Source organism: Megascapheus bottae, chromosome 3 (genome assembly GCF_031878675.1).
Source record: "Megascapheus bottae isolate mThoBot1 chromosome 3, mThoBot2.hap1, whole genome shotgun sequence".
In the NCBI taxonomy this organism is placed as follows: domain Eukaryota; kingdom Metazoa; phylum Chordata; class Mammalia; order Rodentia; family Geomyidae; genus Megascapheus; species Megascapheus bottae.
This window is the reverse complement of record NC_143511.1, coordinates 89,989,014-90,055,900: the sequence shown is the minus strand read 5'-3', so window position 1 is coordinate 90,055,900 and position 66,887 is coordinate 89,989,014. Positions and strand designations below refer to the sequence as shown.

At 62.1% G+C, this 66,887-nt stretch overlaps 3 protein-coding genes across 7 annotated transcripts in view; 1 reads left to right on the top strand and 2 right to left on the bottom strand.

Annotated features, from left to right (window-relative positions):
* The window catches only part of Dipk1b (divergent protein kinase domain 1B), a 16,790-nt gene extending 10,980 nt beyond the window's left edge, over positions 1-5,810 (bottom strand). The window contains exons 1-3 of one of the 2 annotated variants that reach the window (XM_090330954.1): positions 4,507-4,645; positions 4,013-4,204; positions 3,395-3,613 (exon numbers count right to left, since the gene is read on the bottom strand). The gene's annotated coding sequence lies outside the window, so the exon portion shown is untranslated. Of the gene's footprint in view, positions 1-3,394; positions 3,614-4,012; positions 4,205-4,506; positions 4,646-5,743 lie in introns of those variants that run through there. The other variant, XM_090330955.1, reaches the window with a different exon arrangement.
* A 3,836-nt stretch (positions 5,811-9,646) lies between these two features.
* Positions 9,647-22,443, top strand: Agpat2 (1-acylglycerol-3-phosphate O-acyltransferase 2). Its single transcript, XM_090330948.1, has 6 exons — positions 9,647-9,877; positions 18,726-18,859; positions 19,900-20,075; positions 20,273-20,368; positions 21,080-21,152; positions 21,714-22,443. The coding sequence occupies exons 1-6, from the start codon at positions 9,693-9,695 to the stop codon at positions 21,887-21,889; spliced, it is 840 nt and encodes a 279-aa protein (XP_090187074.1). The 5' UTR covers positions 9,647-9,692; the 3' UTR covers positions 21,890-22,443.
* Positions 22,444-22,533: 90 nt separating this feature from the next.
* Positions 22,534-30,247, bottom strand: Egfl7 (EGF like domain multiple 7). Of its 4 annotated transcripts, XM_090330950.1 has the most exons (11): positions 30,023-30,244; positions 29,409-29,522; positions 28,702-28,787; positions 25,981-26,099; positions 25,698-25,811; positions 24,870-24,985; positions 24,689-24,784; positions 24,430-24,591; positions 23,752-23,816; positions 23,155-23,317; positions 22,534-23,043 (listed from the first exon to the last, which is right to left on the bottom strand). In XM_090330950.1, exons 4-11 carry the CDS (start codon positions 26,058-26,060, stop codon positions 23,021-23,023), a joined length of 819 nt encoding a protein of 272 aa, XP_090187076.1. In that variant the 5' UTR covers positions 26,061-26,099; positions 28,702-28,787; positions 29,409-29,522; positions 30,023-30,244; the 3' UTR covers positions 22,534-23,020. The 4 variants fall into 4 exon arrangements, with proteins under 4 accessions (XP_090187076.1, XP_090187075.1, XP_090187077.1 ...); XM_090330949.1 differs by lacking the exon at positions 29,409-29,522; XM_090330951.1 differs by lacking the exons at positions 23,752-23,816; positions 29,409-29,522 and having other exon boundaries at positions 30,023-30,247.
* Between the last annotated feature and the right edge of the window lie 36,640 nt (positions 30,248-66,887).

Sequence of the window (66,887 nt, the reverse complement as noted above, 5' to 3'; positions counted from 1 at the left end):
ACTTTTGTGTGTGTGGAACATGTGGCTTGAACTCAGCCTGGGCGCTGTCCCACCCTACCCTTGAGCCAAGCCCCATTTCCTGCTTTCTAGGGGTGAATTGGAGATGAGAGTCTCAGGTCCTTTTGTGCCCAAGCTGGCTTTGAACCTTGATCCTCAGATCTCAGCTTCCTGAGTAGCTAGGATGACAGGCGAGAGCCACCACACCCGGCCCACCCACTTCAAAAAAGAAAAAAATCAACACATACAGAAGGAGTTCACCCTGGAGATCCACTGACACTCTGCGTGTGCTGGCGCCTGCCGGGCCTGGGGCTTGAACTCAGGAACTGGGCCCACTCTTCAGCTTTCTCAAGGCGGGTGCCTTGTCACTTGAGCTCTTTAGTGCTCCCTTGGAGCCGGGAGATGGGAGTCTCACAGGCTTTTCTTGCCAGGCTGACTTTGAGCCCGTGTCACCAGGCCATACTCACTACTTTCAATGTCCCAGTCTCCTCAGCTCTTCTCTCCCTGCAGGCAGATGGGCCTGGGCACACTTCCAGTGGCGCCTTCCTAAGGGAAGATCTGGCAGGGGAGAGCAGGGAGCCCTCAGCGCCCCTCGTGGGACACGCTATAAAGCCGCCCGGCATAGTGCGCCCCGTGGTGAGGAAAGAACGTGGAATGTGGAAACACAGCTGTTTCCTATGCGATGCCCGGAAAACAGCGCTGCTCCCAGGCCCCTCTCCTCAGCAATCAGACTAAGGTTAGGATTTCGTTGAAGGGCGGAAAACCCCCGGGCGGTTCTCACCCAGCGGAGACACCGGAGCCGCCGAGGCCACCCAGTCCTGACCTTGGGCGGGCGGCTTTGCGAGGCACAGGCCTTGCACTGTATGCCCAGGTTTACAGCCATGGATGCAGCCTGTGCACACCAGGCTCGGCTAAGTCTCCATCCCCTCCTGTCCTCTCCAAAGCAGAGAAAACCCGAGTGCACGGGCCTTCGAGCCCAGGCTGCCTTCAAGTCCACCCTCAGACCTCAGCTTGCTGAGCCACTGGGATTTTTTTTAATGCTATGCCCCGTGTTGGAACAGTATCGAGATTTTTACACTGGGGGCCCAACTCCAGGGGTAATGAAGTCTGTGAGACTCCCATCTGCCGTCTCCAATGGAGGCTGAAACAGGCTATGTTGGGGACTGGTAGCAGGCAGACTGAGGGCCAAGGAGGGGTCAATATGGTCAAATTCTTTACCTGCGTGTGCGAAAATAAGAACAGTGAGACCTGATGTCTGGTCTAACTGCTCACCCCTACAGGGCAACTAGATGAGTGTGGGGAAGGTTCATTATGTAGCCTGGGCATGTGGGAAAAGGCCAAGCGTGGAAGCCTATCTTTGGGATATGGACGTGAGCTTTCAGTGTTATACTTGGCTTGAACTCAGGGCCTGGACACTGTCCCTGAGACTTTTTTTGCTCAAGGTTAGTTCTCTACCCCTCTGAGCCACAGTTCCACTTTTGATTTGGGATAATTAATTGGAGAAAGAGTCCCACATGACCAGAAGCGTGGCCTAGTGGTAGAGTGCTCACCGGGCAAACACAAAGCCCCGGGTTCCATTCCTCAGTACCACATATACAAAAACAGCTGGAAGTGGTGCTGTGGCTCCAGTGGTGGAGCTCTAGCCTTGAGAAAGGGCAAGGACAGTGCCCAGGCCCTGAGTTCAAGCCCCACGACTGGCAAAAAAAAAGAGAAAAAGAAAAAGAGTCCCATAAACTTTCCTGCCCAGGCTAGTTTCGAACTACTCAGGTCTCAGCCTCTTGGGTAGTTACCATTACAGGCATTGGCCTCAGTACCAGGCTGAGCTTTAGGTTTCAATACTGGAAGCATCACGGCAGTGATCTGATAATAAAAGGTGTGTTCTGATTGCTTCTTATCTCTAGATTCCTGGTGGGGGGGCAGCTTTGACTCTTGTCACATGTTGTTTGTCCACATTCTGGGTCGCTTCAAGGTGACTGCAGAGACTGTCAAGGACTCAGCTGGCAACTGGGGCTTTTCTCCTGCTTCCTGAGCCAAGTTCGGCGTGAAAGAGACACTTTGTAGAAAAAGAAGCTCCCAATACCTGCGGTATCTGCAGGAATCCACAGTCAAGTTCTTTAAACAGTACGGGGGCGGGGCGTGGAGCCAGGGCACTAGCCAATGGTGAAAATGTCAGGTGGCCCCGTGCCGCGTCCCCATCAACACTGGACCCCCCAGGACCCCAGATTCCCATCTGGGGCCCAGGCACTAAACGTGCCACATGTGCATGCACTCGGCCCCACCTGGCATGCAAGTACCCCTCTGTGGCACACACTCGCCTGAGTTAACTCGCTCACCAGCACACAGTAGGTGGGCTTCACACCAAAGTGGGTTCACTGAGTGTGTGAATCTGCCCTTGATAGTCACAGAGAGCCGTTTGAGGCTGGAATCCATCGGGAGCCCTGTGAGCCTGACGCTCTGCGAAGGCCCCCGTGCCTGAGACTGCCCAGGCTCACTCAGGGCTGTGAGCAGCCAGAGAAGGTCATAAAGAGGGACAGAGCTGAGATGGGGAGAGAAGGAAGAGCGCCAGGGTGCGACCCTGAGGGCAGAGACCAGGCTGCTGGGGTGTTGTGCTAAAAGCCACTTTGAGCCTGGCAGAGTTCTGGCAACACCAACCTGCTGAGAGATTAATCAGGTCTGTCCAGGGCAGAGGATGGTAGGAGGAGCTCACACCAAGCTTGATGAGCGTCACCAGACTCTCCAGCCCTGTGGCTCTGGAAGGATCAGCAGCGTTGCTTCACTCATTCACTCACTCATTCACTCATTCATTCAATATCTACTGGAAGCCAGAGTGGAAAGATAAGTAAGACCTCCCAAGATGGCAGCCGACCCAGGGAGGCAGGGGTGGCCCCTTGGGGGACAGGCGCAGTGGGGTGGCCCATCTGGAAGTGGTCCTCAGCGACCAACAGGCTCCACGATGCCAGCCCAGGTTTCTGAGCAAAGACAGAAGAGGCCAAAGCCTCAGGAGAGGCTCTAAAGGCACAGCAGCCACTCGGGGAACGTGGAGCCTGGAGAGTCAGGAAGGAGAGAAAGACCCTTGGAACTGGGCGTTCGGGAAGAAAGACGTGGAGAAGCCCGGGCTGCCGGCCATGCTCTGGAGCCCATCTGGAAGTAGGGGACAGGGCAGGTCATTGTCCCCAGAGAACAGGCTGGACTCTGCAGGATGCTGGACCCCTGAGGATTTCAAAGACTGATGTAGGAGGGGCCTGCCTGCCTCCTTCCCCAGGTCCCCAGGGCTGGGACAAAGGTCGGAAGGTCTGCTGGGGGTCCTGACACCCTCCCTGGCTCCAAGTCCCACTTCCAGGTAAGGCCCTTTGAGGGGATCCCCAGGCCCACCAAGGCGAGGGCAGCCCCTGCCAACCTAGTGACTGTCAGGGGCTCAGGTCACGGGGAAAGTGCTCTGTCCGCCAGCACTCTGCCACTTTGAGCCCCAGTGCTACTTTCTGATTTCTGGTGATTAATTGGAGATAAGAGTCTCATAAACTTTCATGTCCAGGCTGGTTTTGAACTGTGATCCTCAGGTATCAGCTGCTTGAGTAGGATTGCAGGTGTGAGTCACTGGAATCCAGCTGCATATCACCTTTATAACAAAAAATTAAAGCTGAGGGACAATGCCTAGGCCCTGAGTTCAAGCTCTACACACACGCACACGCAGAGCCAAAATAAATACAGCCAAGAAATGACCAATCTGAAGGAGGAAGGAAGAAAGGAGGGAGGACAGAAATACCCACAAGCTGGGATGTGGGACAGAGGTCATGGGAGTCTCCAGAGCCCGCTGACCCTGGGGCCCAGCCCCTGCGCTTGGGCGGCCTGTGGGCTGTGGCAGCAGCTCCTCCTGCCCAGTCTGAAGGGAGGAAGGGGTGGCTTGTCCACAGCAGTGGGCTGTGCCAACCCACGGCAGCTCCGAGCCCTCGCATGGTGGCCAACCACCCAAGCATGGACCACACGGCAGGGGAGCCCCGAGAAGGAAAGGAGACACCTGTGGGGTCACGAGACGGAGAGACGCCCTTGCAGATGCTTCACCACCACCATCCTTACTTCGGCGGAGCCAGTGGCCTCCAGAGTGGGCACTAGTGAGGGGCCAGGCCCCAGGATGGGACGGCCAGCTGAGGCAGGGCCAGGCGTGGCCGAGCTGCGGCCTCACCCGACTCTGGGGGCACTGGTGTGGCACCTGCATGGCAGAGGGTGCAGTGGGTAGGTGGGTGAGCGTGGCTGAGGGCAGCGGGGAAGCTGCTGTGCCTGCAGTGCTGGGCCTGGGCATGAGGGGGCAGTGCAGCCCAGCCCTGTGCAGAAGGCTGGCCTGGGTCTCCCGGGGTGGCCGGGGTGGGGGGGGGGCAGTCTGAGGGAAGAGAAGCAGCTGACAGATGACAACGGAGTAAATCCACACGGCTGCACGTGGTGTGCAGGCTAAAATGCAGGCGCGTTCGGCTGAAACTCAGACCCGCCCGGGGCAGCTCGTGTTTGCCCGCCTACCCGGGTGCCCGCTGGACACGGCTCCTGGGGGCAGCGGGCGCAGCTCCAGATGGACTATTGTGGTGCAGGCGAGGTGCGGGGGACAGCTGAGCTCCTGGACCTGGAGCTGGAAGTGGGGGAGCCTCTCCCAGACCTCCTCCTCCTCCATTCCTTCTCTATCCGTCTTCCAGCTGCCCTCACCCATTCACCCCTCCCCCCAACTCCCCTCCATCCTTTCCTCCACCCCTCCTCTTCCATTCCTTCCCTCCCCCTTCCTCCCTCCCTCCCCCCTGCTTCACCCCTTCCCTCATCCAGTCTCCTTCACCCCTTTTCCATCCCCCTCCACCCCTTCCTCCAGCCCTCCACCTCTGTCTTCTTCCTCTCTTCCTTCCTCCATCCTGTCTCTCCTTCTTGCTCATCCCTTTGTTTATTCACCAAACCCTTGAGAAATACCTGCTGAGCCTCCAGGAGCAGAGGGCAGCTCTGGGAAGCCAGGCCCAGGAAGAGAGATAACGGGACTGCACGGGGGGGGGGGGGGAAGCGGGCATTGCCCCTCGCTGGCCTGGCCTGGCCTGGCCTTCTTTTTTTTTTTTTTTTTTTTTTTTGCCAGTCCTGGGCTTGAGCTCAGGGCCTGAGCACTGTCCTTGGACTTTCTCAAGGCCAGAGCTCTACCACTTGAGCCTCAGCACCACTTCCAGCTTTTTTTCTATGTATGTGGTACCAAGGAATTGAACCCGGGTCTTCATGAATGCTAGGCAGGCACTTTAACCACTAGGCCAAACTCCCGGTCCCTGGCCTGGCTTTCTTTCAGGGACACCAGGTCCACTTTGTTCTCTTCTGGAATTCTTGGAGGCTGCGCCCCAGGAATGTACCCTCCAGCATGACCAAGGGAACTCGGGTGCCGCTGGGGCCCCCGGGAGTGAGACGTGTGCATGGCCCATCTTCTCTTCCAGGCCCAGCGCAGCTCAGCCTTGCTGCAGCAAGGGTTCTGTCCTGCAGCTCACAGCACAGTGGCCCACAGAAGCAGCTGAGGCCCCGGCCAGACCTGCTGGGCTGGAAGGCTGGCCCTCGGCCTACTAGTTGCTTTGTCACTAGCAAAGTGAGAAGCTGCCCTTCCAGCTGTCCTCCACTGAGCCCACCCAGGGGGCCCAGCCACACCAGAGACGGCGCTCCTGGCAGAGGAGACCAAGGCACCACCATGGCTGGTGGGGGAGGTCACCTCTAGAAGGGGGACAGTGGGCAGCACCCGAACACTCACCACAGTCCTTCCACCCTCTCTTGCACACCACAGCAGGGGGACAGGCTGGCTGATCGGGACCAGGGTGGAGAGGTTTATGGGCTTCAGGAAGCTGGAGATGGGTGGAAAGCAGGCCACATGATGGCGATGTCTCCTCCAGGCTCCACCCTGCTGGGCCTGCACCTCTTCCAAGAGAGCCCCGGGGCAAATGGCACTGGGCACGACCTCTGGGCTCCAGTCCTGCCTGCTCCAGCTAGCCGGGGACTGGCCAGCACAGCTGACTGTGCTAGGGATGCCAGCTGGGCCAGGGGTCAGACAGCACATAGGCCAGCATGCCTGTTGCCTCCACCCCACTCGACTCTCACACTGGAGCCAAGCTGGACACAGAGGCCCAGGGAGCAGGGCCAGCGGAGGGTACCCAGGGCACAGGGTGGGCTGGGCTGAGCTTGGGCTCTTTCTCTCTCTCTTTCTTTCTTTCTTTTGCCAGTCCTGGGGACTGATCTAAGGGCCTGGACACTGTCCTTGGACACTTTTTGCTCAAGGCAAGCACTCTGCCATTTAAGCCACAGTGCCTCTTCCAGCTTTTTCTGATTGTGGCACTGAGGAATTGAACCCAAGGTTTTGTGCATGCGAGGTGAGCACTCTACCACGAGGGCACGCTCCTGGCCCCTTAGCTTGGGCTCTTGACTTCTGGACTGAGCCATTTTTTTTTTTTTTTTTGGCCAGTCGTGGGGATTGAACTCAGGGCCTGAGCACTGTCCTTGGGTTTAGTACTCTACCACTTGAGCCTCAGCACCAGTTCCGGCTTTTCTAGGTATGTGGTACCGAGGAATTAAACCCGGGTCTTCATGCATGCTAGGCAAGCACTCGACTACTAGGCCAAACTCCCGGCCCCTGGACCAAGCCATTCTTGCAGGCTGGAGTTCCTGGGAATGTCCCCTTGTCCTTCGAGGCCTCCCTCTTCCATCTGAGTGGGGGCCAGGTGAGCCACCCATCCGGCCTACGGCTGTTAGAAGCACAAGGCCTTTGGTCTCTGGCACCTGCCCACTCCCCACCCTCCCCCTGGCCCCAGGCACCTGAGGGTGTCACTTAGATGCCCATGTCATGAGGGGGGCCGTGGTGAGTGGGAGCTCCTGGGGCAGGGGCAGGCTCCTGCAGACAGGTCTCCTGGCCGGCAGTCCCCCCACCCTCCCCAGGCTTGTCTCCTGCTCCTCGTTGGGACCCAATGGGTTCTCCCTTACCCTGTGTGGTCTCCACGCCTGAAGCATTAAGCAGGTAGCCCTGGGCTAGCACTCCCAGTGCGCTGACCCAGAGATAGGGGCAGTCCTTCTACACGTGCAGCACATCCCCAGGCCTGGGGGGCGTCCTCCACCCTGTCCCCCGGGGGCGTCTGTGGACTCACCCCACCAAGGCCAGGGATTTGGCCTGGTCGCCTCACTTCATGTATTTTTAAGCACAAACCCATGAAAGATTCACAGGCTGCTTTATTTACAGGTGTGGGGGTGGCATCAAAGACACAGGGGAGAGCCCCAAGGTGGCCCCGTGACACAGCCCTGGAGGCCTCCCGTGCTCTGGTTTCTGAGCTTCCTCTCCAGCCTCCAGGCTGAGCTCTGATCTCTTCCTGGCCAAGGATCCCCTTGCTGCTGACCACCTGAGTGCTCATGGGGGAGGGAGCTGGTCCCCCCCTCCTGCACTGGGCTCCCCTCCCCTGCTTCCATGCATTCATCCATGGCAGGGCAGCCCCCTCCCCACCAGGTCACAGCAGGCCCCACCCACTGCCTTCCTGGGCACTCAAGCTATTTCCTCCCGGCCATGCTAGGTGAGGCCAGCGTCCTGTTTTACAGAGGGCACAGACGCCTGCGCCTGGACACTGGTAACCCGGAGTCAGAAGCCAGGTCAACCAGTCTTCAAAGGCCAAAGCCCCGCCCCCCCCCCCCCCCCCCCCCCCGGCACTGCCGGCTCAGGGTCACACACTGGGCTTCTCCTGTATCCCCAGAAACAGGGAACTCTGGGCCCCTCAGCCCTTACTTCCAGACCCCCCACCCCAAGACATAGATCACGGAGCCCCACTGGTCCCAGCAGAGGAAGGCACAAGAGCGCCAGCGGGGGCTCCTGCCCAGGCTCCTCCATGCCAGTGTGCCCTGCGCCAGCTTCCTCCCACCATGACCTCCTGTGGGCCTCAGCCCTGACCATGGGGCCTGGTGTCATGTGATGTTGGGCTGGAGCCCAGCTAATGCCCAGGAGGGCTCTTGGCTGTCCTGGGGCTGGGCCGAGTCTGCAACGGCACTGATAGCACCCTCTGGGTAGTGGGGTTGAACCCTCCCCAACCAAGCCAGAGGCTGCCTGGCTGAGGAGCATGGGCTTGAGAGTGCTTCCCTCGGTCCTCCAGTAGTCCCAGAGGCTCTGCAACTTGGCTTGTAAATGTAAGGCAGGGTCTGTCTACTAGAGACCCTCCAGGTAGCTTCCTCTTTCCACTGGGTCCCCAGCCCAGCCTGGTCCTGTCCTCTTCCTGCAGGAGGAAGGACAGACACAGATGCTTTCTTCCCATACTTACCTCTCTGGGAGGACGGAGTGAGCAGGGAGGCCAGGTCAGGCAGCCTCACAGTCTCTCCCGAAGGCCCTGGGTAAAACCAGCTTCTCACTTCACTTCAGAGCACTAGAGGAAGACTGTGAGGGCCTCACCTCCTGAGCATGGCTGGCAGCCCTAACCCCGCCCCCCCAGGAGACTGGACTAGCCAAGAAACCCAGCGAGGCCTGGTCTCAAGACAAATCCCCCCCAAACAATGGCCTCTCCCCAAAAGCAAAAAGTAAAAGTGGAATGAAAGGCGGAGAAAGGGAAGGAGGTCAGGGGTTGGGGGCAGAGGCAGCTGGCTGGTAGTCTGCCCCATGGGGGGTGCCAGTTCGCAGTACTTGTTTGCCTGCCTGGGGACCGCCCGCCCCCCTCAGCATTGTCTCTGGGATCGGGCTGTCTTTCCAGGAAGCTGAAAATCTGGTAGCTGAGGAGTGGAGAGTGGAGAATGTTCTGCTCGCTTTAGACTGACAGGTGTGATGGAAATATCCCCGCGCGCTAGTGGGTGGAGGGCTTTGAGACTCCTTGAGACTCACAGCAGACCTCCGCACGCGCTCCCTACCCGAGTGTGTGTGCGTCCTTCTAGGGCAGCAAGTGAGGACCCAGTGAGCACCCACTGCGTGCAGGCCCTGTGGGAGGGCTGACCTGCCGAGCTGGTGTGAACACCATCACCTGATGTCCGCCGGGGGCCTGCCTGGATGACACACGCCCGGTGACACACACTCACTGGCACTCACTCCCGGAAGCCCAAGTCCCACCCAGACTCCAGCCCTGGGCGTCCCCTAGTGCTGCACCACGGGGTGGGGCTCGGTCTCCCCGCCCGGGGACCCAGAGGGCCAGGCCACGGGCCAGGTGTCTACCAGGTGACCAGTGGGCACTCAGAGGGCGTTCAAGGGCCCCTTTGTGTAGGGGTGGGCTGGCGCCAGGGGCGGTCCGGTCCTGAGGCCGCCCGCGCGCCCTGGGGTAGCTGAGCTTCTGGACGGAGGGGAGGGCGAGAGGCCCGGGACAGGCCTGCAGGCAGGAGGCTGCGGGGCGCGGGGCGCGGGGCGCGGGGCGCGGGGCGCGGGGCGCGGGGCGCGGGGCGCGGGGCGCGGGGCGCGGGGCGCGGGGCGCGGGCTGGGCGGGCGGAGGGGGCCGGGTGAGGGCGGGGCGGACCGGGCGGGGCCGTCCGTCCGTCCGGGGCGGGGCGGGCGGCGGCCGGGTGGGGGACCGCGGGGCGCGCGGCGGGGCCCCGGTCCCGGGGCGGGGCGGGGCGGCGGCGGCCGCGGGACCTCGCGGGGCGGGGCGGCCGCACCTAGCCACCTCCCGCCCGGCCCCGCCGCCCGCCCCTCCCTCCGCCCTCGCAATAAGGGGCGCGGGCGGCGGCGGCGGCGGGCGGCGCGGTCGGGGTCGGGCGCGGCCATGGAGCTGGGCCCGTGGCTGGCGGCCGCGCTGCTCGGGCTGCTGCTGCTGCTGCTCGCGGGGAGCCGCGCCGCGCGCTTCTACGCCAAGGTCGGCGCCTACTGCGCGCTCTGCCTGGCGGTGTCGGCGCTGGCCTCGCTCGTCTGCCTGCTGCGCCACGGCGGGCGCACCGTGGAGAACATGAGGCAAGCGGCGGGCGGCGGGCGGGCCGGGGCGCAGGCGGGCGGCGGGCGGGCCGGGGCGCAGGGCCGCGCTTCCGCTTCCCCTTCCCGAACTTTCTCCCTCCCCGGCCTCTTCCTGCCCCGCCCGCCCGGCCCGGACGGCTCTGCGCGCCCCGCGTCACAAAGTCCCGCACGCGGCCGCCCCGCGCCCCGCGGAGGGCGGGAAGCCGAGCCCGGACTCGTCCCCGCCCTGCGGCAGGTGGGAGACACCTGTGCCCGGGCGGCCGCGGCCCTGCGCCTCTGCCCCTGCGCCTCTACCCCCTGCGCCTCTGCCCCCTGCGCCTCTGCCCCCTCCGCCTCTGCCCCTGCGCCTCTGCCCCCTGCGCCTCTACCCCCTGCGCCTCTGCCCCCTGCGCCTCTGCCCCCTCCGCCTCTGCCCCTGCGCCTCTGCCCCTGCGCCTCTACCCCCTGCGCCTCTGCCCCCTGCGCCTCTGCCCCCTGCGCCTCTGCCCCTGCGCCTCTGCCCCCCTCCACCTCTGCCCCCGGCTTCTGTCCCCTGCCTCTGCCCCCTCTGCCTCTGCCCCCTGCACCTCTGCCCCCCCTCCGCCTCTCCCCCTTTCTCCCCCATCCTCAGGACCACAGGAGGTGCCTGGGCCGCTGGCCCGAGGGTTGGCGTGTAGGGCGGGATGCGGGGGGATGCAGGAGGAGCAGGTCGGAGGAAGGGAGGGAGGGAGTTTCCCCGACACCCCCACGGAGCAGGAGCACCTGGTCTCCAAGCCGGCCGTGGGTCCGTGGAGTCAGGCTGGGCTGACCGGAGCCGGGTGGGGAGCCTCCCCTGCGGGAGCCACCTTCCCTCCTTCACCCAGTTCCCCTCCCCACCAACTGTTGCCACACTAGCCAGGGGCTTTTGCAATGTCCTGGGGTGCAGGCCGGAAGCAAGGGACCCGTGATCGCCAGGGCGGCGGGGAGGGGCTGCCGGCCCTGCCACCCGTTGCCCCGGTGGCCTTGGGGGACTTGTGGCTGCCCTCCCTCCCCAGGTATGCACAGGCCACGTGGTGTCCCCACAGTGGGCTTCCTGGGAATCCCTCAGTGAGGAGCAGAGGGACTGTCTGGGGGGGGAAGGGCTGGCTGTGTGGCGGGGCCTTCAGAACCGAGGCACCGTGCCTCCTGGCACCCTGGCTCCTCGGGAAGCTGAGATCTCAAGATCACATGTTGAAGCCATCCTGGCCTGGAAAGTCATGAGACTCATTTCCAGTGAGCACCAAGCAGCTGGAAGTAGAGCTGTGGTTCCAATGACAGAGCCCCAGTCCTGAGGACAAGGCTGGTCTGTTGTACCGAGTTCCGTGGACCCTGATTCCACACACACACACACACCAGATAGGTGAACACACCTTGAAGGGAGAGGTGGCTCAAAGTCCCAGGTGGGTGGAAGTTCTGCTGCCTGTGGGCCGGGTGTGGGGGCTGGGGGGTGCTGTGAGCAAGCCCTTGGTGCCGGCTGGCCGCTGGGCCGTGGGTTTCAGCTGGCCTGACTTGGGACATCCACGGTGGATTCCACCCTGGACCTCCTGCTCTCCACGGGCCCAGCCTGTCTTCTGGCACCCCAGCCTTCCAGGAGCCAAGTCCAGTCACCAGCTGCCCTTTTGTGATGTGGCTAGATCTAGCAGGCTGGCCTCGCCAGTGCAGGGCCCTCTCTCAGGGCCACCTCTCCACCCCAAGCTGCCAAACCCACAGCTCAGTGTGGCCAGCAAAAACACGCAGGCCCCCATGCTCCCCTGGACCTTCCTGCAGCCTCCTCCACCCAGCAGAACCCAGACAATAGCCCTGAGGCCTGGGGACGTTGGCCCGGTGACAGTAGGAGTTTTGTTCCTATTGGCATGTGGGTCCCTAGGGCCAAGGGAGGGAGGGCTGCAGATGGGGGGGGGGGGACGCCAGGAAGCCCAAGTCCTGCCTCTGGGCCTCACATCCCTGTGAGGGTGGATGTGTCACGAGGCTGTCAGAGAGCCTGGGCAGGGTGGGTGAGTCCAGCCGCTCCCACCCCACAGATGAGCAGCCCAGGCCAGTTTGGTGCTAAGGTGTAGGGCGTAAGGAAGAATGGGGGTGTGTGCCAAGTCTCAGGATGACATGTTCTTGTCACCCAGTGCCAGTGGTTCCCTGCTCTGATCCCAGCCACCCAGGAGCCTGAAGTCAGAGCCACCTGGGCAGAGAGTCTGGGGACTCTTCCTTCCAGTCAACCAGCCACAAGCTGGAAGTAGAGATGTGGCTCAAGTGGTAGAGTACTGGTCATGAGCGGAAAAGTGAAGGGAGAGCACAGCCCTGAGTTCAAGCCCCAGGACCAGCACATACGCAGACTCTTTTCTTTCTTTTTGTGGGTCATGGGGCTTGGACTCGTCCTGGGCGCTGTCCCTGAGCTCTTCAGCCCAAGGTTACCCCCTACCCTTGAGCCAGGCCCCACTTCCTGTTTTCTAGTGGTTCATTGGAGATAAGAGCCTCACGTGCTTTAGTGCCCAGGCTGGCTTTGAACCGTGATCCTCAGATCTCAGCCTCCTAAGCCGCTAGGATGACAGGCGTGTGCCTGGCAGGAATCCTCTGTCTTCCACCTGTGCACAGCGTGGCCTGGAGGAGGCCTGGCCCTGAGCTCCTCTCCCAGGAGATTCAAGGCTGTGCTGGAGACCTCTGGACTGGAGTATGAGTTTGCAAGGAACAATGTTGGCAAGAGAAGGGCGGAGGCTGATTGTTCAGGCTGGGTGTGGGTGATCCCTTCTCCGTGTGGGGTCAGGGGGAGGTGTCCCCCTTGCACCCACTCAATGCACAGGCCCGCAGGGCTGCAGGGTTAGGCGTGATAGAGCCACGGGAGGCAGAGCTGCCCTTGAAGGACAGAGGGGTGCCTTCCCTGGGGAGGATGCCATGCTCCTGCTAGCCCTGGGTCGGCCGCAGATTCAGAGAGAGGGGCCACATGGCTGCATCTCTCCACGGCCTGGAGGGAGACTGGGTCTTATGTGACCCAGGCCAGAGAGGACGTGCTCCTGCCTGGATCTCTATGGGCCCTGGAAAGAAGATTCCTCTGCCTGCTCCCTACCCTTCCAGCCGGCAGGGTCTCCTTCCTCCTGTCACCTGCTCCCCTCTGGTCCTCCTCCTGTCCTCCTCTCATCCAGGCCCTCAGGCTCTCCACTGCTGGGACACTTGTTGCAAAACTACTCTGCTGTCTGCTGTCTCCCTCCCTACCTGTCTTCTCCCCTTTCCCTCCCCCTCCCCACTTGCCCTCCCCCTCCACCAACCCTTCCCCAGCATGAGGTGGGGCAGAGGACCCTTCCGGCAAGTCTCCGTTCAGAGGGCTTCCAGGTCTCCCTGGGTTGGGTTGGGTTGGATTGGCCTGGCCAAGACCTGTAGTGAGGGTAAGGGTTAGCCAGTGGCCTGAGCCTGACCTTGAGCTACTTCCTGGAGCTGGGGCTGACAGGAGGTGAACAGTCACTCTTGGTGACTCTGGCACCACTGTTAGAAGGTGGGGGGTTCCCTGTGTTCTGCCCCTGCCCAATGGAAGCAGCTTGCTGGCACTCCTTGTGCTGGTAGCCAGCAAGCTTGGGAAGGTCAAGTTTATGGCCCAGGTCACAGCTGGAATCAATGGACCTCAGACCTCCCCAGCTGCAGGAACGCCCTGTGGTGTGCTGGGTCACTCCAGGCCCTGCTGTCCAGCCCTCCGCTGTGGTCACTCCAGGCCCTGCTGTCCAGCCCTCCGCTGTGGTCACTCCAGGCCCTGCTGTCCAGCCCTCCGCTGTGGTCACTCCAGGCCCTGCTGTCCAGCCCTCCTCTGTGGTCACTCCAGGCCCTGCTGTCCAGCCCTCCTCTGTGGTCACTCCCAGGCCCTGCCGTCCATCCCTCTGTGGTCACTCCAGGCTCTGCCGTCCATCCCTCTGTGGTCACTCCAGGCTCTGCCGTCCAGCCCTCCTCTGTGGTCACTCCAGGCCCTGCCGTCCAGCCCTCCTCTGTGGTCACTCCCAGGCTCTGCCATCCATCCCTCTGTGGTCACTCCAGGCTCTGCCGTCCATCCCTCCTCTGTGGTCACTCCCAGGCTCTGCCGTCCATCCCTCTGTGGTCACTCCAGGCTCTGCCGTCCATCCCTCTGTGGTCACTCCAGGCTCTGCCGTCCAGCCCTCCTCTGTGGTCACTCCAGGCCCTGCCGTCCATCCCTCTGTGGTCACTCCAGGCTCTGCTGTCCATCCCTCCTCTGTGCAGTGGGGGTGAGGACCTGCTTCTGTGGGGCGGGATCCTTGACCACCAGAACACTTGGCTTCTCAGTGTCTGGCAGGCAAGCCCCTCCCCATTCCCGTGGACCTCCCCCCCCCGCCCCCTTTGGGCTTGCTGGTGTCTGAGGCCCTCCCTGCAGGGCTTAGCCTTAGCCTCTGTGCCTCCTCTCAGAGGAAACACAAAAGAGAGCCAGACCCCAGGCTGGAGGCCCGAGACCCTGCCCCAGGCAGCAAGCTGATCTTGGTTTACTAGGAAGGATTCTTACCCTAAGTGTGAGGGCCCAGAGTGGCTCCAGTGTTGGGGTGAGCTTTCTTGGTGCTGGGACTCGAGGGTCAGGTGGTGTTTATGTGTCACATGGGTGTCTGGGCAGAGACGGAGGCATCTCCAGGCTCTTCATAATGCCCTCTCCCGAGGTCAGCTGTCCTTCCTGCAGCACTAGGGATTTGAGCATTTGGGTTTAGAGTGAATGTTCAGCCTGTATAAATAAGTCTTACAACTCCAGGCTTTGAGGCCGTGGGTTCTATCCCAGGAGCCACAGAAAAGCCCCAATCAACCACAGCTCTGTCCTGTGGAAAGAAACGCACATCTTCTTTCCTCCCTTCAGTTCTGGAGGAGTGTGGGGTCTGCTGATTCCAATCACCTCGAGCACCCCAAACTCTCACAGCCTCCCGGCCAACCCCTGGAGTAACTTGATGGCTGGCCTGGGTCTCCTCAATAATCATACATCCCCATCTCCCCCAACCCCAGCCAACCCACCCTCCAGACACGCCCCTGTCTCCTGACCCTGCCACCCCTCCAGCCAACCCACCCTCCAGACACACCCCTGCCTCCTGACCCTGCCACCCCCCCAACCCACCCTCCAGACACACCCCTGCCTCCTGACCCTGCCACCCCCCCAACCCACCCTCCAGACACACCCCTGCCTCCTGACCCTGCCACCCCCCCAACCCACCCTCCAGACACACCCCTGCCTCCTGACCCTGCCACCCCCCCAACCCACCCTCCAGACACACCCCTGCCTCCTGACCCTGCCACCCCCCTAACCCACCCTCCAGACACACCCCTGCCTCCTGACCCTGCCACCCCCCTAACCCACCCTCCAGACACACCCCTGCCTCCTGACCCTGCCACCCCTCCAGCCAACCCACCCTCCAGACACACCCCTGCCTCCTGACCCTGCCACCCCCCCAACCCACCCTCCAGACACACCCCTGCCTCCTGACCCTGCCACCCCTCCAGCCAACCCACCCTCCAGACACACCCCTGCCTCCTGACCCTGCCACCCCCCTAACCCACCCTCCAGACACACCCCTGCCTCCTGACCCTGCCACCCCCCTAACCCACCCTCCAGACACACCCCTGCCACCCCCCCAACCCACCCTCCAGACACACCCCTGCCTCCTGACCCTGCCACCCCCCTAACCCACCCTCCAGACACACCCCTGTGCTCTGGTTCCCAGTGTCTAATCTGTGGCAGGACACAAAAGCTCTTCCTCTTCTGGTCTGCACATCTCTGACAGGCAGCAGGGCTGTGGACTGCCACAGCTGACCCGCTCTCCACCGCCTCTGGGAGGACTCTGTTTCCCTCCTCACTGAGACTGATTTTCAGTCCCAGAAGACGAGGCCCTTTGGGGTTCTGCTTCCACGAGGTCCTCAAAGCGCCCCTCCCCTAGGTCTGTGGAGGCAGGGGGTAGAATGGCTATCTCCCGGGTGGTGGTCCCGTGTGTGGACACTGTGGTTGTCTGGGGTGGTGGTCTCGTGTGTGGACACCGTGGCTGTCTGGGGTGGTGGTCTCGTGTGTGGACACCGTGGCTGTCTGGGGTGGTGGTCTCGTGTGTGGACACCACGTCTGGGGTGGTGGTCTCGTGTGTGGACACCATGGCTGTCTGGGGTGGTGGTCTCGTGTGTGGACACCACGTCTGGGGTGGTGGTCTTGTGTGTGGACACCGTGGCTGTCTGGGGTGGTGGTCTTGTGTGTGGACACCGTGGCTGTCTGGGGTGGTGGTCTCGTGTGTGGACACCGTGGCTGTCTGGGGTGGTGGTCTCGTGTGTGGACACCGTGGCTGTCTGGGGTGGTGGTCTCGTGTGTGGACACCGTGGCTGTCTGGGGTGGTGGTCTCGTGTGTGGACACCACGTCTGGGGTGGTGGTCTCGTGTGTGGACACCATGGCTGTCTGGGGTGGTGGTCTCGTGTGTGGACACCACGTCTGGGGTGGTGGTCTCGTGTGTGGACACCATGGCTGTCTGGGGTGGTGGTCTCGTGTGTGGACACCGTGGCTGTCTTTGGGGTGGTGGTCTCGTGTGCGGACACCGTGGCTGTCTGGGGTGGTGGTCTCGTGTGTGGACACCGTGGCTGTGTGGGGTGGTGGTCTCGTGTGTGGACACCGCGTCTGGGGTGGTGGTCTCGTGTGTGGACACCGTGGCTGTCTTTGGGGTGGTGGTCTCGTGTGTGGACACCGTGGCTGTCTGGGGTGGTGGTCTCGTGTGTGGACACCGTGGCTGTCTGGGGTGGTGGTCTCGTGTGTGGACACCACGTCTGGGGTGGTGGTCTCGTGTGTGGACACCATGGCTGTCTGGGGTGGTGGTCTCGTGTGTGGACACCACGTCTGGGGTGGTGGTCTCGTGTGTGGACACCATGGCTGTCTGGGGTGGTGGTCTCGTGTGTGGACACCACGTCTGGGGTGGTGGTCTCGTGTGTGGACACCGTGGCTGTCTTTGGGGTGGTGGTCTCGTGTGCGGACACCGTGGCTGTCTGGGGTGGTGGTCTCGTGTGTGGACACCGTGGCTGTGTGGGGTGGTGGTCTCGTGTGTGGACACCGCGTCTGGGGTGGTGGTCTCGTGTGTGGACACCGTGGCTGTCTTTGGGGTGGTGGTCTCGTGTGTGGACACCGTGGCTGTCTGGGGTGGTGGTCTCGTGTGTGGACACCGTGGCTGTCTGGGGTGGTGGTCTCGTGTGTGGACACCGTGGCTGTCTGGGGTGGTGGTCTCGTGTGTGGACACCGTGGCTGTCTGGGGTGGTGGTCTCGTGTGTGGACACCACGTCTGGGGTGGTGGTCTCGTGTGTGGACACCATGGCTGTCTGGGGTGGTGGTCTCGTGTGTGGACACCACGTCTGGGGTGGTGGTCTCGTGTGTGGACACCATGGCTGTCTGGGGTGGTGGTCTCGTGTGTGGACACCACGTCTGGGGTGGTGGTCCTGTGTGTGGACACTGTGGCTGTCTGGGGTGGTGGTCTCGTGTGTGGACACCATGGCTGTCTCTGGGGTGGTGGTCTCGTGTGTGGACACCATGGCTGTCTCTGGGGTGGTGGTCTCGTGTGTGGACACCGTGGCTGTCTGGGGTGATGGTCTAGTGTGCGGACACCGTGGCTGTCTGGGGTGGTGGTCTCGTGTGTGGACACCATGGCTGTCTGGGGTGGTGGTCTAGTGTGTGGACACCACGTCTGGGGTGGTGGTCTCTTGTGTGGACACTGGCTGTCTGGGGTGGTGGTCTCATGTGTGGACACCGTGGCTGTCTCTGGGGTGGTGGTCTAGTGTGCGGACACCGTGGCTGTCTGGGGTGGTGGTCTCGTGTGTGGACACCATGGCTGTCTGGGGTGGTGGTCTAGTGTGTGGACACCACGTCTGGGGTGGTGGTCTCTTGTGTGGACACTGGCTGTCTGGGGTGGTGGTCTAGTGTGCGGACACCGTGGCTGTCTCTGGGGTGGTGGTCTAGTGTGCGGACACCGTGGCTGTCTCTGGGGTGGTGGTCTCGTGTGCGGACACCGTGGCTGTCTCTGGGGTGGTGGTCTTGTGTGTGGATACCGGGTCTGGGGTGGTGGTCTCGTGTGTGGACACCGTGGCTGTCTTGGGTGGTGGTCTCGTGTGTGGATACCGGGTCTGGGGTGGTGGTCTTGTGTGTGGACACCGTGGCTGTGTTTGGGGTGGTGGTCTCCTGTATGGACACCGTGGCTGTCTGGGGTGGTGGTCTCGTGTGTGGATGCTGTGAGCTCTGGGCCACAGTGACCAGAGGCTTGGCGGCAGGGAAGACTGGCTGCCTCTGAGTCTGTGGGGTCTCCAAGGCAGCATTCAGCTTACCTGCATGGACAATGGGGTATTCTGAGCGGGCTGCCTTCCCCACCCATCCTTCCCCCCATCCCTATCCTCCCCTGTTCTCCCTCCCCCACCCCTATGCCCCCCCCACACCCGTGTCTTCCCCCACACCCCTGTCCTGTGCTCACAGCCTGGCGCTGCGCCGGGCTCCACAGAGGGAGTTCTCTGGGATTCACCCTTGTGTGCTGACCTCTGGTGGGCAGAGCAGGAGGGCCGGGCCCCTCCCTTGAGGCCCTGCTGCTTAGCCAGTGCCAGGACAGCTTCTGGATGACGGCTGGCTACGAGGCACTTGAGGCGACTCTTAGCAGATCTGGTCTCTGAAGTGACCTCCAGCCCTGTCCCTTTCTAGCTGGCCTCTGCTGCCTGCCAGCTGCACCAGCGTGGCCTTGTCCCCCGTCTCCTCCTTCCCTCAGCCTGGGGCCTCCCAAGCGCTCCCCTGCCCTGGGCTGTGAGAGCACCCTTCCCTGTCTAGCCTCCCACCTGCCCTGCAGGCCTGGCTCTGGCCTGTGTGCCCGCGCTGACCGCAGCTTCCGTCCTCAGTATCATCAGCTGGTTTGTGCGGTCCTTTAAGTATGTGTACAGCCTTCGCTTCGAGGTCCGGGGCCGGCAGAAGCTGGAGATGCAAGGGCCCTGCGTCATCATCTCTAATCACCAGAGCATCCTCGACATGATGGGTAGGCTACCAGGGCAGGGGTGTGGGCAGGGGGCCAGGCTGGGCCCAGAGGAGCCAGGAGACAGCCAGGGGACACAGATCTGAAGGTCAGGGCCACCTGGGGAAGGAAAGTCCTTGAGATTTGTTGTTGTTGTCTGTGGGGCTGGGGCCTGGGGCCTGGGCACGGTCCTTGAGCTTCAGCTCGAGGCTACCGCCCTACCCCTGGGGCCACAGTGCCCCTTCCAGTTTTATAGTGGTTAATTGGAGGTAAGTCTCACAGTCTTTAGTGTCCAGGATGGCTTTGAACTGCAATCCTCAGATCACTGAGTAGCTAGGATTACGGGTGTGAGCCACCTCACCTGGCAAAGTCCTTGACATTCTTTTTTTCTTGGCTAGTTCTGGGCCGTGAGCTCAGGGCCTGAGCACTGTCCTTGGACTTTCTCAAGGCTAGAGCTCTACCACTTGAGCCTCAGCACCACTTCTGGCTTTTTTCTATGTATGTGGTACTGAGGAATTGAACCCGGGTCTTTGTGCATGCTAGGCCAGCACTTTAACCACTAGGCCACACTCCTGGCCCCAGTCCTTGAGATTCTTTTTTTTTTTTTTTTTTGCCAGTCCTGGGCTTGAGCTCAGGGCCTGAGCACTGTACTTGGACTTTCTCAAGGCTAGAGCTCTACCACTTGAGCCTCAGCACCACTCCCAGCTTTTTCTATATATGTGGTACCAAGGAATCGAACCCGGGTCTTCGTGCATGCTAGGCAAGCACTTTAACCACTAGGCCAAGTTCCTGGCCCCGTCCTTGAGATTCTTATCTCCAATGGATCCCAGAGAGCCGGGAAGAAGTGTTAGAGTAGCCGCCTTGAGAGAAAAAGCCAAGCAAGAGCACAGGGCCCCAGGTTCAGGCCACAGCACTAACACACAAAACAGGCAGCAGGCTGCAGTTGCCGACTGCAGGAGAGGAGAGGGAGCGTCTGACAGCCTGGAGTCTCGTGAGGGGTGGGGGAGAGGCCGCTCTGACGGCGCTCCCTCCCTCGCGCGGCCCCTTTCTCCCCGCTCATGCAGGCCTCATGGAGATCCTGCCCAAGCGCTGTGTGCAGATCGCCAAGCGGGAGCTGCTGTTCCTGGGGCCTGTGGGGCTCATCATGTACCTGGGCGGCGTGCTCTTCATCAACCGGCAGCGCTCCAGCACCGCCGTGTCTGTCATGTCGCACCTCGGGGGCCGCATGGTCAGGGACAACGTGAGTGTGGGTCTTGGTGGCGTGCGGGGCAGCCAGCGCACGGGAAGCCCCGGGGATCTGCACCCCAGCCGCCAGCGGCGGAGCCTGCCCAGGGGCTGGAGGGCCTGGAGGGGCAGGGTGCCAGGGTGCCAGGGTGCCTGCCAGCTCCTGTGAGGTCACCAGCCGGTAGGACAGCAGCCAGCTCTTCTCTGCTGCAGCTCAAGGTGTGGATCTACCCAGAGGGCACGCGTAACGACAATGGGGACTTGCTGCCCTTCAAGAAGGGCGCCTTCTACCTGGCCATCCAGGCCCAGGTGAGCCAGCCCTTCCCTGGGACGGAGCCGCACCCGCTGCAGGGGGCCAGGCAGAAGCCCCCAGGGGAGCTTTGTGAGATGGTCTGGAGGCCATGGGCGGTTTGCTGGGCCCCGGTGGGGCTGGGGCAGCAGCCTGGCTGGACACAGGTCTGCAGTGTGGGCAGGGCCTGGTGGGACCTTGAGGGTGGGAGGTGTGCTGTGGACCTCCCCTCCTGACCTTGTCCTCCACGTGGGGTCCCTTGCCTCCGGGGAGGGGGCATGACAGCGGGCCTCAGGGGTGCCCCTGGCGGGGATGTCCCCACAGGAGGATAGAGGGATTCTACCTCCGCTCCTCTGCCAGGCAGGCATAGCCCTTCAACCTGACTCCTGGGGCTGAGGACAGAGGGGGACGAGGCCACTCTTCCTGCCCGCCCCTCCCCCAGGGCTAGACCGCAGCCTTCCTGCTGGCCCAGAGGCTCCCTGTGGTTAATCATCACTCCCAGGTGCCACCTGTCACTGTGGCTTTGACCCTGGTGTCTTCTAGGAACTCCCCCACCCCAGAGCTGCCTGGGGGCGGGGCATGGACCAGAGGGCCCTGGGCCCCTGGCTGATTTCAGGCCCCATGTGGAGACAGATTTGAGTTAGCAGGGAGGCTCTCTGGGTTTGAGGGGCACAGTGAGGATACAGAGCTGGGTGAGCAGGAGCGGAGACCCTGGCGTGTCTCGTCCGCAGGTACCCATCATCCCCGTGGTGTACTCCTCCTTCTCCTCCTTCTACAACTGCAGGACAAAGCTCTTCACCTCAGGTGAGCCGGCCCTGCCTCATGGCTGCTCACAGCCCAAGTCTGCATCCCACTCAGGGCAGCACTGCTCCCTCTCCTCAGTCTCCCCCATGGCTCTCTAGAGGCTGTGTCCCCCCCGCCCCTCCGTGCAGCAGGTACCTGCGGTGGCCCCATACTGAAACCTGGGCATGGGCGTCCAGGCCAGAGGCCCCATCAGCGTGGGCAGCTTGCCACTTTCACCCAGGCACTGCCCCAGGCAGTGGGAAGGTGGGGTCAAAGGCTGAAGGTCAGCCGGAAGTGCCAGGTTTGGTGTCCCTCACGTGCCCCCGCCCTGCCACATCCACACTAGCCCGGAGGCCTGCAACAGGGGCTGGTGAGGACAGGCGAGGGACTCTCCTGGGGAGGGAACAGCGGGTGGTGGCCAGATGAGAGGTCAGAGCTGGGGACACACTTGACTCTCGGCTACAAGCCCTCGGAGCCGAGCAGGAACCCGGCCCCATCCAGCCGAAGCCCCAGGCTTTCCCGGGGAGGGGAGGCCGGGAAGCAGGGCCGGGGACCCGGGCCACTGACACCCACTTCTCCCAGGGACAATCAAGGTGCGAGTGCTGGATGCCATTCCCACCAGCGGCCTCACCGAGGCCGACGTCCCCAAGCTTGTGGACACCTGCCACCAGGCCATGAGAAGCACCTTCCACCACATATCCAGAAGGCCCCAGGAGAACGGGGCTGCCGAGGGGCCCGACGGCCGGCCAGCCCAGTAGCCCAGGCCACACGTGCGGAGAACGGACGGAAGAGGCCAGAGAATGGACGGCGACCCTCTCCTGGGCTGCCAAATATCACTGTGTCTGCCCCGAGCCCTGGCTCCCAAGGTTCTCATTCAAGCTCTGGAAGCCAGAGGCCCGAGACTGGAAAGCCACTGGTATCCTCTCTGGGCCCCAGAGGCAGGACAGCCCTGCTGCCCTTACCTGTGCCTCCAGGGTGAGGCCTTTGGGGCTGAGCTCAAGGCCTCCAGGCAGCCAAGGAGCTGGCAGGACTGGCCAGAGTGGACCAGCGAGCCCAGCCTTGGCCCCAGGTCTTCTGCTGTGGCTGCCCAAGGCCCATTGGGTGCAGTCTGGCTCTGGAAACCAGACCACGGCCTGCATCAGGCTTTAGGGAGAGGAGAGGGTCAGGCAATCAAGTCTGTCTCAGGGCTGCAGAGGCTGAAGCCACCCACCCCCACACACCAGCCAAGGCCACCCCCGCCCCAAGGACAGTCTGCAAGTCAGCTTTGTGCTCAGCTTTTTTTTTTTATAAACAATGTCTTGGAAGTGCCTGATGAGCTGCGACCTTACAGAGAGCGGCAGGGCCCCGCCACCCAGCTGTCTGGGGATGCAGGTGTCAGACGTGGATACAGACCCCACACCAGGCGTCCGGTGTGGTGGTCTTTATTCCAAATTCTTGTCGCTGGAGCCCGCCTTGCCACCACAGAACCCTTTTCAATGGGAGGGGTGTGGCTCCGCCCTGCTGGCAGGCCTGGTGGCTAAGGTGCCCTTTGACCTCTAGCTGTGTGCGGGCGGCGCCAGCGTGTCTCCAAGAGGAAGCCTCCAAGAGGACCCTTCTGGGGATGCAGCACGAGGGCTCTGTGTCGCAGCCACGCGTGGCAGAGGGAGGAAGGGCTCAGCCCGGTGGGATGGCAGCTCAGCCTCAGCTTCCCGGCCAGGACAGGCCCTGCCTGGTGTCGCACCTCGGGCTCACAGGGCCCTGAGAATCCGTGTGGGGTGCACCCAGGCCCCCATCTTGTGCTCCTCGGGGGGCCTCTGAGGAAGGGCTGCTTTCACCAGGGGCGGGGAGGTAGAGACCTCAGGGCAGGGCAGGGCAGGCTCCTCCGCCCCTGGGCTGCCAGGTGGAGACCTTCACAGGTCCTTCTTGCAGGAGCCTAGGGGTGCAAGGGGAGGCAGCTGGCTTCACCACCCTGGCCCCCAGGCCCCATCTGGGCCCAGCTCCCAAGAACACCGAGGGCCCAAGGCAGAACATGGCTTGCACTCACAGGTCCCTAGCTGCTCCTCCAGGAATGAGACCTGCTCGCTCAGGGAGTCCACGCGGTCCAGCTGCTGGAGGGAATGGGCCAGGAGGCTGCCAGGGTCCTGGAAGCCGTGCTCCGAGGCTCTGGAGGCCAGGCTGTGCAGGGGGGCCAGCACCAGCTGCAGCTTCTGCAAGGCGGGGTGGAAGGGGCAGAAAGTCGAGTGCCCTGGCCAGCTCCTCCCCAGCCCGGTGGCGGGGCTCTGTTCACCGCTAGGGTGAGCTACTACACGAGAGCCCGAGGCCAGTGGGGACAGATGACAGCCAGGACAGGTCCTGGGGCCTGCTCAGGGTGACAGGCGAGGCGGTTTCCTGCTGGACGTGGGGTGGCCAAGCATGGCTCTTACTCAGCCCTGGGAATCCCAAGCAATGTCACTTGGCACAGAACCCAAGCCAGAAAGGACCCCGAGTTGTCCCCCTGAAAGCCTCTGAGGAGCCCCATCTGTCCAAAGCGTTTACTGATGGGCCAGAGCCATGTCCTCAGAAATGACAAGGGTCTGGGGCCTCGCCCCGCCTGGACCAGGCTTGTGAAGGCCCACCAGACCTGCCTCTGCCCAGGCCTTACCTGCTCCAGCACGTCCACCCGTGACTTCAGCCTCCGTACCTCCTCCCGCACCACACTGTCCACTCCTGAGGGCAGATCCAAGGGCCAGGTCAGGAGCACGGGGCTGGTCAGGGATGGAGGCCGCCTTGCCCAACACTGAGGCTGGCCTGTTGTCCCCTGAAAGGCCTCTGACCCAGCTGTCCACCCAGGCCTGTCCCCACCTCATCGCCCCAGAGTGCACAGCTCCAGGTGGACCAGCCTGCCTGCCTGCCTGGTCCTCAGTCCTGTGGCCACCAATGTGTCCTCACTGGGGTCGGGCGACTCCTGGCGCTGGGCTGCCGACAGCGCATTATTACTCACGGTACGAGTTTGAAGTGTCACAGCGCGTACCAAAAGTAATAATGTCCCGTCACCAGCGAGGGGCGGGGCGGGCCCGCGGCTGGGCTCTGGGGCAGGGAGCTTCTTGCACTTGTCTGGCTGAGACGAGGCCTCCCGAGAACCTGCCAGTACCTTCTAGAAACCTCACGGTGGGGGAAGCGGCACCTGCCACCACCTTCTACTCAGAATGCCAGGGCTCTCCCGTGGTGCCGCTGGCTGACGGGGGCCAGCTGCTGCCATCTCACGCCCCCACAGCAGTTCACCCATGCCCACCCGCTGCTCCAGGCCAGTGGTGGCAGCAGGGGTGGGAGGTGAGCTTACCTGTTGGGCTCGAGGCCAACCTGGAGGCCCCTCCCCTGGGGAGGCAGCGTGTCCCATCTTCAGATAGGCTATGCCCCTCCCAGCATTGGCACCAGTAACTGCCCGCGGTGTTGACACAGCGCTGGGGACAGCCGGCCCCTCCGGTGCTGCATTCGTCCACGTCTGCAGGAATGGCGAGGCAGGCAGGTAGTGCACAAGGCACTGAGCCCCGCTGGTCAACGCTCGTCCAGGGAGTGCAGGAGGGTGGTGTCGGCCTTACCTATCTGGCAGGTGTCTCCCTCCCATCCTGCAGGGCAGTGGCAGCGGCCCGGCTGGACACAGCGCCCTCCGTTCTCACACGGTGGCTGGCACACGGCTGTGGGTGGAAAAAGCCCGTCACTGACTTGAGGGCCCCCAGAGCCCAGTGGCAGCCCCCAGGGAGTGGGGCCCACTACCCTCACCAGCTTCACACGCCCCGGGAAGCCCACTGGTCCTCTTCCAGCCTGGACAGCATGCGTAGCCGGGCCCCGTGGGAGCCAGCCTAGGGGCAGGGCGGGAGGCCGTCCTGTAGATGGTTCTGTAGGGAGAGAGGGTGGCTCACAAGGACCCCAGGAAGGGTGGCCCAGGCTGGGCCTGTGTAGACATGCTGTCAACCTCGGGCAGCTGACTAGGTCACTCCTGGGAGCTCCCAAAGACCCTCTGGGGCATTGGTGTGGGGCCACAATCATGCAGGGGCTGTGGCATTGAGTGGACCCTGCAGGGTGGAGGGCCAGTCCACCAGGCAGAGGCAGTCGCGCTGTCCTGCAGTAACCATTGCAGTCAGCTGCAGCCCAGCCATCCTTCCCCCTGGACTCCAGCCCCCACTGTTAAAGCTCCTTTCACTTAGGGAGTTCAAGAGCCTCTGGAATCTGGAGGGGAGCTTGTGAATCTTGCCCAGATGTTTCTAGGCTAGGAAGAGGGAGAAGCCCCTAGTGGGATATGTGGGGGCTCCTCTGGCAGATCCATCGGCAGGATGGGAGGGGTGCTGGCTGGAGCCACAGCGCCAGGCCAGCACCCTCCCCTGATTAAAAACAAGCCGGAAATGCCCAGGAGAAAGAGTTGGGCATCCCAGGGTGGAGGGGCTGGGCGGCCTGGGACACGAGGGAGCCCTCGAGGTGCTGTCCCAAGGCTGGCATCAGTGGCGATCACAGAGCACTGAGACTTGGTCTGCAGAGGGTGCAGGGTCTCCGAGACCTCAGGCGGGGATGCTCGCAGCCTGTCGTGGGCGCCGACCTGCGGTGGGCACTCACCTGTAGGTGCTGCAGGCCCGGTGCCCCGCACAGGTGGTGAGGAAGGGCTGGTACACACGCTGCACAAAGGACTCGGAAGCAGGACCCCGGGCCTCCACAGCACACACCCTACGGCTACACAGGGTACGTGGCTCAGAGTCAGGACCCAGGAGTGGGAAGGGCTGCCAGGGGCCTGGAGGGCGAGCTTCCTGGCCAGAGCCACAGCAGATGCCGTGGGCTGCCTTGGGAAGAGCCAAGGGCCTGTGGCCCCATCCCCGCACCCGAGACCCAGGCGCTCGCTCACCTAGGCCGGTAGACGTGCTCAGTGCCTCCCACTGCCAGGACTAGAAACCACAGCAGAGGCAGCTCCTGGGACCCCTGCATGGCCTCAGTCTCCAGGTAGCGCTGTCTCCACCAAGGGGCCTGGGGCCAGAAACACAACCCTGTAAGGCCAGGAAGGCTCCCAGCTGCCAGCCAAGGCCCCAAGTGGCAGGGCCACCTCCCCAGCTGGGTGGCCCCTGGACTGGGGCGGAACAGAGAGGACAGGGCCAGTCTGCCCGCCACCTGCAGCACCTGTGGTGGTAATGGCAGAGTGGGGACCCTTGCTGCGTCATCACAGCCCTCTGGCCTGGATTCCACATCTGCCCAATGCAGAACTCAGGCCCGGGGCATCGGGTCCCCTGGCTGTCATCGTCAGTGAGCAGAGCCCTGCAGGGTGGCTCCCAGAGCGGGTCTGGCTGGGAGTGCCAGCAGTCTCAGTGGGTCTGCCCCCCGTGTGGGTAGTGGGGCAGCCCTGTTCCTCCGGTGGGTCACAGGAGTGGAACCTCCTTCTCCAGACTTGGTTTCCCCAGAGATACCGTACTAGGGTCACTGAGAGCCTCCTCTGGCTGGGATGGCCTGGCACAGTGACACGGAGAAAGGGCAGCAGCCTGTGCAGGTCTCCCACAGACCCCTGGCCACTTGACTAGGTGTTAGGGCCACACTAGGTCCCTGCATCTATGCCTTGAGAGGGGGGAACCTAGAAAGAAGCAGCAGGGGGTCCTTCCTGCACCCCTGTATTGAGGCAGGGAGGAGGGAGGAGAGCAGGGGGCGGAGCGGGTGTTGGGACTGCTCGGGGCGGGAGCAGCACAGAAGTGTCTGGGCAGGGCTGTGAGCTGGCTCGGGAAGGTGGCTCTGGGGTGCGGCACCCATGGGGGGCTGCCCGCCTCCCGCTGGGGAGGAGAGCTCCGCGGTGCCCCTGCCCACCGCCAGCCCCGGCCTGGACGGAACGGTGCTTCAAACAGGGAGGCTCGGTTCTGAGAGTCATGCTCTGCCTCGGGCCAAAGGCGGAGCGGCGCAGGCTCTCGGAGCCCCGCGGGGCCTCGGCGCCGGGGCAGCGGGGGCGCCGCACAGCGGGGGCAGCGGGGGACGGGGGTTGCAGGGACGCCGGGGCAGCGGGGGCGCCGGGCAGCGGGGACCCCGGGGCAGCGGAGGCGCCGGGCAGCGGGGACGCCGGGCAGCGGAGGCGCAGGGGCAGCGGGGACGCCGGGCAGCGGAGGCGCAGGGGCAGCGGGGACTCCGGGCAGCGGAGGCGCAGGGGCAGCGGGGACGCCGGGCAGCGGAGGCGCAGGGGCAGCGGGGACGCCGGGCAGCGGGGACCCCGGGGCAGCGGGGGCCGCGGCGCGGCCTCCAGGCGGAGGCGCCATCACGTCCCCACCAGTGTCACCGGGCCTGGTGTCACCTCCCCTCCCCACCGCCGTCCCGCAGCCCCGGGGGCGGGGGTGTCGCGGAGGGCGGGGCCTGGCCGCCCCCGGAGGAGGGGGGGGCACGAGGACCGCAGGGCCGGCCGGGGTCCTCTCCACGCCCGCGCCCCAGGCTCCGGGGAGCGGGGGCCGGGCCGCCGGACCGAGGACGGGCCGGGGACGCCCGGGCCGGGCCGGCTGCGGAGTGCGAGGGCCCCAGGCCCGGCGTCAGCCCGGGGGTCGCGGGTCGGGTGGGGGCCGGGCCGCCGGCAGGGGGCGCCGGCTCCCCGGGCTGCTGGGCCCATTCTCCCGGCGGCGGCGGCGGCGGCGGCCGGGCCGGGCCTGGGGTCCCCGGGCCCCGAGCGGCCCAGCCGCGGCCCCCGTGCGCTCACCTCTCGGGTCCCCGGGATCGCTCGGCGTCGCCCGGGTGGCCGACCCCAGCTCCGCGCCCAGCCGTCCGGGCCTCCCCGGCCCCGCCCGGCCGGCCCGCGCCCCCCGCGCCCCGGCGCCCCACGCGCCCCGGCCCCGGCCCGGCTCCCTCCGCACTCACCGCGGGGTCCGGGGCGCGCACGCGCCGCCGCCGCCGCCGCCGCCGCCGCCGCCGCCGCGCCGCGGGGGCCCCGCCCCGCCCCGCCCCCCGAGGGCGCGGGCCCCGCCCCGGGCTGCGACCCCGCCCTGCCCCCATTGCGCCGGCCGGGAGACTGAGGCCTCCGCCGTCCGCAGCTCCCGGGCTCCCCGGGCCGCGGCCCGCCCCCAGGCTCCAGACCCCCCGCGCGCCAGGTCCCTGGATGCCGGGAAGGGCCCGCAGCCCCGGGACCCGGAGGGTCCAGGAGGACAGAGCAGACGACAGGATGGCACTTAGGAACTCAGGTGTGCGCCAGACCCCTCCGGCGCGCAGCGTGGGGGGCTGCCAGGGCCTGGCCTGGCATCACTTAGGGATAAGGTCTTGCTCAGGACCGTCAGAACCACGCCTGAGTGCTCCTCCCTGTGAATTCACACACGCACACATGCATGCACACACATGCGCGCACACACACACACGCACATGCACATGCACTCACGCACACATGCGCGCACACACGCACACACATGCACATGTACACGCACTCACGCACACATGCGCGCGCACACACACACACACGCTACCATCTGAGGTCCTCTCCAAGCCTCCATTTCTGAATTAGCCCCGTGGCGTTTCTGGGCTGTGACTGTCACTGCCTTCCTTAGCCAGGCCCTTACATGTGGGTAACACATGTGTGTGTCCATGTAAGAGATGCCCCTCATCCGGCCTGCTGGGGACTCACCTGTCAGAGGGTCGTTGTCACCCCCTGAGCACTGGTGGCAGCTGCTCTTCTGTGAGGCCCTCCATGTCCTGCTGGTGTGCTGGGGGCTACAGGTCAGAGAGGATAGGAATTAGAGCCAGTGTTCCCCCCTCCCCGGACAGGCCAGGGTCTCTACCTGTAAAGTGGGGCTCTTGCCTCCAGCCCTGGGCTCCCCCTCTGCAGCCTGGGGCTCCACACACAGGCCTCTGGATTTGCCAGAAGGCCCAGCATCTTGGTATTCTCACTTGGACTCACTGTGGCCCCTAAGAGCTGAAAGAAGTGGGGGTGACAAGCCTGGAGAGGCGCCCCAGATGGAGGACTTGCCTTTGGCATTCAGGCAGCCACTGCCCTGGACCAAAAGGGTCCCAGAAGTTTCTTGCCTATGGGGAGGGGGGGAGCCAGGGAGCTGCAGTGAGGCCTTTGGATCTGGGAGAGTGCAGGGAGGCGGCTGGGCCTCTAGACTCTGTCCCAAGCCAGGAAGCTCTCTCCCAGTCCAGCAGAGCTAAGCCCGGAGCCCAGGGGTTGTGGCGGGACAGCTCTGCCCTGCTGCTCTTTATTCCTCACACTGCCGCCCTCCTTCCGCCAGCGCTTCCCTTTGCCAGGCTCATCAGGGCAAGGGCCATGGGGGCAGGAGTCTGGTCAGGAGGTGGCTCTGGTGGCCACTGTGCCCTACGGGGCTGAGCTCTCACCTGCTTCTCAGCACGGGGGTGCAGCTCAGGCCTCTTGGCGTGGCTGGGGAAGGGACCTGGGAGGCCCAGTTCGGGGGCAGGGGGGACTGGAGCCTTTGGGACCAGGCAATGGGTCTGGGGAGGAGAATAGTCAGCTGCCCTTAGGTCAGGGGCCACCCATGAGACTTGCCTTCCAGCAAGTTGTCCCTAAACCCTGGCCCCCAAAGCCACCCCCCAGAAGGTGAGACCCCAGTCTTTTGCAGTGCCCCTATATGCACAGCTTTTGGGGTCCTCCTTCCTGGGTGCACTCGTCCTTTTCTGGGGGACTCTAAGGAGAAGACTGGGATCTTAAGCAGAGAATAAAGGGGGCACCAAACCCAGCTGGGCTGAGTTCTGTGACCCCAGGGGTGCAGGGCAGGGGTGTGGCTGAGTGCCAGGCTGCACCCAGTGGGGAGAGATGGGGTCCGTGCTGGTGGCCAGGGGGCCTTCGGGCCTCCTGTTTCACAGGGATGGACAAGCAGGTCCAGAAGGACGGCATCCCGAGCCAGGCAGGCTGGAGCCCAGCCACTCCTCCCTCTCCCCAGAGCCCCTGGAGCCACTGGACCCCTCCCTGTCCCTGCTGGGCCTCTGCATACCTGATGTCACCCAGATCATAGCCACCACCGCTGCCTCCTTGAGCCAGGCAGGCCCTTGGCCCCTCGAAGGGCCATCCAGCCAATGCGCTGCCCTGGGCCCCCTCCTGCCGCCTGTCCTGTCCCGCGGCCCTCGGGTCCTCCGGTCCCAAAGCTGCAGTCTCCATCCTGGCTGTGGGGTCCTGGCTGGGGCCGAGGCGCCTCCAGGGCGGGGAAGGGCGGCTTTTTATGCCGGGTCCAGGGCAAATCAGGGCTGGGATGGCCCTTCCCGCCGGACTTCCTGTGTGTGTTCTCCCTGATAATGGGGATCTGTCGGCGCAAACAGGAGGCTGGGGGGGGGGGGGCTGTCCCCAGAGACTTGGAGCCCAGCCCCCAGTCGGCCTGATGCTGGTGCTTGGGCTCAGCTGTGCCTGGCTGGGGGCTCCGGGTGACCGTGGAAGGCTCAAGGTGGAGCCGAGGTCTGCCGGACACTGGGGGCCACCACAGCAGCCACTCAGGCCACAGAAGAGGGACAGGCTCCTTCTGCATCAAGGCCCAGGGAGCCGGGACTGCCCGCCTGCCCGCGGAGGGTCCCCAGATGGGTGTGAAGTCAGGAGGAGGCCACCCAAGGGAGAGAGCAGTCTGCCTAGCGCCTTGACCAGGACAGCCCTCAGGACGGGCGTCTTGACCAGGACAGCCCAGCAGGACGGGCGTCTGAGAACAGCCTGTTCCAGGCTCCCCAGGCTCATGAGTGGCTGTGAGGGGGATGGTGAGGAGCAGGGGTGGAGCACAGCGGAGAATCAGGTCACCTCCACGAGTACCAGCTGCCCCTCATCTCCACCTCTGCCGCTGTCTCCCTCTTTGTTTTCGCCTCTGCCTCTGCCTCTGTTTCTCTCGCTCTCAGAGCTGCTTGAAGGGCGCGAGCCCCTTCCTCTAGAGATGGGCAGGCAGGGGCCAGAAACCCCAGCCCCACTTCTGGGCTGGTGGCACCTGGTATGTCCCCTCCCTTGGCCTCCAGCAGGCTGAGGGGGAGAGACAGGGATACAGGAGCCCTGGAGTGGCCTCGGGTGACATTCCTAGATTCCCCAGGCTCACTCTAGCCCCCTCCGTCATAATAACCATAGTGAGGGGACCCCAGGCCTGACGTGAAGACAAGGAGAAAGCGGGACAGCTGAGGGTCACAGTACCAGAGCAGTGGCCAGGACACACCTAGACCGTAGTGGGCAGAAGGCCCCCAGAGGAGAGCCACTGGCTTGCCAACCCTGGCTGACCTTGGGGCACCAGCCCTGCTTCAGTTCAGCTCCCGCCCAGCGTCTTGAACCCCTCATTGCTGTGGCCCCACCTGTTTGCTGAGCCCCAAGGCTGCCCACGGCTCTCTAGCCCTTCCAAAGGGAAGAGGAGCAGGTTGGCAGATGCCTGCAGCAGCATCGACAGCCAGAGGGGAGCCGCACCCCTGCTTGTCCCAGTGGTGGGGGGACAGGAGGAGGGCTGTGCCCAGCTGTGCCTGGCTGGTCCCCCCAGCCCGAGCCCCCTCACAGAACACCGAGAGCTTAGAAAAGGTGCCAGCCTAGACTGTGTGGAAGGCACTCCCGGCACTCAGGCATTAGTGGTCCACTGGGCAGGGGCCTTGGGGTCTCTTTCAGGAGGGTACCCCTGCTCCAAGAGGGGGGCTGATGGGCACAGGGCAAGCCCCAGGCCTCCCGCCTCACTCCCGCCTCACTCCCGCCTGGGACCTGAGCTTGCTCTCCCAGGATAGCAGGAATCTCAACAAACACAGCCCAGCCGCCATGGCTTTGTTCTGTCAGCTTGGCTCTCCCACTGCAGCATCTCCTGAACCCACCCAGGAAATGCAGGACACCCAGGGCTGTGCCTCAGCCCCCACACTCAGGGACCTGCCCCTACTTTGTTGAAAAACCAACAATGGGGCTGGCTAGATCTTGGCTCCTTTGTGTACGGAAGGGGACACTGAGGCTCAGGGGAACAGCAAGGGAGGGCAGCGATGAGCTGGGCCAGTTTTCTTCTTAGGGAATCCCGGTTCTTTGTTCCTGGCCTCAGCAGTGCAACCATCAGACCTGGCCAGGCCAGGGGTGGCTGAGGCAAGGGGGGCTCTTGTCCTGGGTCCCCAGATCTGCCTGCCAGACAACGTGGACATATCTTAGCAGATATCTGCTGCCCAAGTGTCCTGGCCCCAGCTCCACATCCCCCAGCTACTGCGGATCCAGAGCCAGGGATGCCTCAGCTCGTGCCCCCAGAGGGCTAGCCTGCCCTGCATGCCCCCATCCCAGGCTCCTCCAGCCCCAGGAGCCGTGCAGGGGCCCTCGGGTCTGATTGTGACATCTGCTCCCCGCAGGACGGGCTGGGTAGACAGAGGAAAGAGTGGGTGCTGGCTGGTGGCTCCTCAGGCCCTAGAAGGTTCTAGGAGGTGGAGCTTGGTCTGGAGTCCGGGCCTATGGCTCGCCGATCCTCTCCTACCCTCTGTGCTCCTGCCCCTGGAGTGGTCACTGCTGCAGGACACCTGTCCTCCTGGGGTCCTCTAGGGGCTGGAGCCGAGGGCCTCACCCAGGGCCAGAGTATCCACGAGGAGCGGGGCTGCTACCTCAGTGGTGCCAAGGCAGGGCCCGCTGCAGTCAGGAAGCTGGAATTCTGGTCCCCAGGCCGCCTCGGTTTCCCCATCTGCCCCCAGCCCAGGCATTGGTGCTCTGTGGTTGGAGAGCGAGAGGATGTGGCTGCCTTACCTTCCCACCATCCCAGCTGAGCTGTGGAGACGCCCCAGACCCCGCAGCGCCCGTGCCTGGCCTCCGCGGCCCCAGAGGGCCAGCCGAGCCCCCGGCCCGGGCCGGGCGGGGCATCTCAGGTGCTGCAGGAGGAAAGAGCACACAGCACAGCGCCGTGGAGAGATGGAGTTTCCTGTTTGTCCCCATGGTGGCAGCCAGTCCCGGGACGGGACAGCTGTCAGCCACGGCATGGCTCAGCTTTGTGCCAAATGTCCAGCTTTCATGAGGATATGCTTGGCGCAGCAGCTGGCCCCCGCCGAAAATGGAAAGGAGAGCGGGTAGGGGGCAGAGTCGGGCCTGCCCTGGAGGGGCCGTGGGGACTAGACCAGGAGAGATGGGGCCCTGGGTGGCCTGAGTCTCTAGCTTCCCCTCCCCCACTGCAGACATTTGCCATCTGTTCCGGGGGCCCCCAGGCCGGCAGCCCCTCACATGCTGAGCTTGGCGTTGAGGATTCTGCAGTGGGAAGTGGAGGCGGAGAATGCCGGGAGACATTGCCCCTTCTCCTGGCTCTCTCTGGCCTGCCCTGCGGGGGCCATGGTGCCCCAGGTCCACCCTTGTCCTGCTACCTACTTGATGCTCAGGCTGCAGGCCAGAGAGCCATCTAGGCCTCCTCACGTAGACCCTGGACATGTCCCCAGCCACCGCCTGCCCTGCTGCTACGCCAAGTCCCACAGAGCTTGGTAAAGGTTGTGGCGTGCCCTCTCCACGAGTCCCTATTGCCCCCTGATTCCTCAGCACACACCCCCTGGACAGGACACGGTGGGTGCAGAGCAGAGAGCCTGCAAGCACCAGCAAAGAGAATGCTCCTCCTATCCCCAGCATCCCCGGGAGACAGGGCCCCTTCGGAGTGCCCCAGGGCCCTCCCCACTGCCCTCTTGTGCCACTGTGTCTGGTAAGGTGACATGCATGGGGACATGTGGTGACGTCACTCTGCGGCCATTCCTCCACTCTCCAAGCCACACCATCGCCCACTGGGGAACAGTCAACAGTTTATGCATGAGCTTCTGGGGCCCGGGCTCTCCCGGCCAGCTCTCCTGTCTCACAACTGTGTAAACATGCTTTCTCCTGGGGTATGGATGCTCAGAATGTCCCCAGAGTCACTGGTCCCAGGAGAGGCGGGAAGCTGCCCTGCCTGCTGGCCAGGGACCACCCTGCATGGTGAAGGCCCAGCTTATGTTGCTCTCTTGCATTTTTTGGCGTCTGGGTTGAGAGAGAGCTCTCACAACCAGATGTAAGCTTTGGGGGCCCCACCTGCCTGGTTACGAGGCACACTGGTGGCTCCTGTGTGCACAGAGCTGGCTGGGCCCCGTTTCAAGCACTCCTGCCAGTGCTCCATCCAATGCCCGGCCTCTGTCCAGGCTGCTGGGACCATGGAGGCACCACCCGCCCCGCTGAGTGTCCCATGAGAGCCAGGAAAGCATCTGTCTGGACCCCAGGGCATGTGCCTCCCTTGCCTGGCACCCTGGACGGAAGCCTCATTCCTCTGCAAAGCAACAAGCCCTGCAGACAGACAGCCGGCCGTTAGCAAGGGGAAAAAACACTTGGTCTCCTGCGGAAAGGGAAGGCCCCGAGTCCTCTGGGCGCTGGGTTGGGCAGCAGAGGTGGGTGCTGGGGCAGCCCAGCCCCCACTGGCCACCCTCATCCCCTCCTGTCCTCCTGATGTCCCCCACCCTGCCTGGGACAGAGAAGGAGACTTTGGAGGAAGAAATCGCCCAAGAAACAGCTCAGGTCTTCTGTCTGTTTGCCGGGATGGGGGCTGGGTGCATCACCCCCTCCCCTGAAGGGGTCTGGAGTGGAGCCAGAGCTGCAGCTACCCGGGCTCTGCAGGGCCCAGGCAAGACACCCTCCCCCTGGCCACTGCCCCTTGGTCCACTGCTCGGGGAAGGCAGGGGCTCTTGGAGAAGTGGAATCTCAGTTTCCCCGCATGTTAGGTAGGTTGGCATGTCATGATGTGGATACTTTGTGTCTGGGCCTTTCCCAAGGGCAGGGGAAGGCAACCGGGCTTGGATTCAGTTCTAGAAAAGGGGCCCTGGGTTCACAGCCCTTGCAGGCAGCCCCCAAGCTTCCTCGGCCTTCTGGTTCCATACTGCTCAGCTCCATGCTCCTTAGGATTTTTTTTTTTAATATCAAAAAAAAAAAAAGTAACTTAAAGAGAAAGGAAACACAGGCATCTGCCTGGCGAGACCAGAAATCTCTGTTTCCTCCAGGCCAGGAAACAGGAAGTGCATGTGTGCAGAGATGAGGACCGAGCTCTGGAGAACAATGGGGACCCTGGGGGGCAGGAAGGGAACTGCGTCAGGTCCTGGGGCTACAGGAAGCTCGACCTCTCCCACTCACGCCCGAGGGGCCAAGCCATAAATTTAGTTCCAGGGTTTTTTTCTCTCTGGTTGTGTGGCTTGAACTTAGGGTCTGGGCACTGTTCTGAGCTTTTTTGCTCAGCCCCACTTCCAGTTTTCTGGTGGGACATTGGAGATAAGAGTCTTACGGATTTTTTTTGCCTAGGCTGGCTTTGAACCATGATCCTCAGATCTCAGCCTTCTGGGTGGCTAGGATGACGGGCGTGAGCCACCACACTGGCTGCTGTGAGTTCTTTTCCTGAAGAGAAGCTCAGAGCCTCTGTTGGTGCCTGGGAAGGCGCGTGATCTCAGACCTAGGGGAGTCAGAACCCCCAGGAGTCTTGGGGAACAGTGAACAGCACCCTCCTTTTCCTTCTGGGTAAACCAACGCCCAGCTAGGGAGGAGGCTGGCCTGGGGGCTCAGGGACAGCTCATGAGCACTGAAGTTTGCCAGTTGTGTCACATGAGCCCCTCCATTCCACACTCCAGGCTCCATCCATGCGGCTGTGGGCAGCTCCGTCCCTGCGAGCCGGCCCTGCCCTGGCTGGAGTGGCAGGGGCTAGAAATACCTAGAAAGCCACCAAGCCCTGAGGCCCCTCCAGTGCTAGAACTGAGTTTGCTGCACTGGGCAGCTGGAAGCAGGAGCTGGGAGGGGTGGTGGCTGTGGCTTAGGGCCGTCTGGAGGGCGATGCACTCAGTCAGACAGGGCCAGATCTTTGGGGTCTGATTTCCCTCAGTGCTTGGTGTTTTTGAGGCTCCCCCAAGTTGCAGCATCAACCAGTTTATTTGTTTGTTTATTGACAAGGCCAGAGCTTGAACTCAGGTCCTGAGTGCTGTCCTTGGGCTCTACCACTTGAGTCCCAGCTCCTCTTCTGGCTTTTTCTATGTATGTGGTACCAAGGAATCGAACCCGGGCCTTCATGCATGCTAGGCAAGCACTTTAACCACTAGGGAACACTCCCGGCCCAAGTTTCTTCTTTGTCATGATTGATTGCTCCATTGCGTGGTCTTTGTCCTGTCCTTGGGCATGTAGGCTGTTGGTGTTTTTTGTTTTTTTCCCCTTGTGTGCCAGTTCTGGGGCTTAAACTCAGAGCCTGAGTGCTGTCTCTGAGTTTTTGTGCTCAAGGCTCTGCCACCAAAGCCATAGCTCCACTTTTGGCTTTTTGGTGGTTACTTGGACACAAGAGTCTCACGGGCTGGTTTGGAACTGTGATCCTCAGATCTCAGCCTCTGGAGCGGTTGGGGTTACAGGTGTGAGCCACCAGCGCCTGGCCTTTGTGTGAAGACGCTGGCTGGGACCCCTAGGTGTGCCATTTGGGGGGCTGTGCTTTTCCTCGGGGGTACAGTGGAGACATAGGGTCACGTGGCTGGCCGGATTCCGTCCCATGGGAACTGCTGGGCTGTGTTCTCTGTGCTGCCCCAGCCGCCCTAGGCAGTGGCTTGGCTCTAATGGGTGCTGGGCCCAGAAGGCCCATGGCACAGGATATCCAGCTGTGGCAAGTCCTGCACTGGGCTGCAGTTGAGGCACAAAGGGAGAAGCCGGCCTGGGGCTCCAGCCCAGGGCAGGCCCGGTGCAGGGTGACAGCCCTGGCATGCCAGCATACGCCGGGTGAGCAGGGGAGCAGATGGCAGGGGGAGCTGAGCTTGAGCCCCGGGAGCCCTGAGTATTCTCAGGGCCACACTGATGTCCCCACGTCTGCTTCAGTGCCTGGGGGGATGGCCACGGCCCCTGACTGGCCTTGCTTCCCTGCCCTGGCTCGGCTCTGCTCTGCCCTGGGGCAGAGGGGCCACACCAGGTAGGCCGGGCTCTGGTCCCAGCCTGGAGGGCAGCAGCGTGGTCTTGGGGCTGGGCTGTGTTTGGGGAACTCCTGGAGGCCTCCTCCAGCCCGCTCTCCCTGGGCTTCTTTCTCCTCGCTAGGTCTACAGGGACACAGGGCACCCACAAACGGTCCTCACAGGACCCAGCAGGTGGATCCAACTTGGCCACTTTGTGCCAGGAGGCAACCAGAGTCCAGAGAGACCAAGTGCTTGTTGGAGCCCAAAACAGCACCCAGTGAAGCCAGGTTCACTCCAGGCCACTGAGCATGGCAGGTCGGGCCCTGTGTCCACTGCCTCTCCCACGTCTAGGAGTGAGTAGCCGGGCCAGCCAGGAGCCCGGGGCCTGGGCCCCTGCCTCCTCTGCTGCCTGCTTGGCCTCCCGGGCCCTCCACAGTGCCCGGCGTCCTCTGTCCTTCCCACGTGTCCCCGGGGCACTCTTTGGACTCAGCCAGGATGTCCTGGTCCCCTCCTCCACCGCCAGGCCTGGCGGAGCTTCCTGAGACAAGACCTGCTGTGGACAATGTCCGGAAACCCCAGCTGGCTCGGGCTGCAGCCCAGCAGGCCGTCGGGGCCGGGGAGGTGGCGCTGGGGAGGGGGAGAGGGGAGGAGGGGCTGTGGTGAGGCGGGTGGGGAGGGGCTGGGAGTGGGGGGTGAGGGTGAGTGAAGAGAGGAGGTGGGGGGCGGAAGTGGGGACTGGGTGAGCTAGGACCCCAGCTGTCCTCAGCACACCTGCTGCTGTGGCTCCAGCTCCGGGGTAGGCGCTGCTGCCCACAAGCCTGGGTAGCCTCGAGCCCTGGACTCAGAGAGAGCCCCCACTTCTGTCTGGACCCCAGGCCTCAGGCTGACAGGAAGCAGTGGGGACTGAGGAGTGGTTGGTGGTGGTGACGGTGAGCGTGGGCCCGGGGGTGGCTACAGCATACAGGTCCAGGATGAGCGGTGCTTCCTCCGGGCCTTGTCCACTCCGCGCTGGGAGAGCAGTCAGCCGCCCGAGGCCTGGTGGAGCAGACACGGGGCGCAGGCCTCCCCACCTGAAGACTTCCACTGGGGTGCAGGCCGCCTCTGCCTCCTCAGAGCGGCACCCAGGGGGAGCCAGCGGGCCTGGGCCAGGTGCAGCTGGGGAGGGCCAAGAAGCTCACTCAGCCAGGTGCCAGTGGCTCAGGCCTGAAGTCCTAGCCACTCAGGAGACTGAGATGGAGGATCAGTTTGATGCCAGCCTGGACAGGAAAGCCAGCTCAGTGACAGTGTCCAGGGTTTAAGTCCTAGGACTGGTATGTGTACACACACACACACACACACACACACACACACAGAGCTGTGTTTTGGTACATATCTGTGGTCCCAGCCCCAAGGAGGCAGACGCAGGAGGATTATAAATTCAAGGCTAGCCCAGACTGCGCAGTATGACCCTGTCTCAAAAAAAAAAAAAAAATTAAAGCCCCCCCCCACCTGGCTTCGGTGGAGCTGTGGGTGGCCTCTGACACTGCAGGCCCCGGGGAGGCGTCTGGTGACACGTGGGAGACTGGGGAGCCAGCAAGCCAGGTGAGTCATACCCCGGAGATGGGCCTCACCCTGGTGACACCGCAGTCACACACACACACACACACACACACACACACGTATGTAAGCACACACGTACACACATGTGCACACACAAAGTAAGTGGATGGTGAATGGTGTGGAGTCCTCAACATTTTCAGAATTGTGTGACCAGTGATTCCACTCTGGGGTGGGTGGGTGTGCAAAGATAACCAAGGCCTCACCCCTGGAGGGACCCCAGGGCGTCCACGATGGGTTTGCCCTGAGTGGACAGAAGGCTGGGAAGGAAAAAGGGAAAGAAGGGGCCCGTCCTGTGAGGCTGGGAGGGGGCAGGAGCATGCTGTTGGATGAACTGAGGCAGCAGTGCCACAGCTCACACGCAACCTTTAAAACAGCACCAGAGGCCTGGAGTGTGGCAAGTTAAAAATGCAGCTTTCACAGCCAACTGTGGTTTATTTGTGAGGATTACTAAGCGTGGATGCTAAACCTTGACGATGATGGTGGTGGTGAGTTATTTCCAGGCTGGGGAGGAAAGCAGGGTCTTTTCTCCACCCTGGAGTCCGGCCCCAGCTCCTAGAGAACAGACGGTGTTTTTTTCTGAGGCAGGATCTGCTGCGTGGCCCAGGCTCACTCCACACTCACCACGTAGCCCCCACCGGCCTAGAGATCTCGATTTTTTCACCTCAGCCTTTCAAGTACTGGGAGTGCAGACATGTAACACTCTGTGTGGCAATAAAATCGACACGTAAGTACGGGAGTAGTATACTTAGACCTCATGATATATACTTACAAAAAGCTGTACTGTACAACACAAAATCATGGGAGTTGTGTCAGTTATGAAGGGAGTCACTCCACTGTACAGACAGAACAAGAAGGCTGTCATACCCGTGCATGGAGAAGAGAAGGGAGCTGGGGCCTCCCACGATATCATCCCAGCTTCTCAGGAGGCTGAGATCTGAGGGCTGACTTTCAAAGCCAGCCTGGGCAGGGAAACCCATGAGCCTCTTATCTCCAGCTATCAGGAAACGGGAAGTGGAGCTTGGCTCCAAGGGCTGGAGCACTAGCCTGCAGTGCAAAGCTCAGGGACAGCGCGCAGGCCCGGCGTTCAAGCGCCACGACTGACAGGGAAGGGGGAGGGGGAGGGCAACAATCAGAGGACCCCATGTGAAGCCCCCTGGGCAGGAAAGCTGATGCCGGAGGACGAGGCCTGGGTTGTGGCTCAGCAGTTCTGAGTCTGTAAAGGCCCTGGCTCAGTCCCCAGCCCTTTAAAAAGAGAAAGAAAAGACTAAAGAGGCCATGGCTGTGGAATAGCCTCAGTGTGTGCCCAGAGTAGTGGCACCCACCAGTGTCCCCAGTGCTTGGGAAGCGGAGGCAGAAGGATATGAGCTTAAGGCTATTTGCCCTTTTTTTTTTTTTTTGGTCAGTTGTGGGGCTAGAACTCTGGGCCTGGGCATTGTCTCTGAGCTCTTCAGCTCAAGGCTACCACCCTACCCCTGGAGCCACAGCCCCACTTTTCTGGTGGTTAACTGGAGATAAGAGTCTCATGAACTTTAGTGCCCGCGCTGGCTTTAAACCTTGATCCTCAGATCTCGGCCTCCTGCGTAGCTAGGATGACAGGCTAGAGCCACCGTGCCTGGCCCGTTTGTACTTTTTAAAACTGCATCTCATGGAGCATTTGCCTGACTTGCAGAGCAGTGGGAGTGCGCTGGGCCTTTGTCCTCAGGTGGGGGGGGAGGGAGAAGGGGGAGGGAGAAGGGGGAGGGCCCTTCCGAGCCGGCTGGCAGGCGCAGTACCTAGTCCTGCAGTCTGTGGCAGAGGCCAACACCAGCAGAGCCCTCCATGTGGGGGGAGCGGAGTGGGGGCAGACGTGATCTTCTCTCCAGGGGGAGAGAGCTTGAACTCGGAGGGGCCAGACTTGAACCGGAGCCTCCGTGAGTCAGGGTTATGCTGTTTCTCTTTTCTTTTCTTTTTTTTGGAACAGGGTCTTACTATATATTCCAGGCTAGTCTTGAACTCTGGATTCTCCTCCTCTCTTCCCACGTGTTGGACTTACAGGCAGGCGATACCTAGGCCAGCAGGCTTAAACTCATTTGCCTAACATGCAGATGACGTCAGAGCATTTCCTAAAATCACTAAAAATTACTTGTGACTGACAAATAATTAAAGAAGAAATTGCAGCAGTTATGAGTGACAACCGTTTAAATGAATCAACATCGTAATGCACCAAACCCCAGTCTGGCCCTTGGCTGACTGAAATGAGACAGCATCTCCCGTCCAGGCCCCATTCTCCTACCTTAGCTTCCCAGCGTGTGCCACGGCGCTCAGCTCACTCTCCACACCTCCACCCCCACCCCGTTTTGCACTAGTGTGTGTGTGTGTGTGTGTGTGTGTGTGTGTGTACACACCAGTACTGGGGCTTGAACTCAGGGCCGAGGAGCTAGCTGCCCTTTAGCCTCTTCACTCAAGGCTGGAGCTCTACCATTTGAGCCGTAGCTCTCCAGTTGTGGCTCTTTGCTGGTTAGTTGGAGGCTGGCTTTGAACCATCAGATTCTCAGGTCTCAGCCTCCTGAGTAGCTGGGACTGCAGGCATGAGCCAGTGGTCTCTGGCTGCACTGGCTATTTTGAGATAGGGTGTTTCTGTCACCAGGCCCGTGGCACCTGGGGACCTCAAGCTGGGTGGTGGTGATGTCCAATCCCTGAAGAAGCCTGCGGCTACTTGGGGTGAGCTGCTATGGCTGAGCTGGGGCATCGGCAGCCCTCACGTCACCAGTGGCTCTTCCGGGGGCCAGCCTGGAGCCCAGGGCCGGCTAACATGCTGTGTCTCAGTGTGGGTGCCAGCCGGAGCCCCAGACCCCAGCAGTCACTAGGCCTGGGCTGTGAACTCCCCTGGGCCTGGCCCCTAAGAGTTGTGAGACGTGAAAGGGGAAGGCGGCCAGGCTGCTGTCCCCTGCTCCGCAGGCCACCCCCCCCCCCAGGCCCTCGCAGGAAAGGCCAGCAGGACAAAAGGCGGACGTGCAACCAGCCATGTGCTCCTTATCAGGGCCTGCACTCGGTGCCCTGGCCCGTGCGGAAATGCTTCTCTCTGCCTGCCTTCCTGTCACCCCGCCCGAGCGGCGCTGAGAGGGGCGACACCTGCCCCCCAGCAGGGAAGAGGCGGGGCTGTGGGACCAGCCCTGGCCGCTGGAAGGAATCCTGGCAAAACATCCATGCCCGGTCAGCCAGGGATGCTGCCTGCGGGATCAGATGAGGAAACTGAGGCCTGGAACAGCTGTAACCTCTCCCAGGTGTGGGGGCCCAACACACAGCAGGCAGTGTCAGCTGGCGCCTGAGCCCAGCCCCTCCAGGAGCGGCCCAGAGTGGACTCTGTCTCCTGAGTGGCCTGGCTCCCTTCCCTCCCCTCGCCCCCTAGAGGGAGCAGATGGGATCAGGTGGGCTGTGGGGGTGCCTAGACCCTTGCTGGCATGTCCCCTAGCAAAGGAGACCCTGGGTGGTGACTCTCCCCACTCCTGAGCCACGCAGCCATCTTGCTGGTAATGGATTAGAGGTAAGAGTCTTGCCTGCTTTTTCTGGCCAGGATAGCTTCAAACTGTTTGTTTTTGCCAGTCCTGAGCTTAAACTCAGGGCCTGAGCACTGTCCTTGGGGTTTTTATTTTTATTTTTTAGTAATTTTTTAAATGTCAGTTACATTTTTTAAATGTTACAGTTACATTCGCCCGGTAGAAGGCGCTTTACCTCTCACACATTGATAACTCTTCTTACGTTTTTGTCCCCATTTCCCTCCCCCCACCCCTTGGGCTTTTTTTTGTTGTTCAAGGCTAGAGCTCTACCACTTGAGCCACCGCACCACTTCCGGCTTGTTCTGCTGTGTGGTGCTGAGGGCTTCCTGCACGCCAGGCAAGCACTCTACCACTGTAATAACCTGTCAGGCTTGGCAGCCAAATTGTTTTCCCGTTTGTATAAACTGCTTAACCGGCTCGACCACCTGCGTATGGTCTCACCCTTGAGGTTATTGATGGTGACATTATCCGGTGACGTCATCCAGTGACCGCCACCTGTGTGCGGTGTTGCGTTTAAACGCTCAGCCCCGCTGAAGGTCAGGGTTGCTCTCCACCAGCCCGAAGGCGGGGAGTAGACGCTGCTGCTGTCATTAAATTGACCCCTAGCTTGGTTCACTGAGTGCTGTGACATTTTGTGTGTGTGTGTGCCAATCCTGGGGCTTGAACTCAGGGCCTAAGCACTATCCTTTGGCTCTACCACTTGGGCCACAGCACCACTTCCAGCTCTTTTTTTCTTTTAAGGGGTCATAGGACTTAAACTCAGCCTGGACGCTGTCCCTGAGTTCTTCAGCTCAAGGCTACCACCCTACACTTGAGCCAAGCCCCACCTCCTGTTTTCTAGAGGTTAATTGGAGATAAGAGTCTCAGGTCCTTTTGTGCCAGCTGGCTTTGAACCTTGATCCTCAGATCTCAGCCTCCTGAGTAGCTAGGATGACAGGCGTGAGCCACCGTGCCTGGCAACTTCCGGCTTTCTATGTCTGTGGTACCAAGGAATCAAACCCGGGTCTTTGTGCACGCTAGGCAAGTGCTCTACTGCTAGGCCAAACTCCTGGCCCTGTGCTGGTGACTTTATCATGGCAAGTTCGAATCCCACCTGAGTGGCTGGGATACACCACTAAGCCACATTCCCAGCCAACCACCATCTCCAGATCTCAGCCTCCCGATAGCTCAGATGGCAGGCAGGAGCCATGGGCGCCCAACTTCACTTTTATTTGTTTTGAGATTGGCGGTCTTGCCATGTAGCCCAGGATGGGTTCACGTGTGCCTCTAGATGGCTGGGGTTCACGGCATGCACTACGCTGTCCAGCTGTAACGCCCCACTTCTGCTGAAGAATAGGAAGGGAGGAGCCCAAACTCCCACCTCCTGCTCCTGTGTCGTCTTTGCCACAGGGGGGCTGGAGCATGTGGATAGGCCAGGGCAGGCCCAGGGAATGGTTGTGCCCAGTCCTGGGGCTCGGGGCCTGGCTGGCCCCTGGAATGTGACATTCTTGTCCTGCCCAAGGGCGAGTGAGTTGTGCCACCCAGTGGTTAAGTGCTGGATGCAGACTCGGGCGGGGCGCTTTGGGGCCTGTGACTCAGCCCAGACGCTGGCCACCTGCAGAGGCCGCCCCGGCCGGCCTGTCGGTGAGGCTGGAGAGAGACTAGACAGGGAAATCATAGTATTTCTTACAAATAGGAAAAGGGCCAGAATTAGACGTTAAAACCAGAGTATGGCGGTGGCTCAGGCCTGTAATCCCAGCTACTCAGGAGACAGAGTAAGGGATCATGGTTCAAAGCCCTTAGGGAAGGAAAGTCCATGACTCTCTTCTTCAATTAACCACCAAAATGCTGAATGTGGAGCTGTGGTTCAAGTGGGAGAGCGCCAGGCTTGACTGAACCTCGGAGGGACATCATCTCAGCCTTGAGTAGGGCACAAACCAGGAAAGTGAAAACCAGAAATAAAAGCCAATTCAGTTTCTCTCCTTCTCGACTTCCTCCTATCTATCTATCTGTTTATTTTTGCCAGGCCTGGGACTTGAACTCAGGGCCTGGGTGCTATCCCTAAGTTGTTTTGCTCGTGGCTAGTGTTCTACCACTTGAGCCGCAGCTCCACTTCTGGCTTTGGGTTTTTTTTTCCCCTGGTTAATTGGCATTTTCTTCCTCAGCTAACTTCAAACCATAATCCTCAGATCTCAGCCTCCCGAGCATCCAGGACGACAGTGGCAAGTCTTAAAGCTTTCACTTCACGGGACTCCTGTGAGACACCCGCAATGCTTCTCACACACGGTGCATGGGACCTTGGCTCCTGAGTAGAAACCTTCACCCAGCCTTGGTGATATCACCACTGTAAGGTCCCCACGTGCTTGGGGTTCCCAGCCAGCCAGCCAGCGTAGCAGCACGTGCCCAGGCCCTGTGGTGCGGCCTGTGACCTGGAGAGCGGGATGCGGCACTCACGTCCAGAGCCCTCTGCACGTGACCCTCACCCCGGCCTGGCCCAAGGCCCTGCTGCTGCGATGCAAGAGGAACGAGGAAGTCCCCCCATCCCCACTGACCTCACCCATCTGGGGGCCCTGGGAGCCTGGAACCTGCTGGGGAGCCCTGGTCCTCAGGCAGAGCCAAGAAGCCTGCATCATGGTCTCCACGGCTGCCCTGCCAGGCCCTCCAGGCAGGAGGGAGGAGGGGCTCAGCACCCATTGGGGGGAGTACAAGGCTCCCACGCTAGCCTCAGGACCTCATTCTGTGGTGACCAGTCGGCCTGTCAGGGGATCAGTGAGTGCATGAGCCCACACACCCATTCTCTGCGGGCCAGGGGAAGGGCTGGGCAGGGAGTTGGGCTGGATGCCCTGTAGTTCTCAAACTATCCACAGGGTGGAAGCTTCTCCCCACTGGGCCAAGACTCAAAGTGGCCCCCCAGCCCAGGGTTGAGTCCTGGTGAGAGCCCGGGGCCCCTGAGGTGGGGGATGTGGAGAGCACCTGGCAGGCTAGCAGTCCTGTGTGGACAGCGCCCCCCAGAAGAGCAAATCCATGGGTGCTGGGAACGAGCTTGGGCTGACTGCTGCACAGCAGACGTCAGCCTCCCCGGGCCAAACTCAAGCTGAGTGGAAGACCCACAGACAGCATCCCCCTACAGAATGGTGGTGCCATGTCGCCACGGAGGCGTGCGTCTGAGTGGCCAGTGCAGCCGATGGTGACCGGGAGCTCTGGGAGCGGGAGTCTTGGGGTATGACCATTCTAACGTGTTGGAAGGCACCAGAGCTGCACCAGGCCCAGGGCCCGCGCCGCTGCTTCCAGTGGGCTGAGGGAAAGCACGGGGGAGGTTTGGGGGGCAGGAGGGAGACATGGGTGCACGTAGGGAGCGAGGCTATCTCCTGGTCATCTGGCAGGAAATCAGCGGGATGGTGAAAGGCTCCAAAGAGAGACTGGAACTAGGGAAGGGGGTACCAGGAGGGCTACGATGGCCTGTGGCCTGCCAGGAAGTCTGTCCTGGCTGTGGGTTTCGAAACAATACCCATGCAGTCTTCTTTCTTTGTTGAGTGCTGGTATCAGGGCTTGAATCCCGGGCCTGATGGCTCCTTTAGCTCATGCTGCTCACGGACAGTATTCTAGCACCCGAGTCTGGCGTTTTGCCGGGTAATTGGAGCTAAAAGTCTCCAGATTGTCTGTATGGGCTGACTTCAGACCACGATCCTCAGATCTGAACCTCCTCAGTAGTGGGGATTAGAGGCGTGAGTCACCACGGCCCACTCCCTCCCATTCTCTCCGCCTCTCCCTCCCCCCTCCAGTGCTCCTCCTGCTGTGCCTGGCTGACTCCACTGACCAGGCATTTAGTGCAAGGCTGGACGCCCTTCCCTCTCAAGGCCCAGGGACCATCCAACTTCTGCGTCTCCAGCTGCTTCCATGGGCCATGTCATGGGCCATGTTGTGTGCCATGACACCATCACGGTGCCCCCGTGTGTGTAGGCACGCACACGGACGTGCACGAGGAGCACAGGCAGGCACAGGCGTGCACACACGAGTGCAGGCACCGTCCGAGTCCCGCTCTGGGCTCCTTTGGGTGGCGGCACCAAAGGCCCCGGATCTCAGCGTGGCCGCTTCAGTGGCTTCCCATCCTCCCCAGGCTCTCGGAAAGCTCCTCCTCCTCCTCCTCCTCCTCAGGAGCAGGGGGGCCGGGGTCCACTCCTGACCACAGCCTGGCCACGTGCAGGGGGCACTGGACGCCGGACACCCAGGACAGCGCCTTGAGGAGGCCACACCCCATCGTGGTGGGGAAGGGGAAGCCTGGGGACCCCCCGCAGGTGGAGAGGTCAAGGCGGGTCAGGCTCACAGCGGGAGACAGGACGTGCAGTCTGCACAGGGTCCCCACAGGCGCTCAGAGGAAGGAGGGGAGGGGACGGCACTGCCCGGCAGCCAGTTCGGTGCCCAGCAGCACAGCTAAGATCTCCTGGGATGGGCACAGTGACAGCCTCAAGAAGGACTGCTTCTAGGTGGGGAGTCCTCCCTCCCTCCCTCCCTCCCTCCCTCTCTCCTCCCTTCCTCTCTCCTTCCTGCCCCTCTCCCTCCCTCCCTCCCTCCCTCCCTCCCTCCCTCCCTCTGCCTCCTTTCCTCCCCCTCCCTGCCTTGCCCCCTCCCTCCTGCCAGTGCCAGGATAAACCACGAGTCTGCCCCGTGTGTGGGGTTCACCCGCAGATGCCCAGTCCCTGACCAAACCCGTTTCTTGGTGTGTGCAGGGCTCTCCCGGGAAGGCTGCATCTTTGATTCTGGTGTTATAATGTGTCTCGCTTTCCTCTCATTCAGCCCAACTGGAAATCAATCGGCTCAATCAATCTTTCCAAGCAACCAGTGTTGAGTGGTTGACTCTTCTCTGTTGTTTGTCCCCTTGTTTTATGCGTTGTCCTTTTCGGCAGTACTGGGGCTTGAACCGGAGGCTCACACTTCCCCTGAGCCATGCTACTCTCCGCATTGTTGGAGTTTCCTTTCCTTTCCTATGAAGTGGCGGGGTGGGGGCTGTTCTGCCCACCTCCTCCAGGCCTGTCTGCCCCGGCTCTCTGGGGGCGTCTGGGACCCCTCTTTGCAATGGGCCTTTGGCACCCCAGGGGTTTTGGACTAGGAACCCAGGCTCTGAATCCAAACCCCAGGCAATGCTGGGAGAGAGTAAGGGGCTCACCGCTGCCCTCGGGGGCAGTGCACACCAGGCCGCCAGGATGACCCAGCTCTCCTCTCAGCGCTCATGGTCTGGCATGGCCTGTCCACCCACGCCCCAGAGCCCCTGGGCATCCACACGCGCCTGGAGCAGTGGGGCGCCTGCTGTACCGCTGTGAGTCACCGGGGGCGCCAGGAAACCGGCTGTGGAAGGCTGGGGAGAGGCCTTGCTCGCCTCATCTCCAGTCCAGGCCTGACCCCGTCCTCCCAGAGGTCCAGGCTAAGGCCCCTCCTGCGTGGAGCCGAGGTCCTTTCCATCTCTGGCTGTGAGTTCAGAGCATGGCTGCTGGGCAGAGGGAGGAGGCCAGGCTGGGCAGGTGATGGGATGTCACCTTCAGAGTTGGCCTGTGGGCCTCCATCCTCACCCTGGGCTGGGCTCCGATCTGTGCCCCAGGCCTCCTGCAAGCTGTTGGGCCGTGGCCGGGGCTCAGGCTGAGGTGTGGGGTGGCTGCACAGGTACAGGGGTGTGTCTGTGGTGCCAGGGCGGGTGGGTGTGGCTGGGTGTGGCTGGGTATGCCAGGGGCCTTCAGCCTCTCACAGCCCAAACAAATCAAAGCGGCAGCATATGGCTGGCAAGTCTTTGTTTGCCCAGAAGAAAGGTCTGGGAGGCCGCCAGGTCCCATTCCAGGCCTTGGCCCTGCCCGGACTCAGAGCCTGGGCTGAGGGCTCATTGGCTGGTCTGGGCGGCAGCCAGGCCTGGCACCTGGGCTGGAAAGAGCTATAGGTCTTGGTTTAGCTGGGGAAACTGAGGTCCAGCAAGGCAGTGTTAGGTCCCATGCCCAGTCAGGACAGCGGGCACACAGTGCCATTGTCCAAGGCTCCAAAAAGGAAGCAGGCCTCCGAGGAGGGACAGCCTTGACCCAGGTGTGCGCCCTGCCCCCTGCTCAGCTGCCACCAATGTCAAGGTCCCAACACCCACGTGCTGGCACTGGGGCAGCTAAGCAGCTCCTTGCTTCCAGCCCCAGGACAATGCTGCGGGGGGCGTGGAGAACATGCCAGCCTGCCTGCTTCCTCTGGGAGCTCAGCGGGCCCTGATCTCCTCTTCTGGGAAGTGGGGTACAGTTCCTGCTTCGGGCTGCAAGGGGCCTCTCAGGAGGCCATGGTCTGCCTTTGTCCAGCAGAGGGCAGCAGAGCCAGCCCGGTGTGCCCACAGGGGCTGGAGAGGGCTGGGGTGGAGTGTGGGAACGGGAGAAGGCTGGGGGGGGCTCTCACCTGCAGGTGGGGCTCGGCCACGGCTGGCCCTGGGCTGCTCCTGACACCGCCCCCTGGGCAGGTGCAGCAGGGAGGAGCGAGGCTGAGGCTGAGCTCCTTCCCAGAATGCCGTGGGAAACGCGTACTCTTTCTTCCACTTCAGGTACACTTTCCAAGACCTGTCCATTGAATGGGTGGGGAGATTGCAGCCTGGCACGGCCTGGAAGCCCCCAGATCTGTCCAGTGTCCAGAGAACTACCTGGCCCCCCACCTGTGCCTGCCCCCTGCCCGGTGCAGTCTGCCTCACACCCCGCAGTGGCCTTGTGTTCCCTGTATCCTCCTCCCCACTCCTGCTGTCCTGTTCTGGGATGCAGGGTGGACACTGCCCCCTCTGCTCCACGCTCCTGGATGCCCGGGACTGTGGGTCAGGCTGCTGGCATGCCTGCACCTGGTACACAACACCCCACTTGCAGACAGCTGCTTTCTGATCCACAGGAGGTCAGGCCCCTGAGGGATTCCTGCATCCCCTGCCAGGACCAGGGACCGGGACCCAAGAGACCTTCCAGGACTCACATAATGTTATCTATTTATTTACTAATTTATTTATTTATTTGAACTCAGGGCCTGAGCACTGTCCTTGGACTTTCTCGAGTCTAGAGCTCTTCTACTTGAGCCACAGCACACTTCTGCCTATTTTCTATGTATGTGATACCAGGAATCGAACCCAGGTCTTCGTGCATGCTAGGCAAGCACTCTACCACAAGGCCATACTCCTGGCCCCTGTAATTTCTTTTAAAATCAAGAGAAAAAGGTATTACCCCAAGACATGTGAAAGGGTATCAATGTATGTGAATTAATGCACCTTCCACCTGGCAAATATCATGTAACCCTTTTATTAATTACAATAAAAAATTTAAAAAAAGAAAAAGATATTACCTTCAGGGACAAGAAAATACTTTTATACAAAATTAATATAGTTGCCTGTATGCAAACACAGCCATGAAAGAGTCTTGACACTTCCTGGAGGGCAGTGGCAGGGCAGATAAGACACTCAGCCCACACTCACACCCAAGCGCTGGTCTGGGGGCTGTTTCTTCCCTCACTGACCCCACTGGCATCAGCCAGACCTGCAGCCTGGGGCCAAGTCGTGGCCATGAGGTCTGGCTGCCCTGCCAGGACCCTGGTGGACACCCAGCCTGGCTAGCGTCCCTGGCCCCTCTCTGAAGCCCACGTGTGCCTCTGAGCCAGGCTCTGTGGTACTTTGGAACCATGTGCACCCCTCATTGAGTAGGTACAGGTAGGCCCGAGGGAGCTGTTGGGCCAGGAGGGCTTTGAAGCCACCCAGAGGCCCCATAAACTGACTCATGAGCGTGATTAACCCCCATAAACCCAGAAAGGAAAAGGGTTTCTTCAGAGGCCTTGGGACGCTGGGCGCTGGTCCCCCCGGCTGGTGAGGCCCTGGGTGTGCAGTGGCCCCATCCCCCGTGGCCTGCCTGCCTGCCTGCCTGCCTGTGTGACACCCATGACCCCATCTGTCGCACAGAGGCTGGAGCTGGGGTGAGGTCATGTGTGAGGATTGCATTCTTCTCCCCACAGTTGTGTGACTGTGGGCATCTCAAGTTCCCGCTGGGCCACTCCATGGCTGCCCAAGGCCGTGGAAGCTTCCAGATGGCTTACCCAGCAAGCTGCCTCCTCTGGGCAGAGCCCAGCCTCCCTGGAGGGATTCCTAGGGGACCCACAGCCTCCAGGCTTTGCTCATGCAGCCCAGTCTGTGCTGGCGGTGGCCAGGGCAGGACCTAGGAACAAATCCTGACTGGACCACGGATTCTCTGTGCACTCACAGCCAGGCTGCATGGCCTTGACATTTTCCCATCCTCGAGGTGCAGCCCAGGACGGCCTGGGGGGCAGCCAAGCAGAGCAGGGGTGCTTCGTGGGGCCTTCCTCTATGGGAAACGGCCCCTCCAGCCACACCCTTGCTGGACTGATGGGAAGCTGAGCAGGAGAATGTCAACACCTGAGCTTGCCACCTGCCACCCGGTGCCTGAAGGTCGGGCGGTGGTTGCCCGGGGCCACTGCCCATGTGATTCTCCCACCAAGAAGCTGGGCAAACATGCTGTCCCCTCCCCACCTCTCTTGACCTCCAAGCCCTGCCCTCTCACTGGCAAACAGGGAGCTGATAAGATGCAGAGATTAGAGGGGCAGTTCTGCTCCGGATAAACAACTGGGCTTCCCCAAGCTCGGATCCCAGCCCCAGGCTGCAGGGAGAGCGGGCTGTGAGGCTGTCAACCCTGAGCCCCCTCCTGCTCCGGCTCCTCCTTCCTAGATCCCCCCACCCTGGCCATCCCTGTGGCACAGTGTCTGCACCCAGGCAGAGGCTGGCCTGGGCTCCAGGCAGGCAGGCAGAGCCCAGGGTGGTGACACATGCTGTGTCCCCTCACAAATCACTGGCTGGGCTGGGCTGGCTACTCACGGGGAAGCTGGATGGGCCTCCTGCCCCTCTGCTGGCTGGCCCTGGCTTCTTCCAGGCCTACAGCCTGGCTCCCTACCAGATCCACTGTAGCTGGCTTCAGAGGAAAGATCTGTCCCCACCCCAGTCCATGGCTAAACCTCTGCTAACACAACCCACAGGCGTCTCAGGCTGCAGACACAGAGGGGCTGGAGGTGGCTGGGAGCTAGGCTCTGATTGAGGTCTGTCTAGCCTGTGGCCGGGATAGGAGGCTTTCTACCCTGTGAGAGCTCAGTAGCTAACTGGGACGAGGTTGAGTTTCGGCTGTGCTGGGGTCTATCTGGGGCCACGGCTCAGCTTGTGATCAGCTTGGTCTGGGATCAGGAATGGGCTTCGGCTGTTGGGGGGACGGCCAGAGGTCCACCTCGATTAAGGACCAGTCTGCAGCCGAGGTGGGGACGTGGGATGCAGTTAGGAACAGGCTTGGTCTGTGAACAGGTCAGCCTGCCGTTGGGACCAGAGACCACCCTGTGTCAATCATCAATCTGGAACTGGGATTCAGGCTCCTGTGCCAGGGTGGGGCTGGGCCTGGCCGGGGCCTGGTCTGGGCCTGGATGGTCTGCACCGCCCCAGTGCTCATTCGCTCTCCAGCAATCTGGGGTCAGGTTTCGGCAGCTGAACTATGCTTCCTCTTCAGAGCAGAGCGTTCTTGGCCTGCACCCAGCTGCAGCCTCCGGGGGAGAGGCCCATTCCTGCCAGCCACATTCCCACGCCTGCCTGGGATGGGCCCGAGGGCAGTGGGTGTCCAGGGCTGCCTCCGGGCTGCCCTTTGCCCTCCCGCCTGCCACCCCGGGGCCTGTGGGTCCCATTCCTGAGCCCAGTCTCGTGCCCATCCTCCGCGCAGTGAGAGAAGCCAGGACACGGGGGCTGGGAGGCCAAAGCACGTCCTTGAGGGGAAGCTGGCCGTGGGCCTGGGCCTCAGTCTCCCGTGGCAAGAGTGGGGAAGCGTGGTGGCAGGAGAGGATGTGCTGGACGCGCCATCCGCCCGCCCCAAGGCCACACCCCAGGTCCTACTGTGACAGAGCGGACATGCGGGCACGTGGGGCCAGCCTGCAGTGTCCCCAGAGGACTGTGTGCTTGTCCTTTAAACCGAGGGCCCATCCCCCATCCTGGTGATGGAGGCAGGATCCAGGGCCAGAGGGGCCGCTGGTGGGCCGGTGCAGAGCTCAGATCTGTCACCAGAGGGGCTGCTGGCTCTGAGGCAGGTGCATCATGGGAGGCCACCAGGCCAGCTCGCAGCTCCAGAGGCTAAGCACCCCATTTCTGTGTCCAGGCACCTCCAAGTCCTAGCCTGCTGTCCAGCAAGGCCCCGTCATCTCAGCCCCTAAGTTTCCTGGCTTGTCCTAAAGTCATCCCTCAGGCCATGACGTTGGAGCCTCTCACAGTCCTGGGTCCCATCAGCCCACTCTCCAGAGAGAAGCTTGGGGGCTCCTGGCCTGACTGCCATGCCAGCCTGCGTGAGGGTTAGAATGGGAAGTAGAGAGCAGGCACGTGACTCGACCTGACCAGCCTCTACTATCCTGCCTCAAGTAGAGGAGACAGAACCAGGAGAGGGCCAGGACCCTGGGCCAGGTCTCTGGGTGCAGCTAGGGGCACCCCCTGCCCTCTGTGGGGCAGCCTCCAGCAGCTGCCAGGCTGGTGTTGCAACTTTCTCTGCTAGCTGTGTCTTGACTTGACACAGTCCCTGCCCCCAGGCCCGAGGAAAGCCTCGCCTCCTTCCCAGGACCAGGACAACAAGTCCCAGCCTGGACCTGTCCCCGGTGCCAGCTCTGAGCGTGAGAACACACGGGCAGGGGCAGGAGGAGGGGCAGGAGGCAGGAGGAGGGGCAGGGGCAGGTGTGAGGGGGCTCCTGTGGGAGCCCCGATGAGGCTGCCAGCCTCCAGGCTCTCTGCCTGTGGCCGGCGCTGGGGCCAGCGAGAGTCCTACCCACTGCCCAATGCCGCCACGCCACCAGCAGAGCCCTCCAGTGGCTGCATTGCCCAGCTAGTGCCCAGTTGTTGCCTCCATCAGGACTGGGTGCTCTGGACAGGGCGCGGGGCCCTCCAGAGGCTGGTGGCCCTTGTGTGAGCCAAGGGCCCTCGTCACCTGCCCGAGGCCACGTGGGCCAGGCACAGTGAGGCCAATCTGTAGCCACGGTCACCCTGAGTGACCCTACATCCACCATGGCTGCAGGACAGGAGGGAGAAAAGAGGGGCACCAGGAGCAGGGGGGCAACCCCCCAAATCCTGACCTGACAAGGACCGGTGTCGGGGACAAGAACTTCACGCCAGGCCCCGCCCTGCTGGGGGCCGCGACTTGATACACGCAGGCCCCCTCCACAGTGGGGAAACTGGGGTCCCCACAAGGAAGCAGCTCACCTGGCCCCCAGCCTCAGACCCAGGATCTACAAGGAGTAGAGCCGAGTTGTGGAAGGCTCACTGGAAGGGCGGTCCTCACTGCCGTCCTGCAGCCAGGACAGGAGGCCCTCAGAGGGCCTGAGGGACAGGGACTGAGGCCACCAGCTCTGCAGCCATTGCTGGACCCTGAATAGAGGACAAAGACAGCACTGACCACAGGAGCCTGGGCTCTGCTCCTCACTCTGCTGTCTATGCGCACGCAGGACAGGACTGGGGTAATAGCCCCAGGGGTGCCAGCCCTCCCCAGCCAGCCCCTCATCACCCTCACTGCCTTGGACCCTGCCTGGCCTGACCAGGGGCCCCTGGCCTGCCTGCTGCCACATTCACCTTCAACACCAGGTCCCTGTATGTTGGACCCCAACCTGGCTGTGTTCAGGCCCTTCCGGTCCCTGGCACAGCCCCGCCCCAGTGGAGAGCAGGGGGCAGGGGGACGCTGTGGCCAGGGGCTGAGGGACCAGACAGGCAGGGCTGGACTCAGCTATGGGGGGCTGGGGCCTGCACTGGGCTTCAGCTGGTGGTCGGGAAGGGCCAGTTCACACTGCAGAGATGCTGCAGGTAGACGGGCAGCCCTGAGTACACAGTGAGGGTGACGCCTGCCCGCCCTGCGTGCCCGCCCGCACAGCCGTGCATCCTATGAGCATGCAGGCTGCACCATCCACAGAGCAACCCTGCCAGTCCCCTGAGGAGGCCTGGTCCGTCAGCCCTCTCCCCACTGGGCAGACCCTGTCTGGAGGAGCCTGTGGGAGCATCTTGGGAAGGGGACCCAGCAGTGTCCCTAGCAGGAAGGGGCCAACTCTCTGTCACCACCTCTGGAAGAGGCAGGAGGCCCCCGGGATCACTCTGCCTGAGGTGGCCAGCTGGAGAAACAGGAAGCTGCCCTGAGCTAAAGGCACCGGGCCACCCACCGGTCCCCAGGCCAGGGTATCCCAGCAGGAGAGCAAGCTGGGCCTGGGCAAGGCAGGGTCTGTGGGTACGCAGCCAGCGAGACCCCCTTCCCTGATTGGCCTCCTCCCCAGCTCCAGTCACACCCTGCAGAGGATTCTGGAATTCAGACATGCCTGGGCATAACTCACATCTCCCCTTGGCACCCAGGGTCCCCAGAGGGACTGGTTCCACCCTAGGGGGTCCTCTTCTTCCAGAAGACAGACCCGTGGGTCTGCCTGGTTTACCATGGGCAAGCTTGGGGGAGGGGTCAGCAGGGGTCTGGGGGAAAGGCCCACCCCGTGTATCCCTCCCCCAGAGTTCACAGCAGCATGGCCCAGATGTCCCAGATGTGAGCCAGGCCCTGCAGATGCAGGGGAGTCCCTTGGGAAAGTCATGTTTCTAGGCAGAGAAATGGGGTGTAGGGGTTCAGTGGCTGCTGTGGCTGCTAAGGGTCTGGGTACCAAGAGCTCTTTCCCAGGCAGGCAGGGGTGGTGGCATCCCCGCCACTCTGTCCCACCCGAGCAGGCAGAGGACAGGGCCATGCATCCACGGCGTCTCTGCCTGAGGCCCCCATGGCAAATCGACTGAGGGCCACAGACAAGCAGCAGGCCGGGGCCTGAGCACCAGGCTTGTCCCCGCACAGCCCTTGCGGGATGTCACAAGAGGGGCCAGCACGGCTGGCCTTGGGCTCTGGGTGGGCCAGGGGCGCTAGAAGGCCCTTTGTGTGGGAAGAGCCCCATTTTCCCAGGACCCCCACAGGGGAGGCAGGCCCCACCTCTGCTCAGAGGAAGCCAGAACAGGCCCCGCTCAGGGGAAACCAGCACACACAGCGGCCCAGGCAGGGCTCCTGCTGGGGGGCAGCTGTCCCCCTTCCTACACAATGTCGAGCAGGCCAGCAGAAACAGGGCCCACAGAGCCCAGGCTGCCTGAGGCCCTGGATGGGGAGAAGGAACCTTCCGGAAGCCCAGAGGCCACGTGTCGTCTGCCCAATACACCTGCAACCCTGCACAGGTCACCTGTCCTCTCTAGGTCCGTTTCACCACCTCTCCGGTGTGACCTATGCCCCGGAAATGCAGGGATGGCACCAGGAGACACTAGTGGGAGAGGAAGGAAGCAGCGTGTGAGCAGGGATGGGAGGGGGACCTGGAGGAGAGGAAGGGACAGGACGGGGACAGGACGGGGACAGGACGGGGACGTCCACAAAGAAACGCACTCATGCCAGGCTCGGGAGGCTCACGCCCGAAATCCTAGCTTCTCCAGAGGCTGAGAGCTGAGGATCAGGGTTCAAAGTCAGCCTGGCAGAAAAGTCTGAGAGACACTTTTCTCCACTAAGCTACCAAAAGGTAAAGCTGTAGCTCAACCGGCACAACACTAGCTCTTTGTTGAGTCCAGGTCCTGAGTTCAAGCCCCAAGACTGGCAAAAAAAAAAAAGAAGAAAAAAGAAAGAAATGTACTCATCATCATGAAACAGGGACCCTTCTGTGCAGCACCTTCATAATAACAATTAAATTCCATTAAAAACAAGCAAACCCACTCTGCACAGGCCTCCCACTGGGTCCTCTCCCCGCAGCCTGGCCTTTTCCTTTCCACTGCAGACTGCGAGGTCTGTCTCAGCTCTGGTAATGGTCCTGGGCAGGGCAAGGCAGCCCCAGATAGGAGGCCTGGGGTGCCCCCACCCCAGCCCCAGACTAGTGAGGTCATGCACACAGAGTCCTGATAACTCCTGTCACCCCACCCCACCACAGGGCAGCCTGTGTGCCCCCCCATGCCTCAGCTCCCTCCCTCAGGAGTCCTGGCTCCAGCCTGCTTCCCCCTCAGGGGTGGGGTCCGCCAGGCCCCTGGGTCACAGTCCCCAGGGGTTGGGCCCCGGTTTCTGCGGCTCTTTTCTGGGCCTGGTGCAGTCCAGGCCCGCTCTGATGCCCTGGGCAGGCTCCTTGCTGGCCCTCCTTGCTGTTCAGCTGTACCCACCTGCCCCAGCACAAGGCCCGGGCCTGCACTGGCTTCTCTGGCTCCTCTTTTTTTTTTTTTTTCAGTCCTGGGGCTTGAACTCAGGGCCTGGGCATGTTCCTTGGACACTTCTGATCAAGGCTAGTGCTCGGCCACGTCAGCCACAGCGCCACTGCTGGCTTTTTTCTGAGTATGTGGTAGCAAAGAATTGAACCCAGGTCTTCATGCATGCTAGGTGAGCATGCTCCGGGCCCCTGGCTCCTCCTCTGACAGCCCAGCCCAGGGCCTCATCCCGCCTCTCTCCCCTTCTGCACTGAGAGGCCTCTTCACATGGCACTGTGGCACCTGTGCCCTCTGCTGTCCCTGGCTGGGGGAGGAAAGAAAAGGCCTTCTCCAGCAGGCCCTGGGGATAGGGGCAGGGTCCGGTGGCTATCTGGTCTGCAGCTCTGGTTCTTGAGTGGCCCAAGAAGCAAGTGGCTAAGCCAGGTGTGGTAACACACATCTGTGATGGCAGCAACTTGGAAGGCAGAGGCAGGAGAATCTCAAGTTCAAGGTCAAGGCGGGCAATGTTAGTGAAATCCTTCCTTGCTTGAGTAAGGGCTCAGGTTCAGTTCCCAGGACCACTGAGGACAGGAAAGGAAGAGAGAGAAGAGCCGGAGGCTGGTGGCCAGCCTGGCAGGTCCCTCACGCATGTGGTGGGGAGGGTGGCCTTGACTGGAGCACCCAGGACAGGTGGGTGGGGGCTGGCGGACTCCCCTGACCGGCTCGGGCCCCAGCCAGTGGTTGTCTGGACCATCGGGCTGCCTCTGGTGACCCCCATCTGTCTTTTGCGTGCGGCCAGCTTTCCGGGCCCGCAGTAATTGCACAAGCTCATGAGCTGTCGGCACAAACAACCCAGCGACACCAGAGTTCCCAGCCTGACTTCCTCTTTGCTCTGCGGAGGTGAAGGGGGCCCGCGGAGGCTGGAGCCCACCTCCCACTATGCTGGGTCACTTGGAGAGCTGGCAGACTGCAGTCCCTGTGACATGGGCTACTGCTGTGTAACCTGGGGGTCACAGATCTCCCCCCCGCCCCAAAGCAGAAGTGGAGGCATGGAGAGGGAGGGCTGGGGACCAGCTCCGGGTCCCAGAGGTGCTGGACCTCTGCAGACACGCAGGAAGTCCCCTTGGTCGGCACCGCCCAGTGACCCAGGTCTGTGGCTGGGGCGAGGGGGGGTGTGGAGCCCTCAGCTTCCCCCTGACTTCCTTCAGCATGTTCCCTGGGTTATGGACGGCCCAGCACACTGGCCAGGCCCTTTCAGGAGGCTTCTGCTTCTCCACCCAGCTGGCTCTCTGTTTCTGTCCTGGCCTCTGGCCCCCTCCCCTCCCTCCCCTCTCCCCATTGTGTCACGGCTGTGTGCTATGAGAAAGTGGAAGCTGATGGCAGGGCGGGCTGGCAGACTCTGAGGGCCAGGGCCCAGGCTGTCCACACCTCCCACCCCGCCACCCCACCCTCCCTCCTTGCCCAAGCCGGCTGCTGGGGCTCCTGTGTCTAGCCCGTGAGCCCAGTTGGCAACTTCTGCAATGGCCAGTGTAGTTGGGCTGTGGCTCAAAGCCTGGTCTCAGTTTGGCGGACTCTGTGGACTGGGTGATGGAGCTGGGCGCTGGAGCCCGGAGATGGATGGAGCTGGGTGCTGGAGCTGGCTGGTGGAGCCGTCGCCTCCATCTCTTTCCTGCTACAGGCTATGCCTGGGGAAGGGATCGCATGGCAGCAGGCCCCGGCTAAAGCGGGTCCTCAGCAGGGCTGGGGTGCAGGGGTGGCTCTGGCCCCAGACTCAGCTCTACTGAGTGTCATCTTCAGATTTGCCCCAGGGCCACCTGTGTGTCTGGAGGGAGGGGGCGAGGCCCGTGGGAAGCCGGGTTCAGAGCCAGCGGAGGCTTGGCTCACAGCGGCAGGGGCTGCCTGTTGCTGGAGGAAGGGAGGCTGGTGATGTGGAGAAAGGGAGGAATGGAGGACCCCCCCCCCCGCCTCCGCTCCTTCCGTGCCTCCTGGGCCACCCAGAGCACCGCTGAGCCCAGGCTCAGAGAGCACCAATTTCTTTTTCCATTTTACACCCAGCCGGCGCTTCTTGCCTGAAGGTCTGAGCTTACATCATCTTTCCTTTTAAGAGGACAAATCCCCAACTCAGCTCAAACCCCTCTCACCTGCCCCCTCCTGGACCTTCCGAGCCCCTCTTTCCCAGCCATCCGTGGGCCCGGCTGCCTGGAAGGGGCTGGCGGGAGGGGCCGGCTGGGCCCGAGCAGGCCCGGGCAGCTGCGGACTTGCCTAATTCCTCTGGTTTCGGCTGGGGGGTGCCGGGTTTATTACCCTGAAACACAGATTCTATCCCGGCTCTGGCCGGTCTCCGTCTGCACCTGGTGGAGGCTCCTCTTCCCAGCCACTCTTGTGAGCCTGGCGGTACCAGGCTTTGACGACTGTCCCCAAATCACAGGAGCACCAGAGGCGCTGACTCCGTGCCCCTTCTCGCCATTGCACACTCAGGCTTGGCTGCCCTGTCCCTCAGAGCACGCAAGGCCGGGCCCGGCTGACGCCGCTCGGCCCACGTGGCAGGCCGTGGCTGAAGCCCGCTCCTCAGGCACAGGAGTTGTTTCTCCAGGTGCCCACCTGGGGCCGGCCAGGACCCCACACCCACAGCCCACGGGACCCTCGGCCCTGTGTCCTCCCCATTCAGCCCACGGCTTCCTCACTCCACTCCGCTCCCCAGCAAATCTGAGGGGTTCCACATGGCGCCCTCTCCTGTCTCCCGCTGAAGGCCAAAGATTTGACAAACTCCAGACACAGCAGGACAGCAGGTCCTGGAGCCAGACAGAGTTCAGGCCTGCAGGGAGCAGGCGCCCCAGCCCCACTGCCTGCGCCCCCCCCCATCCTGCCTTCTGACCCTGCCTTGTTGCTGCTCTACTTGATTCTAATGGCCTTGTTCTGGGGATGTGGGGGGAAGCTGGCAGAGGAAGTCACCTCTGCCAGGTGGTGGGGGTGGTCGGGGTGGTCAGGGAGGCAGAAGTGCTCTCTAGAAGGTTCTGGAGTGCTCTGTTCCCTGCCTTCAGGGAGACCACAGGGGTCTGCTTCAGAGACAGCAAAGCCCCCAGCATCCTTGCTGGGGACAGAGTGTGTGTGTGTGTGCATGAGTGTGTATACATGCATGTGTGGGTATTTGTGTGTTGATGTTGTGTACATTTGTGTGTACCGTGCACGTGTTTGTGAGGGAGTGTATGAGTGTGTGCGCATGTGCATTCATGTATGTCTGTGCTTGCCAATGTGCATGAGTGTGTGTTAGTGTATGCATGTGTGAGTGCATGCAAGACTGGCTCCAGGCCCCTCTCCCCTAGCAGGGCCCCAGCTGCGGGGTCGGCACGGGCCCCAGGCTCAGGGTCCAGCTGTGGGCAGAGGCAGGAGGCTCGGAAAGCAGCCAAGTGGGGTGATATTTGTGTGGCTTATGTCCCCTTCACTGTTGGAGGCTGGGAAGGACCCCTGGGGCCCAGGAACCTCAGTCTGTCCTGCTAGGAGCCCCAAGACAGAGGGAGGCCCCACCTCATCTCAAGTCCCCCCCATAGGCCAAGGGTTAGGAGCTCAGTTGTGTCCCCTAAAATTTTCCTGTTAAAACCCTAACCCCCAGGACTTCAGGCTGTGGCTGTCAGGCGGTGGGGGGCTCTGCAGAACTCCAGAAGGTGGGGTCAGGAGGAAAGAGCCTGATCAATGTGACCAGAGAGCGGGTTTTCTACCACTTGAGTCATGCCTCTGGGCCCTCTCTCCCTTTAGTTATTCAGGTTGGTCTAGAATTTTTTGCCCTGGCTAACCTTGAACCACCCTCTCCCACCCCTGCCTCCTGTGGCGCTCTGGGCTTATGGCTTGAAGTGGGATTTCATTAACTTTGCTCAGGACAGCCTCGAGCCTCAGTCCTCCTGACCTCTGCCTTGGGAGTGGCTGGGATGAGGCCCGCGCGGCCAGCGCCAGGCCTGGGGACAGAACCGCGCTCGGTCAGGCCAGACCAGCAGCACTTCACACCGCCTTGACCTCAGACTTCTGGCCACGTAGAATTCTTGTTGTCCTCTGGGTGGCCGAGGCTCAAGTCTGTCATCTTACCCACTCAGGAGGCGGAGATCTTTAGACAGCTCCGGCAGGTGCAGAAAAGCACAAGAGATGCTTATCTCCAATTAATCAGCAAAGAAGTGGAGCCGGGGCTCACATAGAGCAGAAACAAACAAACAAACAAAAAGTGTAAGGCCTTTATCTCTTTCACCCCCCCATACACACACTCAGAGCTGGCTGTTTGAGTCACTCCAAGCTGTGTCACAGCCACCTGAACAACTCAATGCTCCTGGCTGGAGCAGCCGCCCCACCCCACATCTCCCGGTCCCGTGTTCACATCTGGGTTCCACATTGAGTTTTATGGCTGTATTTGCCCACAGGAAGTCTCCAGGGTCTTCTCCAGCCAGCCCAGGGCCCCCTAGAGCACCTGGCCATCAGAGGCCTCAGGGACCAAGGCAGAGTGCTGTGGGTCGGGATGGCTGGCCAGAGCTGCAAGGCAGGGTGCAGTCACAGGGGACAGCTTCCTGCTCGGCGATCCACAGGGTCCAGTGGTCAGCTGGCAGGCTGGACAGGAGGCAGCCACTTCCTTGGCTGCTAGTGACTCAGAGGCCTTTTTCTGGGAAAGCTCCCCCTCCTGTCCCAGGCCCTGTGGCCCGGGGTTTGGCATGAAGGACCAGCTTCAGGAAGTGTGGGGAAGGGTGGCTGTGACTGCGGCCACACTGGGGTGGGGAGGGGCGTGGACTCGGGGAAGGGATGAGGTTTGCACCAGAGCATTTCCGAGCTCTTGGCCTGTTCTCCCCCCACGGCCAGGACAGGCAAGTCCAGGCCACCCTGTAGCTCCTGGGCCCGGCCCTCCCTTCCCCAGGCTGAGGTCAGGGGCCTGAATGTCAGGCACAGAGAAGGCCCCGTGGCGTGGCCCGAGGCCCTTGAGCTCAGAGTAAGCCAGCCCTGCATACCCCAACCTCCCCAACAGCGCCCCATTTCTTCACACACCTGAATTCGTTCTCTCTCTCCCTCCCTCCCTTCCTCCTCCTTATGCTTTGTTTTTGTTTGTTTGTTTTTTGTTTTTTCTCCACAGTGGGGCTTGAACTCAGGGATTGGGCACTGTCCTTTAGCTTTTTTTTTTTTTAACTCAAGGCTGACACTCTGCCACTTGAGCCACCGCTCCACTACTGTTTTGTTGTTGTTTTTAGGTTTTTAGTTTAATTTTATTGTCAGGGTGAACTACAGAGCTATCACTATGGTGTTTGGTGGTACATTGGAAATAAGAGTCTCACAGACTTTCCTGCCTTGGCTGGCTTAAACTTTGATTCTCACATCTCAGCTTCCTTAGCAGCTGGGGTAGCAGGAATGAGCCACGGGCACTCAGTAGCTGGCAGCACGTTCAGCCACAGGCTAGCCAGCCAGGGACAGGGGTCAAATGCACAGTGGCCTGCTGGGCAGCTCCTTAGCTTCCTGGCCTGTCATTAATACTGCTGCTTGCGCCCAGAGCAGCGCAGTTCTAACTAGAAGCTTCCCGTGGCCCAGTTTACTACACAGGACTGTGCCAAGGGTGGGTGTAGGGGAGTCAGGGTGGCAGACATCACAAAGATCCCTGGTCAGCTGCCAGAGCTCACACCTGTAATCCTTGCTGTTCAGGAGGCTGAGATCCAAGGATCACAGTTCAAAGCAATAAAGTGTATAAGACTTTTTTTTTTTTTTTTTTTTTTTGCCAATCCTGGGGCTTAAACTTGAGGCCTGAGCACTGTCCTCGGGCTTTCTCAAGGCTAGAACTCTACCACTGGAGCCACAGAACCACTTCTGGCCTTTTCTATATATGTGGTATCCAGGAATCAAACCCAGGGCTTGGTGCATGCTAGGCAAGCACTCTACCACTGGGCCAAACTCCCAGCCCCTGTAAGACACTTATACTTAGAAAAAGCCTCAAGTGGCACTGTGGCTCCAGTGGTAGAAGGCTAGCCTTGAGCAAAAGAAGCTCAGGGACAAAGCCCAGGCCCTGGGTTCAGGCCCCAGGACGGGGCGGGGGTGGGGGGGGGAGACTTTGCAGTGGCTGGTCCAGGGGTACTAACGGTCTGCACCACAAACCTCCACCACCACTGCAGCCTCGCCCTGGAGGTGAGCCCGCCATGCCACTCATGGAGGTAAACTGAGGCTTGGTCCACTGTGTCCCCGGAGCAGGCGCTGCATCCTAGCTGCTTCACTAACCCCAGAGCCCTCAGGTCCCAAGGTGCTGCCATCCCGCTGTCCTGCCCCACTGTGCCACCAGGAGCCCAGGGTGCTGCTCTGCCTGTCACCGCCCAGACCCAGGTCACCTTTGCCTGGTCACCGGCATCTAGCGGAGGCTAGGCATGGAGGCAAGATCTCCGGGCGGGGTGGGAGAGCCAGCCCTGCCCTGTCCATTCCTGCGCAGGCAGCCAGGCCCGTGGGGACCTGGAGATGAAGGGGCTGCAAACCTCGTGGCAGTTCAGGGCACTGTCCACCACCTGGCAGGTCTGCTCCTGTGGCCGGCTTGCAGACTGGGCTCTATGGGGACAGAGCACTCAAGATCCGTTGCAAAGCAGAAATGTGGAAGAGAAGGCTGAAGGGGTGAGGCAGCAGGAGGCGTGGCTGCCTGGCAACCAACCCCTAAAAATACTAAATAAATAAATAATACACACATGAAGTCTGCCCAGAAGCTCAGGAAAGACTGGAGGAAGGAAGGGCGGAGTTGCCCCCCGCCTGCTGGGAAGGCAGTGTCCAGCCCAGAGCCCGGCCCTGCACGTCCCCTCCCCGCTCAGGACCCAGTCCTGGACTGGAAGATGGCTGGGAAGGTCTGGGATGAGATCTGGGCAGTGGCGTGAGGGGACGCACAGAGGAATGTGGCAGCTGTAGCAGCTGTCTGGGAGCTGTTTCTCAAGCCCAAGTGGCAGCTGCAGGAAGGGGACAGGGCCAGGCTGGCCACTGGGGAGAGCTCGGTGGCTGGCGTCTCCACTCCCCGTGGCTGCCTCCAGCCTGGCCCTGCCCCCAGGGGCCTCTAGGCTCTGGAGTCTGGTCCATACTCAGCTTTTGTCCACAGTGTGAGGACCCCCGGCTAGCTCCTGGACTGCTTCTAGGACACCAGCACCACTGAGCCTTCCCTTCCCCCTGTCACTGCACTGCCGCAGGCCAGGGAGGAAGGGTCAGTAACTCTTTACAGCCATTCAGCAGGACCCCAGGGGACCGGGCCTGCAGGCCCCACCACATGCACCATTTGCCCAAGCTGTGGGCCAGCTGTGCTGTCCTCACCCCCAAGGAAACAGCCTTGGCCCATTTGGCATTTGTCCCCCGTCAGAAGAGACCCCCTGGTGTCTGCTTTTCTAGGAAGCAGGGCCTGGGGCAGGAGGTAGAGGTGTCAGACAAGTGAGGCCAGGAGGCAGGAACCAGCGGAGGCAGGGAGAGAGAGCAGAAAGACTGGCAGAAACATCCAGAGCCAGAAGGCAGTGTCCCAGGCTGACGAGGACTGGCCAGTCCCGAGGGACAGAGCATCCAGGGAATGCCCTAGAACGGAACCCGAGAGGTGTGGCCAGGCCCCACCTGCTGCCCTGCCAGCCAGCCAGGCGGGGAAACAGGTGAATCTGGAGCCACAGCCTGCCTACGCACCGCACCAGACCGCCAGACACAGGCCGGGACAAAGACCCCTTTGAAATCAGGATCCAATGCCCGGTTTTATTTGAGCACTGCTGTTTTCGAGCAGGCGTGCAGAGTAGCCCGGGGAGCGTCTAAAAAGGTCCAAGGGAAAACTGAACACTGTGCGCCCCCCCCCCCCGGTCATCCTAGCCGCACGGAAGGGGAGAGCGGAGGATGGAGGTTCAAAGCCAGCCTGGGTAGAAAAAGTCTAGGAGACTCTTCCCTCTAACTAACCAGCAACAAAAAGCCAGAAGTGGAACTGTGCTCATGTGGTAGAGCAAGAAAGCTCAAGAAAGCCCTGCATCCCAGTCCCCGGACTCCTCAGTACACAAACACAACACCCACGACAGGCCAGGGGGCTGGGCGTGTGTCCTCCTGCCTGCCTGGAGGCCGAGGTGGGGAGGCTGCCTGCAGGGAGGCCGTGGGGTGGCAGGGTCTGCCAGGCCTGGGACGCAGTCAGCTCCAGCTCAGTGCAGAGAGAAGCAGCCCTTCCCTTTCTCTGGACACTGGGCCTGACCTGGAGTCCCCCCCACCAGGTCCCCTCCCTCTGACTCTCAGTCCTGGGCCTCTACCGCAGGCTCCCTGCCCGTGGGAACGGCCCACTGACACAGGATGTGTGGAGACCTGTCTGGCTGCCCTCCCCTCTGCGCCTCCCTTTCTAATTACCAGCGGTCCCGCCCCCGGCTCCTGGCCTCTCACACCTGTCAAGGGCCGCTGGCCACCTGGGCCTTCCTGGTCCCGCTCCCGGCCCTCGTAGCCGCCCTGCCGTGGGACCCTGAGCTGTGGCCAGCAGCACGGCGCTGCCCACTCTGGGCTTACCCACGCCTGCTCTGCGTGTCTAGTCAGGGCCCCACAGCCGAGCCTGGAGAAGTGGGGTCCCCACTCCAGGATCCCCAGCTACTCACCCTCGCAGAGGGAGGGCGAGGCAGGCAGAAACTTTCCCTGGCCGCCCTGCCTGGGGCAGGCAGGCAGGTGCCTTTGAAGTGGAGCACTGGGGGGGGGGGGACGGTGAGAAAGTCTGGGGTGTAATTAGACAAGGTTTCACTGTCTCACCCCCGAGCAGAGCGAAACCGACCGACCGCTCACCCCCAGCTCTGAGCCAGCCAAGCTCCCCATGCCCTGTGCTGGCTGCCGGCCCTGGCTACCTGCATCTCGGGCCCTGCCTTGAAGCGGGGCCCCAGAGGCCAGAAGGGCCGCTCCGGGCAGGGCCCCCAGCCCCCGGCCAGGGCCAGTGTTAGCCTCGGCCTGCGTTCTGCTCCCCAGCACCCCTCACCCGGTCAGCCTCTGCTTTGTGGAGCGGGCAAGGAGCAAATGGGGGGTTCTCTTCCCGGCTGGATTCCAGGTCCCCATCCAGGTGAGCACAGGAGTGGCTCCCGGCTCAGCGTCCCTGGGGACGCCTGATGAGCTGGCAGCTGAAGCCACCAGGCTGGGCCCCATCACCTTTGTCCCAGCTGGAGAGCAGCTGCTCCCACCCTGGCTGCTCCCTGAAAGGGACATGCCATGCCAGGGGACAGCACCCCGGGCCAGCATTCCTTCACTCCCCGGTCACCCTCCACACCTCTCCTTCCCTCCCTCCCTCCATCCCTGTACCCCTCACTCCTACCTCCAAGCTTCCAGCCCTCCCTCCAGCCCTCCCTCCCTCCAGCCCATCTGCTCTTGGCAGGCCCTGGTGATCACTCTGAGGACAGACACAGAGACGCGAGTCCTCCCACAGAAGCCCACTGCAGACACCACCAAGGCGCACGCCAAGGTCTCCGAGGGTGATGACCAGAACAGGGCCCAGAGGGGCTGGTGAGGGCTCTCCCCCTTCCAGCCACCACTGCTCAGTCCTGACCCAGGGCAATGACATCACAGAGTCGGTGACATATCAGTGGACGAGGTCATCACAAGGTCGATGACATCACAGGGTCCGTGCCACCACAGTGAATGAGGTCACCGCAGGGTCGATGACATCACCGGGTCTGTGACATCACAGTGAATGCGGTCATCACAAAAGTAGGGGAACATGGAGTCTCTAGTGTCCCCCGACTTCCCTTCCTAGGCTGGCCTCGGACCCTGATCCCCGCCCTCAACCTGGACACCTATCTCTTCATCCCCCATTTTTATACACACCGCCCAATACCAAGCCCCCAGTGAGCACCTGGAGTCCAAAGCTCTTCGATGGGATCTGGTCACCGCGGGTGCCAGGGCCCTGTGGTTCAGTGGGGCCTGCCCTGCAGGTAACTGACCCTCCCCTGGGCACTGCCTGGCACAGGGTCAGCCAAGGCCACGTCAGTTTCTGCTATCCTGAGCCCTGAGCATCACCCTTGGCGACAAGTACTTCTCCCCACAGCCCGCGGTCACCCACCTCCCCGGAGGTCACCCGGGGTCTGCTCATCCTTGTTTGGCTGGGAGACAACTGCCAAGCTTCCAGGCTCAGCGGCAGTGGGGAGGCCCCCCTTGGCTGAGGCTCAGCATGGAGCCCGGCCCTCTGTGGAGGCAGGGAGGGTCTCCGCCCTGCAGCCCAGGCCTGCGCTCTACTCCATCTCAAGGAGTCTTGTCCCCCACCGGCAGAGTGCCAGCTTGTCCAAGGCTGGAGCAGAGCGCAGTGCCCGGGCCAGGCACGCCACACTGCTCCTCCCTCACCCGCTGGCCAGCTCTCCAGGGACTGTCCTGGCTCCACCTGGGGCCCACTGGAGCATGTGGGCAGCTGGTGTGCCTGGCTCGGGACCCCCGCCAGCCACTGTGTGCACAGAACCACAGCACCAGCCACGGCCCTGCACAACTCCTAGCAACTGCCCACCAGCCACAGCCATGGCGTCTTTGTGCAGCTGTTGAATCTCCGCAAGTATCCGCAGGCTTTCTCTGCTGGATTCCCTGCCCACTGGAGTCCTGGTAACATCTCTCACCTCCTGGCCACCCACAGACCCAGAAGAGAGAGGCCTGTACAGAGAGGCCTGCACAGAGAGGCTTGCAGAGAGAGGCCAGCACAGACAGGCCTGCACAGAGAGGCCAGCACAGAGGGGCCTGCAGAGA

Excerpts from the sequence above, each read along its gene's own strand:
- Agpat2 (XM_090330948.1), top strand. The coding sequence starts at position 9,693 with ATGGAGCTGGGCCCGTGGCTGGCGGCCGCGCTGCTCGGGCTGCTGCTG. Across the intron at positions 18,860-19,899 it reads GAGCATCCTCGACATGATGG|GCCTCATGGAGATCCTGCCC; the intron begins GTAGGCTACCAG and ends CCGCTCATGCAG. Across the intron at positions 20,076-20,272 it reads GCCGCATGGTCAGGGACAAC|CTCAAGGTGTGGATCTACCC; the intron begins GTGAGTGTGGGT and ends TCTCTGCTGCAG.
- Egfl7 (XM_090330950.1), bottom strand. The coding sequence starts at position 26,060 with ATGCAGGGGTCCCAGGAGCTGCCTCTGCTGTGGTTTCTAGTCCTGGCA. Across the intron at positions 23,318-23,751 it reads GGGTGGACGTGCTGGAGCAG|AAGCTGCAGCTGGTGCTGGC; the intron begins GTAAGGCCTGGG and ends CCCGCCTTGCAG. Across the intron at positions 23,044-23,154 it reads GGAGGAGCAGCTAGGGACCT|GCTCCTGCAAGAAGGACCTG; the intron begins GTGAGTGCAAGC and ends TTGCACCCCTAG.